The 72,089-nt window shown below is 43.3% G+C and overlaps 3 protein-coding genes across 3 annotated transcripts; all 3 read right to left on the reverse strand.

Moving 5' to 3' along the window:
* Nucleotides 1-8,062: 8,062 nt before the first annotated feature.
* On the reverse strand, nt 8,063-8,597 carry LOC120858873 (protein transport protein Sec61 subunit beta-like). Its single transcript, XM_040235221.1, has one exon. It carries the CDS (start codon nt 8,545-8,547, stop codon nt 8,257-8,259), a length of 291 nt encoding a protein of 96 aa, XP_040091155.1. The 5' UTR covers nt 8,548-8,597; the 3' UTR covers nt 8,063-8,256.
* An 8,012-nt stretch (nt 8,598-16,609) lies between these two features.
* On the reverse strand, nt 16,610-56,608 carry HEBP1 (heme binding protein 1). Its single transcript, XM_040235223.1, has 4 exons — nt 56,348-56,608; nt 32,565-32,703; nt 29,656-29,836; nt 16,610-17,235 (listed from the first exon to the last, which is right to left on the reverse strand). The coding sequence occupies exons 1-4, from the start codon at nt 56,423-56,425 to the stop codon at nt 17,058-17,060; spliced, it is 576 nt and encodes a 191-aa protein (XP_040091157.1). The 5' UTR covers nt 56,426-56,608; the 3' UTR covers nt 16,610-17,057.
* Nucleotides 42,982-43,445, reverse strand: LOC120858875 (cytochrome c oxidase subunit 7A2, mitochondrial-like). The gene has a single exon (XM_040235224.1). The coding sequence runs from the start codon at nt 43,373-43,375 to the stop codon at nt 43,124-43,126; it is 252 nt and encodes an 83-aa protein (XP_040091158.1). The 5' UTR covers nt 43,376-43,445; the 3' UTR covers nt 42,982-43,123.
* Nucleotides 56,609-72,089: the final 15,481 nt, after the last annotated feature.

Here is a 72,089-nt window from a genome sequence, read left to right on the forward strand (position 1 = left end):
TTCTGAAGTGGTATTCTATCATCTAGAATCTCCTTAACTTTAAAAAGCCATGTTTCCCCCGCCCACCTCCCCCTCCCCTTGAGAGAAGACTATTTTAGGGAGAAGTGTCCTCCCCTTTACTCACTTTGGGCACAATCATGGTCTGTCTGAAGCTGTAAAAGCTTTTCTATAAAGTTTACATTAAGGGTAAAGGGATTTTCCGGATGCTGAAATATGATATCTGGGAGGATTCACCCAAAGATACGTGTGAATGGCGAAGTTGCTGTTAGACCAGCAGGAGAGGATTTCCCATTGAATTCTTCCAAGATGACCATTTTGGTGACCTTTGGAGGAGAGACAGAGAAGGTCAACCCCTTTGGCTTTAGTCATGGGCATTCCTCACTGTTGTGAGGTTAGAGTTCCTGGCATACTTGTCTTCTAAGAAGATTCCTTCTGACCCTCTGATGGCTTGAGGCAGGTGAATTAATGGGTTAATGACCACAAAGCCCTTTGAGCACCTGAGATAAAAGAACTGTCTCAAGTACTAATTATTGTTATTTTAAAATCTAGGGTAATAAAGTTAGCCCATCTTCTCTAGGCCCTAAGGAAAGAGTGCTCCTTTTGCCTACACACATTCAAATTACTCACATCTCCTTCGTTTTGTCTTTTATGCTGTGACAACATCACACCAAACAGCTCAGGCTTTGATGAATCAAAGTATATTGATTACAACAAGTCCATTAAAAACGGAGATAAAACTGTCAAGAGGCCAAACGCCTTTTGCCAAACATCTTTGTGTTGTTTCCTTCTCCTAGAAACAAGCTGGAGGGAATGTTAGAGGTGACCTAATCTAACCCTTTCATTAATAAGAATAAGGAAGCCACTATGATAATAGGAGGATTTTAACAACAGGGAGGCAGAGACCCAGAGAGATGAAGGGAGGTACCCAAGGGGTGGGATGTTAGGGGAGACAGCCAGCATTGTCTGACTCCTGGTCCCATTCTTGCTGCTATACCAGTTACTTTCCTGATATGTTTCATATTGTGAGGACAAGCCCTAAGAGGAATAAGCCCTTAGAAGTGGCAAAAGGGTCAGGATCAGAAAGAAAGAAAAATGTTGATTAGGGGAATGCATCATATACCCTTTATACCCAAAACAGCTGTCATTGTTGTTCAGTTGCTCGGTAGTGTCCAATTCTTTGTGACCCCATGAACTGCAACATACCAGCCTTCCCTGTCCTTCACTATCTCCTGGAGTTTGCTCAAGCCTATGTCCATTGAGTTGGTGATGCCATTCATCCATCTCATCCTCTGTCGTCCCTTTCTCCTCCTGCCTTCAATCTTTCCCAGCACCAGGATCTTTTCCAATGAGTCAGCTCTTTGAGTCAGGAGGCCAAACTATTGGAGCTTCAGCTGTCATGGTAAACATGTGAGGACCAGCTATATAAGATGGATTGATCTAGCTGGGAGGAACATCACTGATTCTTTTGCTCACTGGCCTTTCCAGGTCTGGCTTCATGGGATTGTCACCAGTATAGTTGTTTAAGGCACAATACACAGGGGCTCCTGTGCTTAGAGTCTAATGTCCCGCCATCACCATCTTGAAATTCTTAATAATTTAATCTTGAATTTGTGTTTTATTTATTTTTAATGAAAAAGCTATTGGCTTAAAAATTTTTTTTAAAGAAATATATTTATTGCATTCGCGATTTTAAGTCCCCGATGTGGGCTTGAACTGGTGTCTCCTGCAGTGGAAAGGTGGAGTCTTAACCCTTGAATCACCAGGAAGTCCCTGAATTTGTTTTATGAGTGAAGTCAGATGGGGCTTGAAGCCTCAGCTCATGCATGATCCTGCCTCCCTTCTCTTTTGTGTCTCATTACCTGCCTGTCTCCCTGGGACAGGTTCTTGGCCACCCTCTCTCTGCCACCCCTTGGGGCCCCAGGGGCCCTGTTTTCCCCATTTCTGCCCCTGTCCCTAGACTCCCTCCACACTCCACCTGGGCTCACCTGTCTGACATGGGTTGGGGTGAAAGACCCTTGTAAAGGGGAGATTGATTTATGTCCAGGCAGGATACTACATTTTCATTTTGCACTGGCTCATGCAAATTATGCTTTTGAACTGTGGTGTTGGAGAACTCTTGACAGTCCCTTGGACTGTGAGGAGATACAACCAGTCAATCCTAAAGGAAACCAGTCCAGAATATTCACTGGAAGGACTGATGCTGAAGCTGAAACTCCAGTACCTTGGCCACCTGATGCAAATAACTGATTCATTGGAAAGGACCCTGATGCTGGGAAAGATTGAAGGCAGGAGGAGAAAGGTATGACAGAGGATGAGATGGTAGGGTGGCATCACTGACTCAATGGACATGAGTTTGAACAGGCTCTGGGAGTTGGTGATGGACAGGGAAGCCTGGCGTACTAGAGTCCATGGGGTTGTAAAGAGTCAGATACAACTGAGCGACTAAACTGACTGATGCAAATTATGTAACTAGCCCTGGTCATCTCCTTCAGTTTTCTGGCATATCATAGCTAACTTGATCAATTTCCTATCAGGATGTTAATATTGTAGAGTTTAATTGCATTTTATAATGTGAAGTTATTAATAGTTGTGAACAATTGCAGTATTTTATTTGGGTCAGGAAACTGTGAAAACTCTCAACCAAGCCTTATTTAATTAATAGGGGTATTTGGTGGCTCAGAGGTTAAAGCGTCTGCCTGCAATGCAGGAGACCTGAGTTCAATCCCTGGGTCAGGAAGATCCCCTGGAGAAGGAAATGGCAACCCAGTCCAGTATTCTTGCCTGGAGAATCCCATGGACAGAGGAGTCTGGTGGGCTACAGTCCACGGGGTCACAAAGAGTCGGACACGACTGAGCGACTTCACTCACTTTGGGGGAGGGAAGTTATCTGATTTCTCCAGTTTTTGCACATTATAACATTTTAATTGAATGAATATGTTGTTGTTGAGTCACTAAGTTGTGTCCAACTCTTTGCAACCCCTGCCAGGCTCCTCTGCCCATGGAATTTCCCAGGCAACAACACTGTAGTGGGTTGACATTTTCTTCTCCAGGGGATCTTCCGGACCCAGGGATTGAATCTGGGTCTCTTGCATTGGCAGGCGGATTCTTTACCACCGAGCCACCAGGGAAGCCCTAATTAATATACATTGCTATTATAGTGGGTTGTTTTATCATTATTACAAGAAAGCAGATGATGAGAAAAATATAGAGGTATGTTCCAGTTCAACTTCTGGATCTGGAAGTGTAAACATGGCAATACTGAGAAAAATATTGATTAATAAAAAAATTTATTTTATTTGAGCTGTATTCTGAAAAGGAAGAAGTAGATGCAAGATTTTATAATGAAGATTATTTAAATGTGATTTTTAAAATATGCAAAACTTAAAAAAAAATAAAAAAAATAAAATATGCAAAACTTAACAGAAGTGAGACTCAACATATAATTTATAATGAAATCTTTATAAATGAAAACTTAAAATATTCAAAATTTAAAACACATCCAGGGAAACAACATGGTATCTTGTCACTAAATCCCACTCATATTTCCAAAGGTAAAGCACATGAATTTATCAATGATTTCTAAGTTGTTATCTACTATTAATGAAAGAAGCTTCTAATCATCTATTTCGCGATATACTGTGTGTGTGTGTGTGTTCAGTGGCTAATTTGGGGCCGACTCTTTGCAGACTCCATGGACTGTAGCCCACCAGGCTCTTCTGTCCATGGGGTTCTCCAGGCAAGAACACTGGAATGGATTGCCATTTCCTTCTCCAGAGGATCTGCCCGACCTAGAAATCAAACCTGTGTCTACAGTGTTGGCAGGTAGATTCTTTACCACTGAACCCTCAGTTCAGTTCAGTCTCTCAGTCGTGCCTGACTCTACAACTCCATGAACCGCAGCACGCCAGGCCTCCCTGTCCATCACCAACTCCCAGATTCCATCCAAACCCATGTCCATTGAGTCAGTGATGCCATCCTACCTTCTCATCCTCTGTTATCCCCTTCTCTTCCTGCCCTCAATCTTTCCCAATATCAGGGTCTTTTCCCACGAGTCAGTTCTTTGAATCAGGTGGCCAAAGTATTGGAGTTTCAGCTTCAGCATCAGTCCTTCCAATGAACACCCAGGACTGATCGCCTTTAGGATGGACTGGTTGGATCTCCTTGCAGTCCAAGGGACTCTCAAGAGTCTTCTCCAACACCACAGTTCAAAAGCATCAGTTCTTCGGTGCTCAGCTTTCTTAGTCCAACTCTCACATCCATACATGACCACTGGAAAAATCATAGCCTTGACTAGATGGACCTTTGTTGACAATGTAATGTCTCTGCTTTTGAATATGCTGTCTAGGTTGGTCATAACTTTTCTTCCAAGGAGTAAGCATCTTTTAATTTCATGGCTGCAATCACCATCTGCAGTGATTTTGGAGCCCAGAAAAATAAAGTCTGACACTGTTTCCACTGTTTCCCCATCTATTTGCCATGAAGTGATGGGGTCAGATGCCGTGATCTTAGTTTTCTGAATGTTGAGCTTTAAGCCAACTTTTTCACTCTCCTCTTTCACTTTCATCAAGAGGCTCTGTAGTTCTTCACTTTCTGCCATAAGGGTGATGTCATCTGCATATCTGAGGTTATTGATATTTCTCCCGGCAATCTTGATTCCAGCTTCTGCTTCATCCAGCCCAGCATTTCTCATGATGTACTCTGCATAGAAGTTAAATAAGCAGGGTGACAATATACAGCCTTGACATACTCCTATTCCTATTTGGAACCCGTCTGTTGTTCCATGTCCAGTTCTAACTGTTGCTTCCTGGCCTGCATACAGATTTCTCAAGAGGCAGGTCAGGTGGTCTGGTATTCCCATCTCTCTCAGAATTTTCCACAGTTTCTTATGATCCACACAATCAAAGGCTTTGGCATAGTCAATAAAGCAGAAATAGATGTTTTTCTGGAACTCTCTTGCTTTTTCCATGATCCAGCAGATGTTAGCAATTTGATCTCTGGTTCCTCTGCCTTTTCTAAAACCAGCTTGAACATCTGGAAGTTCACGGTTCATGTATTGCTGAAGCCTGGCTTGGAGAATTTTGAGCATTACTTTACTAGCATGTGAGATGAGTGCAATTGTGCAGTAGTTTGAGCATTCTTTGGCATTGTCTTTCTTTGGGATTGGAATGAAAACTGATCTTTTCCAGTCCTGTGGCCACTGCTGAGTTTTCCAAATTTGCTGGTATATTGAGTGCAGCACTTTCACAGCATCACATTTCAAGATTTGAAATAGCTCAACTTGAATTCCATCACCTCCACTATCTTTGTTCGTAGTGATGCTTCCTAAGGCCCACTTGAACCCTCAGTGGAGCCCAATAATATATTTAGGTGGCAAAAAAGACAAAAAACCAAAATGAGACACACAGCTGCTAAAAATTCATTCTTTCAGGATATATGTTGTTTTTGTATTAGTCGCTCAGTTGTGCCCAACTCTTTGTGACCCCATGGGATCACACCAGGCTCCTCTGTCCATGGAATTTTCCAGGCAAAGATACTGGGGTGGTTTGTCATTTTGTTCTCCAGGGGATCTTCCTGACCCAGGGATCAAAGTCGTGTCTCCTGCAATGCGGGCAGATTCTTTAACAACTGAGCTACCAGGGAAGCCCCATGGAATAGTAGATATGATTTTTGAGGATAAAAATGATAAATCAACTAACAATTAAAAATTATACCTCTTAGTATCCCATAACAGTTCATCAAATCTGTATTACTACAGAATACAGGGAAGCAACGTTTTAACACAGTTACGGTATAATGTAGAGTCTGTGATTCAGCTTGATAAAAGCACTGTTGAAAATTACCAGCACTTTTGGTGAGATTCAAAATGACTGAAAAAAACAATATTTGTAGAGGATTTCTTGTGCTGTTTAATTTCACTCACACTGGGTTAGGTATGATCTCTGAGTTGGAAAAAATATATTGTTAATTCAACTGTTTAAACTAGAAAAACTGTAAAGGAGTTATAAACTTAGGCAACAAATGTGACCAAAAATATGGCAGAGTTATAAAAAATGGTTGAAAATGGCTAACAACCCTGGTTTATTCATCATGAAGCTTTGCAACCTAAAGATATTTTACTTGAACCTCATGAATTTCTTGAAATCAAATGAAATGCCAGTGAGCAAAACTTTTAGACATATTTTGTTCACATGTTGGAACTGACTATATCCACTTACTGCACACAGTGGAATTCCTGGTTGCCAGAAGGTACTAAGCTGAGCATAATATATAAACTCAGAAATAAGATGTCAATTTCTTGAGTTGAAAAACTATCTCACTTGGCCAATATTTACATGATATTTGGATGATAAAAGTGGACTTTTAAATGCTTTTTTGAACATTCTTGAGAACAATTTTGGAAGAAAACCATGGTATATTTTAACATGTCAAACACATTTGAAGATTCCAAGAAATGTGGCAGTTTTAAAAGAGGGCTGTAATTCATCAAGAAATGGGGTCGAATTCCCCTCCACTTGAAGCTCTGGCTGGCCTTAGTGATTCTCTTGTAACCAATAAAATGGGGTGGAGGTAATGATATGCGATTTCTGCCAAGGCTAGGTCAAAATGTGCCTTCCAGCTTCAGTTTTGGTCCCTTGGAATGCTCTGGATTCTTTCTCCTGAGACACAGCTTCCTTGTTCTGAGAAGCCCAAGCTATATAAGCGACTACACGTAGGTTCTCTGGTCAACCTCACCAGCTGACCCCGGCCTCCCAGCAATCATGGCCGAAGGATCAGACATGGGAATGGAAGTTTGCTGGGAAATGGATTCTCTTGTTTCAGCAGTTCAATCAAATCTTCGCTGAACAGAATTTATGTATTTGTCAAATGCAAGACATACTTGCTTTGCTATGAGTCTTCTACAAGTTCAAGTTTATTTCTAAAGAGTTCTAAAACAGTCTAGCTGAAGCCAAAGGCATGTATCCCTGAAGGATCAGGTAATCTCAGAGGCACCAGCATTCCATTGAAAAGGACGTTCATTCCAAAATCTTTAAATTTTCTTTATAATTGGAGTAATTCTAGCTGATGCATATTTTCAACATGATTGCAATACATAGAATGGAATGTTATAAAGTCAGTTTGAATGAAATAAAGTTAGAGATATGCATTTTTACATCGCGCTTTTCTCTCGTGGTCACACTCACACTTTTTAGAGGAAAATATGAAGCTTGAATGAAAAACGTGAATAAAAGATACTTGCTTTTCAAAACTGTAAATCAATAATTGAACAAGGAAGAGAATAAGTGACTTCATTTAATTCTTATACTGATATTATGTTTATCATGTAGATTAAGATTAAAGAAAAATTTCCAGTGCTAAATATTAAAGATTACTATATTACCAATCACAACAACCTATTTGGATGAATTTTTAGGGTTTTCAATTTTGGTTGGATTTATTTATTTATTTATTTTTGACACTTCAAAAATTTTTATTTTTGGTTAGAATTGTAACAACTCAGTTTAGAAATTCTGGTATCTCACACTGATTATTAAGGTCTTTAATTTTCAAAATGAAACAAAATTTTATATAAGAAATCTAATTTATCAAATGAATTACTTCAAAAGGGGTTTATCGAAAAGTGATAAAATAGATTGAAACCCCTCATCTAGACTCACAGAATTAAGAACTGAAAGAAAGAAAAGGCAAAAATACTATCTGTTGTTTTAGAGACAAAGAACAGAATGAGCAAACATTTCATCCAAGATTTCTGGATGATTTCTAGGACGATTCCATTGGGTACCAGCTGCCTCTGAACACAGATCTGCCTGATGGAGTCATAGGCACACTCCTTGAAAACGACAGAACACTCAAAATGACAATCATCAGGATGGAAATACCTAAAAGAAAACAAGCCAAGGTCAATTACAGCATCTTGGATTTGAATGACTAGATGGTCATGTAAGAAACTTGTCAATCCAACCAAAAAAAAAAAAATCTACACGAAATGATTTCAACATATTTACTTGTAAATCTAAAGAGTGACTAAGTGCCCTAGCAGTCAGGCATCAACAATGAGACTTGGTATAAATGAATTAAAAAGTTTATTAACCATAGAAAAAAAATTGATTCTTTAATTCTCATTAAGTTCCCTATAAAACAGTAAGCTTGCAGAAAATTTCTTCCTCATGAACACAAAATCACTATGTTTTTGGTCCAAAATATGTTGGGATTTTTTCCTTTCTTCTTCAGATGATAGACGGATGGATGTAGCCAAATCTATGAATGAGTGTACTTGCTCCAAATGTGCAACATAAATACAGAAGCGATGAACAGAAGACTCATAACCAATACTGAAACAGGCCCCACTTTGAGCCCTGGTGAATCCTCTGTGTAGAATTGCCACATCCCCCCAGTGCCTGCTGAGGTTGTACGGCCTGCGCTCCTTGTTCCACAGCTGGCATAATTCCTCTGCCGGACGGTGGAGCCCACCGCCTGGGCTGCCACTGCTTTGCTGGGAGAGCGCCCTGAGGAGCCCACGTTAGTGCCACCGGGAGCCGGGCCAGGCATGTTGAAGACAGGAGGGTGGCAGGGAGCTGAAGTGAACTGCAGAGAGAGAGCTTGGTTGGATTTAAAAAGAGAAAGAACCAGGTCCAATAGTATACCAGATGTACATGTTATTATGTCTTCAGGTAGTCCACTGGAATGAATTTTACACACAGGTAAGCACATCTGTTCACTCAGTAACAATCATGTCTAAATTTTTGTTTGTGTTATTTAGAATTTTTATATTCTATATGAATAGCAATAAAATACTATGCAATGTTGTCTCTGTCATTTTTTTTTAAGTAGACTTAAATTTAAAAAATTATTTATTTATTTATTTTGACTAGGCTGTGTGGCTTGTGGGATTGTACCTGTGCCCTAGGCAGGCAGTGAAGGCATGGAGTCCTAACCACTGGGCAGTCAGGGAATTCCCAATAGACTTTTTTTTCAGGAGCAGTTTTAGTTTTACAGAAAAATTGAGTATAACATACAGATTTCCCATTCTCCCCGTTTCTTTCTCCCTACGCTTGTTTCCCAGAGTACTAATAGCTTGAATTAGTGTGGTACATTTGTACTATTGATGAACTAATATTGATATATTATTAACTAAGGTCCGTCTAGTCAAGGCTATGGTTTTTCCAGTGGTCATGTATGGATGTGAGAGTTGGACTGTGAAGAAGGCTGAGGGCTGAAGAACTGATGTGTTTGAACTGTGGTGCTGGAGAAGACTCTTCAGGGTCCCTTGGACTGCAGGGAGATTCAACCAGTCCATTCTGAAGGAGATCAGCCCTGGGATTTCTTTGGAAGGAATGATGCTAAAGCTGAAGCTCCAGTACTTTGGACACCTCATGTGAAGAGTTGAGTCATTGGAAAAGACTCTGATGTTGGGAGGGATTGGGGGCAGTAGGAGAAGGGGATGACCGAGGATGAGATGGCTGAATGGCATCACCGACTCGATGGACGTGAGTGTGAGTGAACTCCGGGAGATGGTGATGGACAGGGAGGCCTGGCGTGCTGCAATTCATGGGGTTGCAAAGAGTCGGACACAACTGAGCAACTGAACTGAACTGAACTGAAGGGCTTCCCGGTGGCTCAGATGGTAAAGAATTTGCCTGCAATGCAGAAGACCTGAGTTCGATTCCTGGGTTGGGACTATCCCATGGAAAAGGAAATGGCAACCCACTCCAGTATTCTTGTCTGGAGAATTCCATGGACAAAGGAGTGGATTCTACCTTCTGAGCTACCAGGGAAGTCTCCTCTGTCCATGGAATTATTTTCTGAAGTCTATGATGTTCACACTTGTTCTTTCTGTTGTAAATTCTATGGATTTTGACAAATGTATAATAACATATATCCATCATTACAGGGTCATATAGTATTTATTGCTCCACTACTCTAAAAATCACCTATACTCCATCTATTCACCCCTCTTTCTCTCCACTGCTTTTACTTTGCCATTGGTAGTAATGGAAAGTATTGCTTCATAAAACATGTGTTATACATGTGTGAGTGCTTGTACTGGGTTGAAAGGCAAAATGTAATTCTGATTGTGGATTGGGGTAAGAAAAAACTTGAAAAATACTAGCCTTATTAAATGAGTTCTTGCTTGCACTCTGACTTGAGTCTGGCTGTTTGCTATGAACTAGTTCTCTGGTCTTAGGCAAATGTCTTGATCTCAGGATGATTTCTGGCTTTTTGACTAGAGTGAGTTTGTGAATAGTGGTGCTGTTCAGAGAGTCCAGGAAGAAGGAGGAAGGAAAAGATTTGGGGGGATTAAAGAATCTGAACCAAAAGTTCCATTCTGGTTGTGTCATCTGAGAAATCTGAATTACTTATGTGAAAACGTCAAGCAAGTCATTGGATCCATACATCTGGAGTTTATAGATTTATTTCTGCCTTTTTGTACTTTAAAAAAAATGTTTAACTTCCTGTTGGCATTGTAGACGTATACCAAGCCAGATGGCAAACAGGTGGACTGACTACCTCTCTCCATCCCTCATTTTCCAGCTTGCTTTCAGCTGCTGCATGAATTGGGAAACACATTAATTCATCCCACATTCATACGCTGAGCTTTTGCTGGGAGCTGAGGGTACAGAAATGAATAGTGTTACTCTGCTCAGTATTCTGTAATAACCTAAATGGGAAAAAGAACTTGAAAAAGAATAGATACATGTGTTTATGTATAACCAAATCACTTTGCTGCACGCCTGAAACTAACACAAATAGTAAAGCAATTATGTTGTTGTTGTTTAGTCGCTAGGTTGTGCCTGACTCTTTTGCAACCCCAGCCCGCCAGGCTTTTCTGTCCATGGGATTTCCCAGTCAATAATACTGGAGTGAGTTGCCATTTTCTTTTTCAGGGTATCTTCCCTACCCGCTTTGAAGGATCAGGATCCAACAGGTAGAACCCGTGTCTCCTGCACTGACAGGCAGATTCTTTACCATTGAGCCACCAGGGAAGCCCTACAAAAGGATAAACATAACTCACACTGATGTCTGTTATACAGGAAATCCTAACAGTTACCAGTTAACAGTTTTTTCTGTGGTCACGTATGGATGTGAGAGTTGGACTGTGAAGAAGGCTGAGCGCCAAAGAATTGATGCTTCTGAACTGTGGTGTTGGAGAAGACTCTTGAGAGTCCCTTGGACTGCAAGGAGATCCAACCAGTCCATTCTGAAGGAGATCAGCCCTGGGATTTCTTTGGAGGGAATGATGCTAAAGCTGCAACTCCAGTACTTTGGCCACCTCATGCAAAGAGTTGACTCATTGGAAAAGACTCTGATGCTGGGAGGGATTGGGGGCAGGAGGAGAAGGGGATGACAGAGGATGAGATGGCTGGATGGCATCACTGACTCGATGGACGTGAGTCTGAGTGAACTCCGGGAGTTGGTGATGGACAGGGAGGCCTGGCGTGCTGCAATTCATGGGGTTGCAAAGAGTCGGACATGACTGAGCGACTGAACTGAACTAAACTGAACTGAACAGTTAGCATCAAAAGGAAAAAAATATTTTTCTATTTGTTTAATGTTGTTTCTTTTTTTCTCCCTTCCTGTCATTTTTTTTTTTTTTTTTTGTCACACTATGTGTGGGATGTTCCCCAACCAGGGACAGAACCCAGGCCCTGGCAGTGAAAGCCCAGAGTCCTAACCACTAGGCCCCCAGGGAACTCCCATTTAAAGTTGTTTCTATATGAGATGATGGATGTTCACTAAACTTATTGTGGTAATGATTTAATGACATATGGAAGTCAAATCATATACAGTACACCTTAAAGTTATACAGTGCTGTATGTCAATTATGAAGTGAAGTGAAGTCGCTCAGTCGTGTCTGACTCTTTGTGACCCCATGGACTGTAGCCTACCAGGCTCCTCCGTCCACAGGATTTTCCAGGCACTGGAAGAGTACTGGAGTGGATTGCCATTTCCTTCTCCAAGGGATCTTCCCAACCCAGGGATTGAACCCAGGTCTTCCGCATTCTAGACAGACGCTTTACCATCTGAGCCACCAGGGAAGTCCATTATGTCAATTATATCTCATTAAAACTGGAAGAAAAAGTCCCTATGTTATAGACATTGTTTAAGGAGGGATGATGGTCCTCTGTTAGTATTGGGGTCACAAGAACTTCTTTTATCTGACTTTTAATCAAGAGAGAGGATAGACAAGGTTGGTGATCTGACAGGTAGCAAATAGGTTGCTGCTGTTCTCTGTGCTGTTTCTAGAGTAATAAGCTCATGGAATTTGTTCATCTACACTCCAGGCAGCGGCTTATGCCCTAGAGACAGGGATCACAGCACTGCCACATTGGCTGAGCCTCAGAATAAATGATACAGGGAGGAGGGAGCATCCACCTCGTACACTCACTTGTAGAGTCACATTCTGCCTCATTACCTTTCTTGCCAGACAAGGGAAACAGACACTAAACTGAGAGTTCAGTGTATTTGGTCTTGGAGTTAAACTGCCCAAGTTCAAATTCTGGCTCTGCTGAGTATCATCTGTGTAGCCTAGAGCATGTTAATGAATCTCTCTGGGCTGCCCTAGCTTATCTGTAAATGGGGTATTGTCTGTGACTCCCTCATAGCATTGTGGGGTCTAATAAAAAGGGAATTCATGTAACAAGTTTGTGTAGTGCCTGGAACATGGCGAATGCTTAATGCTAGCGATCAATAACTCTGATTTTAAAAAATCCAGCTGATTTACATTAAGACCGAGCATCTATTGTACACATACCCTTGTAGACTTAAAAAGTATTCACAACCTGAACGTTGAGTTATGTTTTATTCGGCAGGAATTTTTAGGACTTCAAACCCAGGAGGCAGTATCTCAAGTAACCCTGAGAGAACTGGTCTGAGGAGGCAGAGGAGCTAGGTTACACAAGTTTTGCAACAAAGAGCTGGTAGTCTGAACAAAGGGCAGGTAGTCAAGAGATTATTGTGAATTAAAAGGAAAATAAGTTAAGGAATTTAGCATTGTTCTTTGTATGGGAAGATGCAAGAGTCTGGGCTCACTAAAATCATTTACTTGATGGGAGGCTGCAGTCTGATGGTGACTAGATGGCAGGTATTCTTCTTCCTGAGTTCCCCCAGGGCTCACTGGCTGGTGACCATGACAGCCTCTGTTTACTGACATGGCAGGCAGTATTCCCTTTCTTGCCCTTGCTCTGCGGGGTGACTGGGGGCTATAAGTCACTAAGGAAGAGGGATGTAACTGGAGACCGTGTCACAGTGATAGTGTTACAGCTCAGTTTCATTTAGAAAATAAAGGAAAATACATCCTCGAGGCATGAGGGCATGCCAACCCAAGAGAAGAGAGGGAGAGAGAGACCCCCGGCCTTTTGGCTCCTCTTTTTATATGTTTTTTCTCCTCCCCCTGGGCCTTCCCTATGTAAATTGGGCTAGCCAGGAGAGCTGTTTGTTCTACCTGAGGTCCTCACTCTGGTCCTCGGACCTTCCTTGGCTCTATTTTTGAGGGGTTTTCCCTTTCTTGTCTTTTAGCCAGCCCCATTCTGGACTCCTTTGTCCTATTCTAACAGATTCAAAGACTCTTGAGCTGGGACTTGAAAGATGGGTAGAGGATAGATAGGTGGATTCTAGGTGTGGGAGGCAAGGTAAGCAAAGTCATGGAGCATGAAAGTAGGGGACATTGCAGGGGAACCAGCATTTATTCTGGTTCTGCTAGAGGGAAGGGAACCCAAGAGAGAGGAAGAGGCATGATGTGAGAAAAGGCTGTGTCTGAGCCAGCACATAAAATGACTTTTTGATGAAAGTCTGGGCTTCCCAGGTGGCTCTAGTGGGAAAGAATCTGCCTGCCAATGTAGGAGATATAAAAGACAGGTTCGATCCCTGGGTCAGGAAGATCCCCTGGAGGAGGGCATGGCAACCCACTCCAGTATTCTCCCCTGGAGGTTCCCATTGACAGTGGAGACTGGCACGCTACAATCCATGGGATCGCAGAGTCAGACATGACTGAAGCGACTGAATTAACTCATTGCCAAGAAAAGGTGATTCAGATTTTACTCCATGTTTGATTATGAGATGACTCTATGCAGCCCACACCTTCAGTCTACCCTGGCCATTTTCCACCTTGTATGGATTGGTTTCTGATTCTGCATGTGTAGATACTGCTTCAGTCTATCTTCTTATTCCTAGAGGATTATGGTTGCTATAGAAACCAAATACTTTCAAGGAAAACCTAGAGCTTGTCAAGGATATAAATTCGAAGGCAAAACCTATGGCATCCAATCAAATAAATACCCATCTGTGTGGCATGCTATGAACCTTTAATTACAGTGCTCAAGATCAAAGTAACATTACTCAAGAGTGGAGAAGCCAAATGTAAATGAAGGAGGTCTTAAAAATGTGATGACCCTGAGCTCAGCCAAGCATTGCACAGTATAGACAATTACCTGATGGCCCCTAAGTATTTGTGGAAGCAGGAGAGTGTGGAATTATGCTGTGGTGTATACAGGACAAAGTTTAGGGGGTGTGATCACAAAACATACAAGGATAATTTTTTTTTTCTTGAGGGATGTTTTATTTTTCTAATCAATATTTTTTATTGAAGTATAGTTGATTTACAGAAATATTAATTTCTACTGTACAGCAGTTATTCATTTATACATATATATGTGTGTGTGTATGTGTTAGTGGCTCAGTTGTATCTGACTCTTTGCAACCCCGTGGACTACAGCCCACCAGGCTCCTCCGTCCGTGGAATTCTCCAGGCAAGAACACTGGAGTGGGTTGCCATTTCCTTCTCCAACATATATATGTATATATATGTACATGTATACTTTAAAAAATATTCATTTCCATTATGGTTTATCATAGGATATTGAATATCGTTCTCTGTGTTATACATTAGGGCCTTGTTGTTTATCCACTCTTTAGCTTATATCTGTTAACCTCAATCTTCCTACTCCACGCCTCCCTCAACTTTCTCTTCCTTGGCAACTACCAGTCTGTTCTGTTAGCGATTGCTTGCTTCATAAATAGGCTCATTTGTGCCATATTTTATATGCCATATATAAGTGATACCATATGGTATTTGTCTTTCTCTTTTTGATTTACTTCACTTACTATGATAATCTCTAGTTGCATTCATGTTGGTGCAAATGGCATTATTTCATTTTTTATGGCTGAGTAATATTCCATTGTGTGTGTGTATATTTTTTTTAAACACTAGTTTTGGAGTTTTAAAAAAATAATTTTACTTATTTTTGGCTGTGCTGGCTTCTCGTTGTTCAGGCTTTCTTCCTAGTTGTGGTGAGTGGGGGCTACTTTCTAGTTGTGCTTCCTGGGCTTCCCATTGCAGTGGCTTCTCTTGTGGAGCACGTGCTCTAGGATGTGAGAGCTTCAGCAGTCGCAGCACATGGGCTCAATAGTTGTGTCTTCTGGGCTTCAGAGCACTGGCTCCATAGTTGTGGCTCACGGGCTTAGTTGCTCCGCAGTAGGTGGGATCTTCCTGGACTGGGAGTCAAACCCGTGTCTCCTGCACTGGCAGGAGGATTCTTTACCACTAAGCCTCCGGGGAAGCCTGACATCTCGTTTATCCATTCATCTACTGATGGACATTTAGGCTGTTTCTGTTTTAGCTTTTGTAAACAGTGCTGCTATGGACATAGCGGCTTTTAAATTTTAGTTTTGTCTGGATATATGCCAAGGAGAGGGATTGCTGGATCATACAATAATTCTATTTTTAGCTTTCTGAGCAACCTCCTTACTGTTGGGTACACAAACTTACATTCCCACCAACAGTGTAGGAGGGTTCCCTTTTCTCCACACCCTCTCCAGCCTTTGTTATTTATAGACTTTTTAATGATGGCCATTCTGACCTGTGTGAGGTGGTACCTCATTGTAGTTTTGACTTGCATTTCTCTAATAATTAGCGATGTTGGACACCTTCTCATGTGCCTGTTGGCCATCTGTATTTCTTCTTTGGAGAAATGTCTATAGGTCTTCCATCCATTTTTCGAGTCGGTTGTTTGTTCTTTGTTGTTGAGTTGCATATAAGAATATTAATGGCATGGGAAGAGGGTTTGTGGTGGAATGCAGAGCATCCTTGTATGTGCAGCTCCAGAGAGCCTGCAGCCTTCAGGCTGTGAACCTGAGCATTACATCTAGAGCACAGTTTGAATATTTGCTAATATCTCTACTGTCTACTTTTTACAACTTAATCACACAACAATCTAAATCTAAAATATTGGCCATATGTTCTACTTTAGGCCCTAGTAAGAGGAGGAGAGGGGATGAGCAAGGTCTTCTCATCAGCCTCTATTTTGGGAAATATGCAGACAAGAAAGGGGGCTGAAGTTGGGAAAAAAGACTGCTTTACTAGGCCACAGCTTGACAATCAGCCACCTTGGTCTCTGTTCCATTTTTCACTATTTAATCCAGAATGAAGATACACAACCTATTGATATTTCCTTGGCTGCTGTCCCTGTCTTTTCTTAATTCACTGTTTGCCATCCCATTACCTGTGTCCTCACCACGGGGCAGGAGACTGAAAGTCGTCCTTTTGTCATCTGAGGATGTTCCACTGTTTGGGGTTTTTGGGGATAGAAGAGAAAGTGACTAAACAACAACAGGATTTGTTTCAGCTGTTTCAAGGCAAAGATATTTATTTTTGGTTTCTTTTTAAAGAAAGCTCTTCTAAGAATTACATAGGAAAGATCATGTGTAAATCACACTTCTTCGTGGATTAACAAAATACAGTTTTAATGATTTTTAAAAATCTGTTTTTAGGGGATCCAGAGAGCTGGAAAAATGCTGCTGGGTTTTTCTGGCCTACCACTGGATTGTCTATAAGTCAATTATAGACACATGCGTTAGAAGAACACACGTGTATCCTGGGTACATTATTTCCCACCAAGAGAAACAGAGCCTCAGCATCTGGACCGTGCTTATCTCAGGAAATTGGCAGTGACTGGCTCTGAAGGGAAGTTGGTTCTGCTGGAGCGGCACGGGGGCGCTGCTTCCTCCCAGGGGAAGTGGGCACAGATGCAGACACCCTCGGAGCTCGGGGTTCAGCCAATGACTCATTCACTGCTCTTCACCAGCCAGACCTCGTTGCGACGTCCGTAGGGCTTCATGGGAGGGTCATACCCGGTGCAGAAGTAGAAGTCCGTCTGGTACGTGGCTGTACTCTCCAGGGCGGACCGCAGCTGGGCGGCTTGGGCAGCGTAATCAGCTGCCTTAGCATAACCACCAAACTGCCTGGGGACACAGAGCAAGTTGCAGGTTAAGAAAGGGCAGAGTCTCAGAGAGAGGGGGGATTTTTTTTCCAAAAAAGTCACTCATCACTCTTATTTACAACAAGTAGGCTATAGTGGTAAGACTTCGCATTTGCCCCTTCCTACTGGGGTGGACTGAAGCTCACTGAGCCTCAGAGCATCCTGTGTAAAATTCGGGTGCATGCGTGCTAAGTCACTTTAGTCATGTCCAACCCTCTGCAACCCCATGGACTGTAGCCCTCCAGGCTCCTCTGTCCACGGGATTTCCCAGCAAGAATACTGGAGTGGTTGCTATTTCTTCCTCCAGGGGATCTTCCAGACCCAGGGACTGAACCTGAGTCTCTTATGTCTCCTGCGTTGGCAGGTGTGTTCTTTATCACTAGCACCACCTGAGAACCCCAAATTGGAGTATGCTTCCTTTTCCTTCCAATTAATTATGAACATTAACTACAAGCACGGGTATAAAAAAACTAACGTGGAACCTGAAACACAGTACCATCGGCCCTCTTTATTGGTGGGTTCTGGGCTTGCAGACTCAATCAATGGCAGATTGAAAATATTTAGGGGGGAAAAAAACCTTCCAGAAAGTTTCAAAAAGCAAAACTTTCAACTTGCCACCTGCCACCAACTATTTGGTGGCTCAGTGGTAAAGAATCCCCCTGCAATGCAGGAGACTCAGGAGACAAGGGTTTGATCCCTGGGCCGGGAAGATCCCCTTGAGGAGGAAGCGGCAATCCACTCCAGTATTCTTGCCTGGAGAATCCCATGGACAGAGGAGCCTGGTGGGCTACAGTCTGTCCATAGGTTCACAAAGAGTCAGACACGACTGAGTGACTGAGCACAATGACACATATCAACTACTGACATAGCATTTATAGTGATAGGTATTATAAGTAATCTAGAGATGATTTAAAGCATACAGAAGGATTATATGCCATTTTATATAAGGGACTCGAGCATCCTTGGATTTTGGTAATGGCGGGGTTCCTGGAACCAGTACTGTACTAAAGGTGAGTTTCCTTTCCCTTCCTGAAATTTCCCCAAGAGATGGGAGGCCAACTTTTCCCAAGGCCAAGTCTTCATTGTTTTCTCTAGCTCCCTCTGCTGCCCCAGCTGCCTCTCTGTCTCCAGCTGGGGTGGGGGTGGGGGGAGAGGTGGAGGGGATGGGGGAGGACCAGGGTTGTTAGGGTGGAGATGGGGCACTGGATTCTCACACATCCCACCTGGGACAAGTAGCAGCTTTGCTAAAATACAGAGCAGCCAAAGACAGGGACCCGAGGAAGCCCTGGGAGGGCTCCAAGGCAAGATTGAAGCATGTGCCAAGAAATCACTTGTAATAAATCCCTGCATGCATGCATGCTAAGTTGCTCAGTCATGTCTGACTCTTTGCGACCTCACGGACTGCAGCCCACCAGGCTCCTCTGTCCATGAGATTTTCCAGGCAAGAATACGGAAATGGGTTGCCATACTCTCCTCTAGGGGATCTTTCTGACACCCCTGTCTTTTACGTCTCTTGAATTGGCAGGTGGGTTCTTTACTACTAGTGCCACCTGGGAAGCCCAATAAATCCTCGTGTGTGTGTGTGTGTTAGTTGCTCAGTCATGTCTGGCTCTTTGTGACTCCATGGACTGTAGCCCACCAGGCTCCTCTGTCTACAGAATTTTCCAGGCAAGGATACTGAAGTGCGTTGCCATTTCCTACTCCAGGGGATCTTCCCCATCCAGGGATCGAACCTGGGTCTCCTGCATTGTGGGCAGATTCTCTGCCATCTGAGCTACCAGGGAAGATTCAACAAACCCCTTCTGCTGCTCAAATCAGGAAAGCCTTCATTTTCTAGTAAGTAAAGAGAATTTTCCTAAATCAGGCATTTCTCTTGATGGCAGAAGGTGGAGACAGAGAAACAATAAAGCTCATCTTTTTAAGACTATGACTCTCTCCTTACGTCATTGCCTCTGCTCCAAAGATTAATCCTGCGACCTCCCCTAAATATACCACTCTAAATCTGGGCTGCACTAAAATCTTTATTAGAGTCAAAGGACATCCCCATTTCTAATGAGCTTTATGACTCAAAGGCCTGAATCCACACCAAGCCAAGATTCGGCCAAATGCATTATTTTTGGTGGGGTTCTCTGACTCACGCTTTGCTCTTTTATGAGCGGTTAGTCAGGCTTGCTGAGCATTCAGCACATACATCACAGGGCTACTGATCTGCAGATACCCAGGATTTCATCTTGAAGGAGCTGGTTATTCCAGTGTCTAGGTAACAGCTATGGAACACAGGGCTGAGACCAATTTGGGAGACGTGACGGTTAGTTCTGCAAGTCTATGCAAGAAAGAGTGTAAGGTTGACGGAGAAAGATGAGTTCTAGCTTCACCAAGGCACCAGTGAGATAAAACTGGATGAGGAGACAGAGGGTGAACATTAAGGAGATACTAGTTTGGCAATAAAAGCCCGTAAGATGCTGTACTTATTTTCAAAGAATGTCTGTAGATGAGGACCACCTGTCTGCAACCAATCAAATGCTGAACGGGGCGGGGGGCAGGAATTTAGTGCCTCTGCGGCCCCCTCTCATATACTGATACTGAGCTGTTTTCTATGAAGATGGACGATGTTGGCTCTTTAAGCTACTGGTTTCTAGAAACACTCAAAGTAGTGGTTGGTCCTCAACCTTCTTCATTCATCAGCTGGAGGCAAAACGGATAGTTGTGGGCTCACATCTTAGCTCTGCTATTGTCTGTCTAGCTCCTGGTCTTGGGGAAGTGCTTTAATGTCTCTAGCCTTCTGGTCCTTCATCTGCTCAGTAGGGATGAGGGTGTCAATCTCAGAGAACTGCTGTGAAGATGACAGACGAGAAGACCCTGCAAACGACTCAGCCTCATGCCCATCACAGAGGAAGTTCACAGCAAACAGCAGGTATTGTTGTCACTGTACTTTACAGTCCGCTCACAACAGCTGTTCAACTCCCTGACTCCCAAGGTGAGGGACGGGATGGCAACTGAGAGTAAGATCCAGAACCCAGGGCCTAATAACGAAGACCTGGCTCAAATGACAATCTCATTTTCTCAGTGAGGCCTCCTCTCAAAATGCTTTTTATCGTCTAATAGTATTCCCCTTCCCCATTCTTCCCTTACCCTTCCTCCCTCTGTTTCTTTCCTCCTTCTCTCCTATCCTTTTGTTTATTTAGCACTTCTCAACTTCTAACATATTGAATACTACATAATTTATTCTAACATGCTATATAAATTATTCATTGTTTATGGTCTGAGTTCCGTGGTAGGGAGACTCACGCCCCATGAGGGCAGTGATCCTGGTCACTCTTTGTCCACCAGCATATGCTGACCTAACACATATATTAGACCCCTTGGCTAAATGAACAATTTTGCGATAAACAATCAAAGTTGTTGTCTTTAGGCTGATAGACCTAAAGATGAGGGCACTGAATCTGTTGGTCTCCATATTCACTAACTTGTAGAATAAAATCTGAAGCACCTACTAAGGGCACAGTGGTGAGAATTCAAAGGAAGTGGACTGACTAGGGTCATGTTGAAGGTCATGCTAAGGACAAAGATGGAAGGGGTTTTAAAGTTAAGGGACTAGGGACTTCCCTGATGGTCCAGTGGTTAAGAATTGTGCTTCCACTGCAGGGGCGCGGGTTCGATCCCTGGTCAGTGAACTAAACTCCTGCATGCTGTAACATGTGGCACTCCCCACCCACCCCTGTAAAAGAGGTTAAGCGACTGCCATTATCAGACTGCAGTTTGAAGAGACCCCTCTGGAAGTGGTAGAGGGATGGGGAAGGGAGACATGGAGGCTAGGAACAGCCAAATGTGAGAAAATGAAAGCCTGGACAAAGGCAAGTTTCAGATGTGAGTTGGAGGGTGGGGAGGCCAGGGCGATGGGTGGGGAGAAGGGAGGATTCTCGAGGGCTTCCAGTTAAGTCTCTGAGTGGAAACAGATGCCACCAACCAGAAGAGGGATTCTGAAGGGTTCCTTTGGAGAGGAAGGGTGGGTGGGTTCATCATCTGGTTTGGTACATGTTGATATGAAGGTGTCTCTTAGGAATGAACCACATTCATGCAATAGTCACTGTGCCCCTAAGCACATGGAAGGCATTGTGAAATCTCAGCCTCTGGAAAGAACTAGAGTCAGAGAAACAATTGGGGAAAAAGACGAGTCCAGTGACAGACACCTGGGCGTCACCTGTGAGTGAGTGCTGGCTGTGGTCATGGCCAAGAGGCAGACAAGGCCAGGTGATGAGCAAACAGGCGCACTGTTCTCGGGAATCCTAATCCCCAGATGGTGGGAGGAGGGTGAGGACTCAGAAAAGGCCACTGAGAAGGAGCCGTCTGAGTCCAGGGAGACTCAGCAGAGTGATGTGGAGAACATCATCATTCAGGGATTCTTTCATTCATTGCTAAGTCGCTTCAGTCGTGTCCGACTCTGTGCGACCCCACAGATGGCAGCCCACCAGGCTCCCCCGTCCCTGGGATTCTCCAGGCAAGAGCACTGGAGTGGGTTGCCATTTCCTTCTCCAGTGCATGAAAGAGGAAAGTGAAACTGAAGTCGCTCAGTCGTGTCTGACCCTCAGCAACCCCATGGACTGCAGCCTTCTAGGCTCCTCCGTCCATGGGATTTTCTAGGCAAGAGTACTGGAGTGGGGTGCCATTGCCTTCTCCGCTTTCATTCATTACCGGAATAAAAACCCTTGACTCTTGATATTTATTCCCAGGCTGACTGACACGCTCATAACGAGCATGAAAATTTCCCTATTGCTTCATCAAGGAAACAAACAAAGCTGGGTGAGCTGCAGAAAGATCCACGTGTGTTCCCTGCCTTCAGTCTAACCATCCCTCCCAAACCTCCACCACAGAACCACACAAATAAGCCAGGACACCAAACCCTTCCAGGCCCAGGGCCCTAAGATGTGAAGAAGCAGCTCTGGCTGCCTCACTCCTCAGAGCTCAGCTTCCACACTGCACTTGGAAGATAATCATGTGGTGCCCCATTCTCCAAGTCCACAGGCATGTTTGCACCTGTTGAGGAATGCTCGTAAGCTCGTTGAGCTCCTCAAAAGAAATAAATGAGAAGTCTATACATTAGACTGTATACAAGTCTGTTAACAAGAGTCTAAAGTCTCCATCTTCAAAGCTGCTCACCTCCAGGGCTGTCTTTTTTATCTTACTCAACGTCAGAGTTCAGTATTCCCGAGAATTTGGTTGCCATGGGAACTGAGAAAGAAAACACACACCCTGGATTCCAGAAATACAAAAGGAACTGACTAAAAGGTCCGGAAGAGTTGGGGTGGAGGGGGACGATGAAGGCGGGCTAGCAGATGGAAGCTCTGGTCCAAAGTTCAAAAAATGATCAAGTGTTATCTTTCAGGGAGTGCAGTGAGGAAGAGGAGAAATGCAATGACCCTGAGCCTGACCATTTGGTCTAGAACTTTCGCAATCTACAGGTCAGCACAGATTTGCGGAGAGTCTGCTACGCAGGAAGCTCCTGTGCTAGGCAAGAGAAGCCTAAGACAAAGAGCTGATAATTCCACATCAATGGGAAGGATGCGTAACACCATACGGCATTCCATTCGATCCGTCGGAGCCAGGCTTAACAAGCTGAGCATCACCAAGCAGGAAACACGCGCTTGACAACAGAGAGCCGTAAAGATGATGGGGAAGTCCTTCTGTCCCGGCAAGGTCCGACCGTAGTGGTCAGGACAGAAACACAAAAATCACGTAGGGCAGGAGAAAAGATTAGAATGGAGGTACCTACGAAACGCTCTCCGGGCAAGGAACAAGGAATGATTGGTTCCGACTTAGAACATTAAGGGGAGGAGGCCAAGGAGGATGTGACATCAAGCTGTTATTGCTGGAGCATCTCTTGTGTTGCTGGCAATGAACAGGACCAAAACTCCTGCCTCCCAGAGCTGCCAATGAGCAGAGACGGGGGAAGGGCTGAGAGGCGCTGGGTGAGTGAGTGAAGGTCTGGTCGTGGATGTTGTACGTGTGGGTCTAAGTGGGCTTTGGGAGGTGGGGATGGGATGCTCCGAGGCCAGGTGGAACCCTGGAGCGGGGCTGTGTTGTAGAGGACAGCATGTGCCACGACAAGGCTCTTTACTCGGTAGGATTCACTGCCTGGTGGAACCTTTGGGGACCCAACCCAAAGCCTATCCCTCTCCGGTCTGGTTTTACTACTACCCTGGGCTTGGTCCCAACCTTGGGGTGTGCCTCAGGCAGAGGCAGGCGAGGCCCACAACCAGAGTCGAAGGGGGTGGTAGCACCATCGGTGGTCCTTAGCTTTAGGGCTGGAGGAGACAAAGGGACAAGTCAGAAGGGGCAGAAGTGGGAGAACCAGAAATGCTCAAGAGGTCTTGCAACAGTTCAGACAAGAGATGATGAAGACCGTGGTCATAAGGATGGAGGGGAACGCATAGCAGCAACTGATGTGGAAGACGGAGGAGTCAGGATGGATCTGAACGGGATGGGGAGGGTGGAGGGGGCCTCTAGGAAGGCAGAACTCAGAACACAGGGGGAGGCAATCTGAGTTGCACTAGGGCATGGGGATTTGGGGGCTTCCCAGGTGGCGCTAGCGGTAAAGAACCTGGCTGCCAGTGCAGGAGAACTAAGAGACACAGGTTCGATCCCTGGGTGGAGAAGATCCCCTGGAGGAGAGCACGGCAACCCACGCCAGTACTCGTCTGGAGAATCAATGGATAGAGGAGCCTGGCGGGCTATAGTCCTTTGGGTCGAAAAGAGTCAGAAGCGACGGAAGCAACTGAACACGGCACACACAGCGCAGAGGAGGTTTACTTGGCGATACCTCCCAGGAAACTTAAAGGCAGCAGCACTAGCCCTGCTGATTTGGGTTCATCCACCTGGAAATGAATGACCGAAGCCCCTCTTGTAAGCACCAGTTTGTAAAAGACCAGAGGAACAGCTGTTAACTCTTAATTCCTCATAGACTTCTATTCATTAAAAAAGCAGCATTTGTTTTTTAGTACATACTACTAATCAATGGACATCACAAAGTCACAAAACAGGAAGACTGAGTTAAGGATGCATGCACTGTGTATCTGAAGGGTTTCCTGGGTGGCACTGGTGGTATAGAACCCACCTGCCCAACGCAGGGGCTGAAGGAGACATAGGTTCAATCCCTTCCATGAGGAGGGCATGGCAATCCACTTCAGTATTCTTGCCTAGAGAATCCCACGGACAGAGGAGCCTGGCAGGCTATAGTTCACAGGGTCGCAGAGAAGCTGACATGACTGAAGTGAGTTGGCACCCATGTGTATTTGAAACAGTGCTTGTGCCTTCGGCTGTGTCATTAACTGCCTTCCACAGAAAGGTACTTTTAAATGCACACTTGACTATGCGGTGACACCAAGTGGCAAGTGGAGGAATGATCAGATACTAAAAGCATCAAAGATAAAGTCCAAGTGTTAGTTGCTCAGCCGTGTCCGACTCTTTGCGACCCCATGGACTGTAGCCTGCCAGGTTCCTCTGTCCACAGAATTTTCCAGGCAAAAATACTGCAGTGGGGTGCCATTCCCTTCTTCAGGGCATCTTTCCGACCCAGGGACTGAAATCCAAGAAAGCCTATCAGAGATAATAAGCAGGTTAAAAAAAAAAAATCACCAAGCTGTGCTAGACACTCTCCTCTGTTTAGGAGAAGAGAGAAGTTCCTTTCAATTGCAATAAAGGAAACTTCCACAGACCTGGCTTGAAAATTACCTTTTAAAGAGTCCCTTTTCCACCATAGGGTAGCAGGGTTCCTTGGCGAAATGGCTAATTTCAGCTCTAGAGCAAGAAACATTAAGATGTGCTTAAAATATCTTTTCCTACCAATAACCAAGGAAGCTACTGGAGATTACCAGGGTCATGTCAAAAGGACCAAGAAACCAACTTGCAGAGGCTCTCACTGGCCAAAGATGGGACAATTTGAGCATCAATGAGAATAATAACTGCAAAGAATTGAAACACATCAATTATGTTTGAATTCTTATATTTGTATTGATACTCAGAAAACAGAGATAAACACTATCTCCCCTTTGGAGGATGTTAAGAAAAGAAGTCATTATTCTGGAAACTGATAAAGAGAAGGCATCAAGCTAAAGAGAAGGTATCTGGCCTTCTCTCTGTGACTCTGTCTTAGGGAAACCAAACAGTAGATGTGGGAAGGTTCTCTTTACCAAAGTATTCTGGCTAACAAGGGCTTTCCTGCTGGCTCAGTTGATAAGGAATCCGCTTGCAATGCAGGAAACTTGGTTTTGATCCCTGGGTTGGGAAGATCCCCTGGAGTAGGAAATGGCAACCCACTCTAGTACTCTTGTCTGGGAAATTCCATGGTCAGAGGAGCCTGGAGGGCTACAGTCCACGGGGTCACAAAGAGTCAGACACAACTGCGTGACTTAACACTTCCACTTTTCTTTCACTCTCAGGGCCTACCTTATATGTACTAGACAACGGTGAGAGTGAGCGCCTCCCTAAATTTTGCACAACAGGCACCCCGCTTCCCCACCTTACTTCCTGCCATGTGAAAAGACTGTCTTGCCATTCTCTAAGTAGAGTTTGCTTTCTCTGCAGCTTCTGCAGTGAAGGCTGGAAAGTCTGAAATGAGGACTGCAGTAGGAGTTGGAGGTTCCAGTTCCAGCTGTCCAGCTGCAGTGCACACCTTGTCCTCTGGGGGGCTCTGCGTCACCCAGTCTAGGACTGCCCAGAGCCGCCAAGCTTACATTCTCAGCATTAATGTACGGAGGAGCCTGGTAGGCTGCAGTCCATGGGGTCGCAAAGAGTTGGACACGACTGAGCGACTTCACTTTCACTTTTCACTTTCATGCATTGGAGAAGGAATTGGCAACCCCACTCCAGTGTTCTTGCCTGGAGGGCCAAGGATGGGGGAGCCTTATGGGCTGCTGTCTATGGGGTTACACAGAGTCGGACACAACTGAAGCGACTTAGCAGCAGCAGCAGCAGCAGTGTTGAAAGCTGCACCCTTGTGGGTGGAGCTGGAGCAGGGCAGATAAAAGTAACTAAGTCTGGAGACCTGAGGAGTGGACAAAAACTGTCCAGTGGGAGATTATTTATATATTTTTCATGAGGTTGTTCTAGAGCAGAACCCTGGTGAAACTCCTGGTCTCACTCGTCTGTCCATGGTTTCACACCTGTCACACAGGAGGATTTTAGCAAATGGGAAGTCACTGATTATCCTGAAGAGACTTGACTTCTGAGGAGAGGCTGAGGCCTAAATAATAAAATTATGAAAACACATGCACCTGTTGTTCTCTACAGTCAAGGGACCTGGACCCCACGTGAGGCCCTGGAATTAGGACCAGAACAATAGTATGCATGTGTGCCCTGCTAAAAGCCCACAGACCATGAATAACACTCCCTGCCCATCTGGCATTCAAGGGGAATGTGGGGAATTCAAGGGGGGCTAGAGATATCTCCAGCCCCTTATGCTCCCCAGGTGTTCATGACCCCAAACTACAGACTGACCTAGATATTCTGATTCTCCCAGAATTCTGCTGTGGCTGCTTCAGCTGGGATTGGGAGGATATTCTCTATATCCAAATCAATTTGGCAACAGGCAAAGACATTTACTTGGGCTTCCCAGGTGGCATAGTGGTAAAGAATCTGCCTACTGATGCAGAAGACACAAGAGACGTGGCTTTGATCCCTGGGTCAGGAAGATCCCCTGGAGAAGAAAATGGCAACCCAGTCCAGTATTCTTGCTTGGGAAATTCCATGAACAGAGGAGCCTCGTGGACTATAGTCCATGGGATTATAAAGAGTCAGACACAACTGAGCAACTGAGCACACACACAGCACATAAAGGCATTTACTTAGATACAACACAAATGTTTGTGTGCTGTAGGCTGAAGAAATTCTGAGAGAAACTGTTAGTACTCAGTATTTCTTCCTTAATTCATCAATGAGTTTTGAAAGAGAAGTTAAGAAACAATCCCATTTACAATTGCATCAAAAAGAACGAAATACCCAGGAATAAATTTCACCAAGGAAGTGAAAGATTTCTACACCCAAAACTATAAAACATTAATGGAAAATCTGGAGAAGACAAAGATAAATTAAAAGATTCTAGGCTCATGGATTAGAAATAATATTGTTCAAGTGTCCATACAACTCAAAGCAATCTACAGATTAAATGCAATCCCTATCAAAATTCCAATGGAATTTTCTTTTTAAACAGAAATAAACCTTAAAATTTGTACGGAACCACAAAAGACCCTGAATCTGGAGAAACAAGAACAAAGCTGAAGGCATAACATTTCCTGCTTTCAAGGCTATATTACAAAGCTATCATAATCAAAACAGTATGATATTGACATAAAAACAGATGCATAGATCAATGGACCAGAATAGAACGCCCCAAAATAAACCCATGCATATATGGCCAACTAATTTTTAACAAAAGAGCTGAGAATGTACAACAGGGAAAGGACAGTCTCTTCAATAAATGGTGTTGGGAAAACTGGACAGTCAAATACAAAATACTGAAAATGGACCACTTTTTTTTTTCAAACTTTTGCCCACACTGTGTGGCATGTGGAATCTTAGTTCCCCCACCAGGGATCAAACCCATGTTCCCTGCAATGGAAGCATCGAGACTTAACCAATGGACCACCAGGCAAGTCCCCGGACCACTATTTTACACCATACACAAAAATCAACTCAAAGTAAATAAAAGACTTGAACATAAGACCTGAAACTGTAAAATTCCTAGAAGAAACCATAGAGGGTGGCCTCCTTGACACCAGTCTTGACCATGATGGTTTTTTTTTGGTATTTGACACCGAAAACACAGGCAACAGAAGCAAAACTAAACAAGTGAGACTACATCAAACTAAAAAGCTTCTGCACAGCAAAGGAAAAAGGCAAACTGTTAAATGGGAGAAACTATTTGCAAATCATATATATTAATGGGTTAATATCCAGTATATGTTAAAAACTCCTATAACTTGAGACTAAAAAACTCCAAACAATCTAACTAAAAAAATCGGCAGAGGATCTGAATAGACATTTTTCCAAAGAAGACATACAAATGGGCAAAAGGTATATAACAAGGTGTTCAACATCACTAGTCAGCAGGGGAATGCAAATCAAAGCCACAACGAAATGTCACTTCACATTTGTTAGAATGGCTACTATGAAAAACACAAGAAGTAACAAGTGTAGAGAAAAGGGAATCCTTGTGTAAAGCTGGTGGGAATGTAAATTGGTGCAGCCATTATGGAAAACAGTATGGAAGTTCCTCAAAAAAATTAAAAATAGAACCACATGATCGAGCAATTCCACTTCTGGGTATATATCTGAAGGAAATGAAACCACTAACTTGAAGAGATAGTGGCTCCCCTATGTTCAAAGAAGTGCCAATTTACCAATAGCCAAGAAGACTCTTGAGAGTCCCTTGGACTGCAAGGGAATCCAACCAGTCCATTCTGAAGGAGATCAACCCTGGGTGTTCTTTGGAAGGAATGATGCTAAAGCTGAAACTCCAGTACTTTGGCCACCTCATGCGAAGAGTGGACTCATTGGAAAAGACTCTGATGCTGGGAGGGATTGGGGGCAGGAGGAGAAGGGGAATACAGAGGATGAGATGGCTGGATAGCATCACTGACTCGATGGACGTGAGTCTGAGTGAACTCCGGGAGTTGGTGATGGACAGGGAGGCCTGGCGTGCTGCGATTCATGGGGTCGCAAAGAGTCAGACACAACTGAGCGACTCAACTGAACTGAACAGACAGATGAATGGATAAAGAAGATGTGGAATATATGTACAATGAAATATTATTCAGCCACAGAAAGAAGGAAATCTTGCCATTTGTGATGACATGGATTAACTTTGAAGGCATCATGCTAAATGAAATAGGACAGACAGAGATAGGGGAATACTGTATTATCTCACTTATCTGTGGAATTAAAAAAAAAATCTGAACTCATATACACACAGAACAGACTGGTGGTTGCCATAGGGTGGGGAGGTGAGGGGGTGGGAGATATGGGTAAAGGTGGTCAAAAGGTAGAAACATCCTGCTATAAAATAAATTAGCTCTGGGGATATAAGGTACTGCAAAGTGACTAGAGTTAGCAACACTGTATGTTGTACTACATGCTTGAAAGTTACTAAGAGAGTGGATCTTAAGATTTCTCATCTCAGGAAAAAGATTTGGAATTTTGCCAAATGAAAGATGCTAACTTCCATTGGTAATCATTTCATAAATATGTAATCGAAGCATTATGTTGTACACTTTAATGCAATATTATATATCAGTTACAGCTCAAAACTGGAAAAAAATAATTTAAATGCAAATGTTCATGGCAGATTATTCAAGAAGTGATTATGGAAATCAAGTGCCACCCTTGGATGCCCAAAGAATTGTCTCCTTACGTGGAATAGACAGTGATGCCTTCCCTGTCTTCGATCTTAATGCTGTCATCACTGGGAGCTGGCGGGTCGCTTTGAAACTTGTTTGGAATCCGGAACCAGACTTTTAATTTCTTCTGTAGGTTCCCATCGTCACTGGGGAACACAGCAAAGGAAATAGGAACTGTCATCCCCATTCCGAGTCCTGAAAACATAAAACCCCACAGAGAGACATGGGTTTTAGAGACAGAACCTGCTCAGGTCCATGGACCATCTGCTGGTCTCCTTCTTCTTTCAAGACAATATTTGTTGTTCTTGAAATTTATAATAGGCATTTCAGGGATTAGCATGTATCAACACACACATATAAAGTACCTCTTAATTTTACATGCTAGAGGTAGGAAGGTAGTGATTCAAACTTGTCTGGAAAAAAATTATTTAGCAACATATATCAAGACTATAAATACATCAAGACTATAAATATATCAGTACCCAATTACTTCCCAGGTGGTACAGTGGTAAAGAATCTGCCTGCCAATGCAGGAGATGCATGTTTGACCCCTGGGTCGGGAAGATACCCTGGAGAAGGTACCTGGAGAAGATACCCCAGCAGCCCAATCCAATATTCTTGCCTGGGAAATCCCATGGACAGAGGATCCTGGTGGGCTACAGTCCATGGGGTCGCAAAAGAATCGGACACAACTTAGTGATTAAGCAACAACAGAGTACTTCCTGTCTAACTGCTGATTTCATTCATTTTAAAATTTTACTGAATTTTGCATTTTTGGCTGTGTTGGGTCTTCAGTGCTGTGCACGGGCTTTCTCTAGGTGCAGAGAGTGGGGGCTGCTCTCTAGTGGCAATTCTCGGGCTTCTCATTGCAGTGGGTTCTCTTGTTGCACAGCATGGGCTCTGGGCACACGAGCTGCAGCAGCTGCTGTGCACGGGCTTAGCTGCCCCATGGCACCCCACTTGCCTGCATTGGCAAGCAGATTCTTAACCACTATACTACCAGAGAAGTCATAATTGTTGATTTTAATGAAATAATCTAAAATATGAAAAAGGCTATTTAGGGAATAGGATTTTTCCTTGCAGCAGAATTTATAACTGTGAAAACATGAGATATGTTCAAAAGAGGAATATGTCTAAGTAAATTATAGGCACATGATGCAATACAATTTAGCTATGAATAGTCATGCTTAGGACTAGTTAGCTACAATGGAAAATAATTATGAAATAAGGAACAGAAACAGGATATATTGCACAAACACTACGATTACATATTGTGTGTGAGTCACTCAGTCATGCCCGACTCTTTGCAACTCCATGAACTGTAGGCCATTAGGCTCCTCTGTCTATGGAATTCTCCAGACAAGCATACTGGAGTGGGTTGCTATTTTCTACTTCAAGGGATCTTCCCGACCCAGGGATTGAACCTGGGTCTCCTGCATTGTGGGCAGATTCTTTACCATCTGAGCCACCAGGGAAGATGCTATTATGATTACATTTAAAAAACCTATTAAAAAGCCCTGAAAATACATTCAAAGATGACAATGATTACATTAGAAAAGATGGACTGGGGTGCTGTTTTGTTATTTTCAAAAATGTTTGATGAATTTATAACTTTTACACATATTTTTCTTCTGAAGAAAATTTATGACAGTGTTAAGAAGGAAAAGACTTCTTCGTGTCCTACTGGTTGACTTATGTCCAAAGCCTGATTTCTTTGGTTCTAGCAAATATTACGGAGAAGGAAATGGCAACCCACTCCAGTATTCTTGCCTGGAGAATCCCATGGATGGAGGAGCCTGGTGGGCTACAGTCCATGGGGTCACAAAGAGTTGGACACGACTGACCAAGCAACTTAACTAGCAAATATTACTAGGCTTGATACGAGCTTCTTTCTCATTTATCAACTTGAGATATATCCTAAATATTAAATACATTTTTTTTTCATCTTGTATTCTGAACCATTTTGGGTTTGTACTGATTCTAAAGTGCAGGTCAAGCTAGAGAGCTTAAGAGTTAAATGAAAGTCGCTCAGTCATGTCCGACTCTTTGTGACCCCATGGACTATACAGTCCATGGAATTCTCCAGGCCAGAATACTTGAGTGGGTAGCCTTTTCCTTCTCCAGGGGATCTTCCCAACCCAGGAATTGAACCTAGGTCTCCCACATTGTGGGTGTATTCTTTACCAGCTGAGCCACAAGGGAAGCCCTTAAGTGTTAAAGTCCTATTTAAATATGGTTTACATGCAAACAGCTACACTGAAACTTTGGGCCTCTCATTTTATCATATAAACAGGGAGGCAGCCAGCATGGAGTACCAGGTCTTATTATTATTATTAAACCATGCCACGTGGCTTGCAGGGTCTTAGTTCCCTGACCAGGGATCAAATCTTGGACCCCAGCAGTGAGAGCACTAAGTACTAACCACTGGACCACCAGGGAATCCTCATGGACTGTCAAATGTTTAAGAAGGGGACTAAGAACTCTCAGGCTCTTAGACCAGCCACACTCATCACTCACTGATCTTCAGAACCCCATAGAATCTGGGCTACTCGGGGGCTGACGAGATTTTCGGCCGGGTCTCAAGTCAGAGGTTGGCTTTGTTCTGTGGCCTGGCTTACCATGGACACACCTTACCCAGTTCACCAATCCAAAGATAAGCACTGTAAGGTTAAAAAAATAACAAACAAACAAACAAAGTGTGTGTCTTCATACAGGGGAGAGAAGCATGAAGTCAGTGCTACTGGGCGGGCATGAGGTCAGTGGGTCTCCCCAGAGCCCCCCTGCCCACGGCGCAGCAAGGTCACATGACACCAAAACAGGTAGCGACAGGCATCTTGGGGTCCCCTTCCTGTGTTTTCCATCGATGACGTGAGGCTGCAGCACTGGCCCGGGTGACCAGAGCCCATCCTTCAGGGACACTCACCCTTATCATTGGAGCCTCCCACATACTTCATGACTTTCGGCATTGCCTCCCTCAGAGCCTCATCCACAGGCTTATCTGTCACTTCCACCGTGGCAAACTTCCCGCCTTCACAGGCCCTCTCCTCGTAGAAGACATCTCCCTGGAGGCAGAGAAAGCACAGCACTGAAGAGGTGTAAGGGAGCAACCTGTGATGACTCTCCAAGTGTTAGTCACTCAGTCGTGTCTGACTCTGTGACCCAGGGGACTGTAGCCTCTGTCCAGGGAATTCTCCAGACAAGAAAACTGGTATGAAAAAAAAAAAAGAAAGAAAACTGGTATGGGTAGCTATTCCTTTCTCCAGGGGATCTTCCTGACTCAGAGATTGATCCTAGGTCTCCCACATTGCAGGCAGATTCTTTACCATCTGAGCCACCAGGGAAGCCCCTACAAGCAGTAAAGGTCCAGTTACAAGAGGCACAAGCTGCTAAGGAACTTTCCATAATGAGCCCAACTCTGGTGACAGTGGAAGGGACAGGCCAGAGTATGAAGGACCATAAGATATAGACTCTGAGAGTTCTTACAGACCTAGAGACAGCAGAGAGTGGACTGATACCAAGGAGGAAGGATTTGGGAGGAAGTGACAGGGCAGCTGATTTCTCAGGGGCACGGGGGTGTCGCTTAGTGAGACGGGCTGGGAAGAGAAGTCACGTCTGGGAGTGCAGTGTGAACTGAATTACTCTGATTCTTCTTGAATTACAGCCTTGCTACTAGATTGAGGCTAGTCTTGGGGCCTCAGAGTTTTGTGGGATTGGCCTGGTTTCACCCTTTGCCATATTGTAAAGCAGTGCCTTCAAACTTAAAAAGAAAATCACAATCCATAACAAGAAATATTTTTACATCATGCCTTATCAAGAACATGAAACTTCATATAATCAACATTCTCAGAGAAATAATAGAAGATACTACATCCCAAACCACCCAGAACAGCCCCAGAATGCTGTAAAAACAGAATGGTCTGAGATCAAAGAGCTCTGGGAAATTAAAAATATAACAGAGGTGAAAAAAATTCGGTAGAAAGGTTGGAAGATAAAATTGAAGGAAATATTTTAGAAAGTCAAGTAAAAAGGCAAAGATGTAGAAAACAGAAAAGGAAAAGGATCAAGCCAAGCGATCCAACATCTGGATAATAAGAGATCTAGGAAAAGAGAGGACTTCCCAGGTGGCTCAAGGGTAAAGAATCTGCCGACCAATGCAGGAGACACAGGCGACCAGGGTTTGATCTCTGGGTTGGGAAGACCCCTGGAGGAGGAAATGGCAACCCACTCTGGTTTTCTTGCCGGGACAATTCCATGAACAGAGGAGCCTGGCATGCAACAGTCCACGGGGTCACACATAGTTGGATATGACTTTGTGACTGAGCACGCATGCACACAGGGAAAGAGAAAACAAAATGACAAAGGAGGAAACAAACAACTACAATGACAATCCCACAAAACTCTGAGGCCCCAAGAGTAGCCTCAATCTAGCAGCAGGACTGCCTTTCAAGAAGAATCAGAATAGCTCTGTTCGCACTGTGCTCCCAGTCACGACTCCTCTTCCCTGCCCGGCTCACTAAGCACATTGCCTGAGAAATCAGCTGCGCTGTCACTTCCCCTTCAAAACTTCCTCCTTGGCAGTGATCTCCTCCTGCATTGAGTCTCTGTGTGCTCAAGTCATCATCTTTACCCTACAGACCCGCACAGCTCTCCTCCAGCCCTCTTCCTCCTCCTTGCCCTTTGACGTCTCATTATGACTTGGGCTTCCCTGGTGGCCCAACTGGTAAAGAACGTGCCTGCCAATGCAGGAGACCTAAGACATCGGTTCAACCCCTGGGTTGGGAAGATCCCCCAGAGAAGGAAATGACAACCCACTCCAGTATTCATTCTTGCCTGCAGAGTCCCATGGACAGAAGAGCCTGGAGGGCTACAGTCCATGGGGATGCAAAGAGTCCGACAAGACTGAGCACACACACGCAAACACGATATAATTCTGCATTCCCAAACATACAGTAAAGCAGTGCTTTCAAACTAAAAAAAACACAATCCAGAACAAGAAATCCATTTTTACATCATGCCCTATCATGGACATGTGTCTGAAGCAAAGTTTCACAAATTAACACTTTACCCTTATGGACTGGATGCATGATGATACATGCCTTTTCTTTTTTTAATTGGAGTATAGTCAATTTACAATGTTGTGTTAGTTTCAAGTGTACACAAAATGATTCAGACATATATATATATATTTTTTTCAACACTGAAATCAGATTGATTATATTCTTTGCAGCCAAAGATGGAGAAGCTCTATACAGTCAGCAAAAACAAGACTGGGAGGTGACTGTGGCTCAGATCATGAACTCCTTATTGCCAAATTCAGACTGAAATTGAAGAAAGTAGGGAAAACCACTAGGCCATTCAGGTATGAACTAAATCAAATCTCTTATGACTATACAGTGGAAATGAGAAATAGATTTAAGGGACTAGATCTGATAGACAGAGTGCCTGATGAACTATGGATGGAGGTTTGTGACATTGTACAGGAGACAGGAATCAAGACCATCCCCAAGCAAAAGAAATGCAAAAAAGCAAAATGGCTGTCTGAGGAGGCCTTACAAACAGCTGTGAAAAGAAGGGAAGAGAAAAGCAAAGGAAAAAAGGAAAGATATAAGCATCTGAATGCAGAGTTCCAAAGAATAGCAAGGAGAGATAAGAAAGCCTTCCTCAGTGATCAATGCAAAGAAATAGAGGAAAACAACAGAATGGGAAAGACTAGAGATCTCTTCAAGAAAATTAGAGATACCAAGGTAATATTTTATGCAAAGATGGGCACAATAAAAGACAGAATTGGTAGGGACCTAACAGAAGCAGAAGATATTAAGAAGAGGTGGCAAGAACACACAGGAGAACTGTACGAAAAAGATCTTCATGACCCAGATAATCACCTAAAGCCAGACATCCTGGAATGTGAAGTCAAGTGGGCCTTAGGAAGCATCACTACGAACAAAGCTAGTGGAGATGATGGAATTCCAGTTGAGCTATTTCAAGTCCTGAAAAATGACGCTGTGAAAGTGCTACACTCAATATGCCAGCAAGTTTGGAAAACTCAGCAGTGGCCACAGGACTGCAAAAGGTCGGTGTTCATTCCAATCCCAAAGAAAGGCAATGCCAAAGAATGCTCAAACTACTGCACAATTGTACTCATCTCACACGCTAGTAAAGTGATGCTTAAAATTCTCCAAGTCAGGCTTCAGCAATATGTGAACTGTGAACTTCCAGATGTTCAAGCTGGTTTTAGGAAAGGCAGAGGAACCAGAGATCAAATTGCCAACATCTGCTGGATCATCAAAAAAGCAGGGAAGTTCCAGAAAAACCATCTATTTCTGGTTTATTGACTATGCCAAAGCCTTTGACTGTGTGGATATGCCAAAGCCTTTTCCTTGAGAAACCTGTGTGCAGGTCAGGAAGCAACAGTTAGAACTGGACATGGAACAACAGACTGGTTCCAAATAGGAAAAGGAGTGCATCAAGGCTGTATATTGTCACCCTGCTTATTTAACTTATATGCAGAGTACATCATGAGAAATGCTGGGCTTTAAGAAGCACAAGCTGGAATCAAGATTGCCAGGAGAAATATCAATAACCTCAGACATGCAGATGACACCACCCTTATAGCAGAAAGTGAAGAAGAACTAAAGAGCCTCTTGATGAAAGTGGAAGAGGAGAGTGAAAAAGTTGGCTTAAAGCTCACCATTCAGAAAACGAAGATCATGGCATCTGGTCCCATCACCTCATGGCAAATAGATGGGGAAACAGTGGAAACAGTGTCAGACTTTATTTTTCTGGGCTCCAAAATCACTGCAGATGGTGACTGCAGCCATGAAATTAAAAGACACTTACTCCTTGGAAGGAAAGTTATGACCAACCTAGATAGCATATTCAAAAGCAGAGACATTACTTTGCCAACAAAGGTCGGTCTAGTCAAGGCTATGGTTTTTCCAGTGGTCATGTATGGATATGAGAGCTGGACTATAAAGAAAGATGAGGGCCAAAGAATTGATGCTTTTGAACTGTGGTGTTGGAGAAGACTCTTGAGAGTCCCTTGGACTGCAAGGAGATCCAACCAGTCCATCCTAAAGGCGATCAGTCCTGGGTGTTCATTGGAAGGACTGATGTTGAAGCTGAAACTCCAATACTTTGGCCATCTGATGCGAAGAGCTGACTCATTTGAAAAGACCCTGATGCTGGGAAAGATTGGGGGCAGGAGGAGAAGGGGACGACAGAGGATGAGATGGTTGGAGCATCACTAACTTGATGGACATGGGTTTGGATGGACTCCGGGAGTTGGTGATGGACAGGGAGGCCTGGCATGCTGCAGTTCATGGGGTCACAAAGAGTCAGACATGATTTAGTGACTGAACAACAACAACATACAGCTGCTAAGCATTTGAAACTAGGAACCACAATTTAAAGCCCCAGACTCTGGTCTTCGGGGCTTTCCCGATAGCTCAGTTGGTAAAGAATCTGCCTGTAATGCAGGAGACCCCAGTATAGTTCCTGGGTCAGAAAGATCCACTGGAGAAGGGAAAGGCTACCCACTCCAGTATTTTGGCCTAAAGAATTCCATGGATTGTATAGTCCATGGGGTCACAAAGAGTCAGACACAACTGAGCGACTTTCACTCAGTGGTTTAACACTTGTCACAAGGCTGTATGCTCCATGGGGGATGAAGGGAGTATTTTTCAGCCTCTCTGTTTAGGTACAGAGGTAGGTATTTCTGACTGACATTTGTAGGCCTGTGTCAAACTCAGATCAAGGGCATCAAAAGTCATTCAATGCAATTCCTTCTCTTGCAAATGGAGAAACCAATGACCAGCTCTCTCCAGTAAGAGCTGGAAGGGTGCTTACAAATCCATCAGTTCATTTGCCTCTTATTACAAGCAAGCAGTCCACTGTATAGTTGGACAAACAGGCCTGGAGCTCAGCCAGGGCCTGGCTCAGATGGGACGCATCAGCAGAGGGGTAACCAAAGCTGTGAATGAGGTTGTGTTGCCCAGGGAACGTATACTTATGCTGCTGTGTGCTCAGTCGTGTCTGACTCTATGCAACCCCAAGGACTGCACTCCGCCAGGCTCCTCTGTCCATGTGATTCTCCAGGCAAGAACACTGGAGTGGGTTGCCACGTGCTCCTCCAGATCTTCCTGACCCAGAAATCGAACCCAAGTCTCCTGAGTCTCCTGCATTGCAGGCGGATTCCTTGCCACCTGCACCACCAGGGGATGTATACAGAGCATTCTGTATACATTAATCATGTTCATGAATCCCCCACCTAAAAGCTGTCATTCACCAAGCTCTTTCCTGTGATGGCTCAGGCACCACCGAGTGTCCACCTACCTCGCCAGCCACGCTAGAGCACCTCCTCATTGGCCTTCTGCTGTTTTTGTCAATGCAGGTCATTCCTGCAGAGCCTCTGTACCCGCCTCTCCCTCTGCCTGGTGGATTCCCTTCCTTTCTCTGAGTGATGAACTCCTACTCATCCAACAGGTCTCCACCTAAAAAGTCACTTCCTCAGAGAGGATCCCAGTTTAAAACAGATGCCCCATGATATTTTGCCTTTGTTCTTGGAGTTCTCACGGCAAGAATACTGGAATGGTTTGCCTTTTACACCTCCAGTGGGCCGTGTTTTGTCAGAACTCTTCATTATGACCTGTCTGTCTTGGGTCACAGCATGACTCATAGCTTCACTGAGTCATGCAAGTCCCTTCGCCATGACAAGGCTCTGATCCCTGAAGGGGATTCGAGTCACTGAAAAAGACCCTGATGTTGAGAAAGATTGAAGGCAAAAGCGGAAGGTGGCGACAGAGGATGAGATGGTTAGATAGCATCACTGACTCAATGGACATGAATTTGACCAAACTCTGGGAGATAGTGAAGGACAGGGAAGCCTGGCATGCTGCAGTCCATGGGGTCACAAAGAGTCCAACATGACTTAGCAACTGAGCAACACTGGAATATAATTACAATGGAAATTGTAATGAAATAATAACATGTTTAATTTCTACTGGCAACCATAAGCCCCATGGGGTCAGGGACTGTCTGCATTGTTTACCACTGTTATTTCTCAGCATCGAGGACCCTGTCTTTAATATATATAGCAGGGTCTCTATAAGGATTTGTGGAAAAAGAGGCTGTAGGGGTGAAACCTGGCTTTACTCTAATGACAAGGAATTCGGCAACCATAGATGGCTGGAGAATGAGCACTTAGCCTAACTCTATGTGTCTTGGAGAAAGCCTGTATCACATTGTCTGAAGGAGGTTCTCCAACAGGTACCCCCTGTTTTCACAGCATCTATGTCTACAACATCTCACCTGAACCCCTGGATCACTATGAAAATTCAGGTTTGAGAGATGGATATTATCCAACTACTCTGGTTCTCCAGCGAGCTGAATTTAAATAGGTTCTCTCTATTTCTGCAGAAAATAAAGCATCTAAGTTAACAGTGTTAGCACATTTGGTTCTTCAAAGTTAATGCCTTCAGTGCCTTTCCTGGCTACACGGAACAAAATAATGACCCTTCCTGGCCCCACATTCAGCTAGCTCATGCTCCCAGTTACTAGATGAGGATTTCAGCCAGTGGCCACAAACACCAGTTTTCAACATTCAGTGGGAACTGTAGTCAAGTCCCAGACAGAGATGTTGAAAGAATGCCTCTTGCTATAAGATCTGCAAGATCCTTTGCAAGGCTGGTTTTTCCCCTTGCCACCCTGTCAGGGAATGTTTAACAGGAGGATTCCTACGTGCTGTTTCTCACAAATCCTCTGTTCCCTATCAGTTTCTGTCATCAGAAACTAGTTGAACAGTAAGCTGCTCCCAGGACTGGGGTCATTATGTGAGACAGGCTTGAATCTCCTTCAGTAAACATTCTCTTTACGACAAAACTGCTTAGTCTCCATCCCCTTTCTTGAGATATGGATTGTCTCCTGACCTTGTGACCATTATTAATCCCTTGCTCCCTTGGTAACGGTTGCTATACGTTTGGTTTTCTGATCTTTATCATTGTCGAAAGAAATTTCTTGAACAACAGCCTATATATACTCACAGAAAGATCATTAAAGCACCTTTGCTCCATCAGAGTTTGGGTCCCCGTGTCTTTCTTTCTTTCTTTCTTCCTCTCTCTCTCTCTCTCCCTCCCTCTGGCTCTCTTTCACTTTCTTATCGTCAACTCTGGACCACCAGGTTCTGGGCCATTAAAGGACCCCAATAAGTGGCGCCCAGAACAGGGACACTGGCATATGTGGCATTTTGGGCAGAGTGACTCCAGGCTTATTGAGGTCAGGACCTATTGAGGTCGGTAAGTACTAAGACACGGATCAAATGGCTAGAAAGCCCCATCATTTCTCTACTTTACTTCACCATTTGTTTAAAGGTCACGGACTTTTGGTTTTGCGCCAATGAAAAGAGGCTTGCTTTCAAACAGTGGTTAAATGTAATCCTTGGTTCCCTGATAGAGGCATTTTGACTTACAATTTTGGCATCAGGTCAAAGAAAATGTTGAACGAGCCACGAGGCAGGGAAAAAATATTCCAGTTGATTTCTGGCCCCTATGGGCTCTCATTAAAGCTGTAATTCTGTCATTTCAAGGTAAATTCTAGCCATCACGATGTCTGATAACAGACAGAACACTTATTGCATGAATATGAATTAGATGATGAAACTTTACAAAAGGCCCAATTAGAACAACATAAAATATTTCAAAATTTTCCTACTAGCCCTGCCCTGGCTGCTCCAAATTCTCCTCCTCTGTCAGCAGGTACGAATCCAGAAGTCTTCCTTTGTGAACTCCGGGAGCTGGTGATGGACAGGGAGGCCTGGCGTGCTGCGATTCACGGGGTCGCAGAGTTGGACACGACTGAGTGACTGAACTGAACTGAACTGAATCATTCTAATAACGACTCTCCTAAGAGGTTTTTTGAGAACAAAACTGGCAAAACTGGCAATGCTCGAGCTGGCAGTCCCCAAAACCAAATTATTTTTGAAATGTTAACTGGCACCGGACAATTTGATACCATAGAAGCTCAAACACAATGCCCTCCCTTATTGCATGAACAATGAAAAACAGTAGCCCTTGAAGCTTGGGATCGAATTACTCCTCAAGGAGAACCTACAGGCAGCTACACTAAAATATTACAAGGACTTAATGAAAGTTACGCTGATTTTTCAGCTAGATTAGAAATTGCTATTTCCCGTACTGTAATCGGAGAAGAAACCAAAAAAAAAAAAACAAAAAAAAACAAAAAACCAGCTAGAGAAATTACTTGCTTAAGAGAATACAAATCAGAAATGCCAAAAAGCTATCTTTCCAATTCATGAGACTGGGACTATTACTGATTATTTGAAGGCTTGTTACTATCTAAACTCAGAAACTCAAAAGGTGCAAATGCTAGCTGAGACAATGGCTGCTACCTTTAGAAAGGAAAATCAAAGATGCTTTACATGTGGAGATAAATACCATTTAAAAAGGGACTGCCCTAAGAAGGCTAATAAAAAAAACCTACAAAAATTTGCCCTTGCAGCCACAGAAGAATGCGTTGGGCCAAAGATTGTAAATCTAAATTTGATATTGAAAGAAAACCTATTTCAGGAAACTTCAAGTAGGGGACCCTCCCAGTCCCCTTCAACAAAAACCAGGGGCAAATTGTATAATTTCCCTGCTGTCGATATACCAGCCTTAAATGATTTTTTCCTTTACCCTCCAGTAGTCCCTTCTAAAATACCTACTGGACTTTTTGGACCCCTGCCCCTACAAACCCTTGGTCTTTTACTTGGCCAGTCTAGTTTGACTTCTAAGGGAATTACTATTCACCCTGGAATAATTGATTCAGATTATAAAGGAGAGATTCAAATTAAGATGTCATCACAGATTCTATGACAATTTAAAAAGGGGGACAAAACTGCTCAATTATTTCTATTACCTTACATTTCTATTAACTCCTCTAATAATGTATGGACAGGCAGATTCAGCAATACAGATCAAAAAAATCCTTACGACATCATTGGTATCTGAATCAGTTCAGTTCAGTTCAGTTCAGTCGCTCAGTTGTGTCTGACTCTTTGCAACCTCATGAACTGCAGCACACCAAGCCTCCCTGTCCATCACCAACTCCCGGAGTTCACTCAAACTCACATCCATTAAGTCGGTGATGCCATCCAGCCATCTCATCCTCTGCCGTCCCCTTCTCCTCCTGCCCACAATCCCTCCCAGCATCAGAGTCTTTTCCAATGAGTCAACTCTTCACATGACGTGGCCAAAGTGTTGGAGTTTCAGCTTTAGCATCAGTCCTTCCAAAGAATACCCAGGACTGATCTCCTTTGGGATGGACTGGTTGGATCTCCTTGCAGTCCATGGGACTCTCAAGAGTCTTCTCCAACACCACAGTCCAAAAGCATCAATTCTTCGGTGATCAGCTTTCTCCACAGTCCAACTCTCACATCCATACATGACCACAGGAAAAACCATAGCCTTGACTAGATGGACCTTTACTGGCAAAGTAATGTCTCTGCTTTTGAATATGCTGTCTAGATTAGTCATAACTTTCCTTCTAAGGAGTAAGCGTCTTTTAATTTCATGGCTGCAGTCACCATCTGCAGTGATTTTGGAGCCCCAAAAAATAAAGTCTGACACTGTTTCCACCATTTCCCCATCTATTTGCCATGAGGTGATGGGACCAGATGCCATGATCTTCATTTTCTGAATGGTGAGCTTTAAACCAACTTTTTCACTCTCCTCTTTCACTTTCATCAAGAGGCTCTTAGTTCCTCTTCACTTTCTGCCATAAGGGTGGTGTCATCTGCATATCTGAGGTTATTGATATTTCTCCTGGCAATCTTGATTCCAGCTTGTGCTTCTTAAAGCCCAGTGTTTCTCATGATGTACTCTGCATGTAAGTTAAATAAGCAAGATGACAATATACAGCCTTGACATACTCCTTTTCCTATTTGGAACCAGTCTGTTGTTTCATGTCTAGTTCTAACTGTTGCTTCCTGACCTGCATACAGGTTTCTCAAGAAAGAAACCAGGTCAGGTGGTCTGGTATTCCCATCTCTCAGAATTTTCCACAGTTTATTGTGATCCACACAGTCAAAGGCTTTGGCATAGTCAATGAAGCAGAAACATATGTTTTTCTGGAACTCTCTTGCTTTTTTGATGATCCAGCAGATGTTGGCAATTTGATCTCTGGTTCCTCTGCCTTTTCTAAAACTAGCTTGAACATCTGGAAGTTCACGGTTCACGTATTGCTGAAGCCTGGCTTGGAGAATTTTGAGCATTACTTTACTAGCATGTGAGATGAGTGCAACTGTGCGGTAGTTTGAGCATTCTTTGTTTTTTTGTTTTTTTTTTTCGTGGTAAAGACTGCTTTATTGGTGGCAGCTAATACAAGTCAATAAATATTGATCCCCAAAGAACTCAGTTATGTATCAGATTACTGGTCCACAGAGAGCTGAATGGAACTGAACCAACTGACTGCTGGGAGGATAAACTGAAGTCAATCCTGCTTCTTGGGAAATGAAGCCACAGCCAGTTCATACATGGCATATGCCGTTCCACCAACTGTAAGAATCATGGTGGCTCTATACAGGAGGGCATCAGCTATCCCACCCTTCAGATGCACTGGAATTCCATTATCCTCCTGAAACAGCTTTTGTTTCTCTGGAAACTTATTTTCAAACTGCCTGCGTGAAGCAGTACTTATAGTCCTCTTAGCAATCTGACGGAAAGCCAGAAGATTCCGCAGCATCTTGGCTCAGTTACTGCCCACCAACCGTGGCAACTGACCACCAGCAACGAGAACGCCCCACGCTGGAACCGGAACTCTGAGCATTCTTTGGCATTGCCTTTCTTTGGGATTGGAATGAAACCTGACCTTTTCCAGTCCTGTGGCCACTGCTGAGTTTTCTAAATTTGCTGGCATATTAAGTGCAGCACTTTCACAGCATCATCTTCCAGGATTTGAAATAGCTCAACTGGAATTCCATCACCTCCACTAGTTTTGTTCGTAGTGATGCTTTCTAAGACTCACTTGACTTCACATTCCAGGATGTCTGGCTCTAGGTGAGTGATTACACCATCGTGATTATCTGGGTCATGAAGATCTTTTTGGTACAGTTCTTCTGTGTATTCTTGCCACCTCTTCTTAATATCTTCTGCTTCTGTTAAGTCCATACCATTTCTGTCCTTTATGGAGCCCATCTTTGCATGAAATGTTCCCTCGGTATCTCTAATTTTTTTGAAGAGATCTCTAGTCTTTCCCATTCTACTGTTTTCCTCTATTTCTTTGCATTGATCACTGAGGAAAGCTTTCTTATCTCTCCTTGCTATTCTTTGGAACTCTGCATTCAAATGGGTATATCTTTCCTTTTCTCCTTTGTTTTTCACTTCTTTTCACAGCTATTTGTAAGGCCTGCCCAGACAGCCATTTTGCTTTTTTGCATTTCTTTTCCATGGGGATGGTATTGATCCCTGTCTCCTGTACAATGTCACAAACCTCCATCCATAGTTCATCAGGCACTCTATCTATCAGATCTAGTCCCTTAAATGTATTTCTCACTTCCTCTGTATAATCATAGGGATTTGATTTAGGTCATACCTGAATGGTCCAGTCGTTTTCCCTACTTTCTTCAATTTCAGTCTGAATTTGGTAATAAGGTGTTCACGATCTGAGCCACAGTCAGCTCCTGGTCTTGTTTTTGTTGACTGTATAGAGCTTCTCCATCTTTGGCTGCAAAGAATATAATCAATCTGATTTCGGTGTTGACCATCTGATGATGTCCATGTGTAGATTCTTCTCTTGTGTTGTTGGAAGAGGGTGTTTGCTATGACCAGTGCATTCTCTTGGCAAAACTCTATTAACCTTTGCCCTGCTTCATTCCGTATTCCAAGGCCAAATTTGCCTGTTACCCCAGGTGCTTCTTGACTTCCTAGGTTTGCATTCCAGTCCCCTATAATGAAAAGAACATCTTTTTGGGGTGTTAGTTCTAAAAGGTCTTGTAGGTCTTCATAGAACCTTTCAACTTCAGCTTCTTCAGCGTTACTGGTTATAAACACACAATTAGAATTAAAACATATTGAGGAGTCTTGCTTTCCTTGGAATTCTCCTATTTTTGTTATAAAAAAGAAATCTAACAAATGGCATCTCTTAACAGATCTTAGAAAACAATGCATCTATGAAACCTATGGGTGCATTACAACCAGGGATCCCACCACCTACTACTATTCCTCAAAACTGGCACAGTATTATTACTGATTTACAAGATTGCTTTTAAATATACCTTTATACCCTTTAGACTGGGAGAGATTCACTTACTCTCTCCCTTATCCTAATCATATCGGGCCTCATAAAAGATTTCAATAGACTGTGTTACCTCAGTATGCTTAACAGTCCTACTATTTGTCAAATTTTTGTAGCCAAGACTTAACATCCAATGTGACAGCAATTCCCTCCTGCATATATCATTAATATACTGTAACAGCAAAAGGGAGAAATGATATTTTTGACACTGAGTAGCCATATTCTTTAGACTCCAGAGAAAACTGGTTAAAATAAAATCTTTTTTGAATTTGCAAAACCGGTTCTTCTTACACATGCAGTTAGGAAAAGGTTAACTTGTTAAAATACTGTTTTGGAACTCCAATTCTGCCTGGGAAACAAAAACAGGCTTAAGAAAAAAACCTAAAGTTAACTCTTATCATGTCCTTGGGATATACAGCCCACTCTATCTAGGACTCCAGCCATAAACAAATTGGTGGAACTAAAAAAAAAAAAAAGGATATTTTAAATTTCAAGCAGAAAACTATGCCTGTCTATCTAAAATTATCTATGTCTCACTATATGTCTTTGTTTTTGGATAATATGAAATTAATGAGCTCTACTTAAATTCAAGTTCATGTGAACTGAAAAATATTCACTATTAAATATGTTTATTTAAATATAAATATAATTGAAATATAATTGTTTGCTAATCTAATTAAGACATGTCCTAAGCCATCAACATTATATAATACTTTTATTATGCCTAGGTTTAAGGTAAACTAAATTTGTCAACAAAAAGGTAACTCTTTATATATATGTAAATATATAAATGAGATGAAAACTTTTAGATAAACTCTATTAAAAATAATTATATTTTAGAAATGATAAACTAAATGATAAAAGTTTATTAAATAGCTAAGTCATTTCCAAATAAAGTAAGATTTTAAAACATTAATTACTGAACACTAACTTTCTCTTACAAAAAGTTTTCCTTACAGAAAAACTAGATATTTTAAACTATTAATAAATATATATAAATATAAATATATACTTATATAAGAATAAATGTATATTATAATGTATAATATAATACATATATTCACCAATCTATAAAATGCTAACATACAAGATACTTCATAGTTGCTAAAGAAAAGTAAGATATATGCTTTTAATAAAAAGATATAAGAAATGGCAAATAAAATGATGAATACAAAAATATAAAAAAGGTTTATGACAAAAGAAAGAAAATTTTATGGCAAATGGATGTAACTCATTCCCCTGAACTTTCTTCCTCTTCCTTCTTACATGGTCTCGATCAATACAAATTCTGTGGTTTATAGGGGCCACAGCTCTCCAAGGTGAAACTACACGACATGTTATAACCCACCTGATAGCTTTCTTTACAATAATGAGAACACCTAATTCTATAAAAACAGACAATGGCCCTGCCTATATTTATAAGCAATTCAAACAATTTTCCCATTCATTCTCTATTAAACAGATTATAAACATTCCTTATAATCCACAAACACAAGACATAATTAAACAAACACATTACACACTAAAACTACAAATAAATAATTAAATAAAGGAAATACACAGGAATACTTTTATCTTCCTTATCCAGAGGAGACTTTACTAGATTCCAACACAATATATTCTTTAAGTCTATAACTATTGTTAATATAGCTTTATTTCTGTTTCCAGTCTGTAAGATTCTTAAAATAACATCAACTTCAGTGCCTGGTTCACAATACAAAACAAAAACAACATGAAAAATACACCATTTGCCAAATAAGGTATTTGTTCCTAAGAGTGTCAAAAGTGCAAAATATTCACCTTCTTTTCAGGTCCGTCTTGAAAGTATAATCATCTTCCTTAACACACTGAACAGAGAGATTCAACAGCTGCCAGGATGCCTTTCTTTTCCGGGGACAAGGTCAGGTATCTGGATGTGAGCAGCATTTCATTTGTCAAGCTGTTCTGCATCAGCTTTTCAGTAATTTCACTTAGGAAAAATGTTTGAGTGTTTGCTCCTAATCCTTTGCCCCAAATAACACAAACCACTTAAAACACAGTCAGATCCTATTTCTTTTTATATCAGGAAAAATGTATATACTGAATGAGGAGGAAATCAACTCATTACTTCAAAACCACAGCCAAATACCAGTCCCCAAACAGATCTCTAGATGACTTCTTTTTGGACTGAAATATTTCCTAGGAATGTTTTCATCATTATTGCTTTCCTTTCTTTCTATAACTATTGTTATATAGCTTTATTTGTTTTAAATTTTTTAAACGTACCACAAGGAGGTATTTTGACAAAAGCAGAAAAACATTTCGAGACACTGAAGGACACCTCCCTTCCTTTGCCCATTTGGTATCAAGACGGGTTAACTAATCAATGGAAATCTAAGAAACTAATCTTACAGGGAAAAGGGTATGCTTCTATTTCTCCAGATGGATCCAACAAATTCACATGGCTTCCTCTTCAGAGGATTCAACCTAAGGGGGCCCCAGCATTCAAACTAGAGACGAAACAACAAAAACCCCAAGAGGAAGAAATTCCAAAACAAGCCATGGTGGCTTCAAAAGAATGGCATTGAAACATGTATAATATCATATAAGAAATGAATCGCCAGTCTAGGTTTGATGCAGGAAAGGAAATGGCAACCCACTCCAGTATTCTTGCCTGGAGAATCCCATGGAGGGAGGAGTCTGGTAGGCTACAGTCCACGGGGTTGCAAAGAGACACGACTGAGCTACTTCACTTTCACTTTCAGGATGCTTGGGGCTGGTGCACTGGGATGACCCAGAGAGATGGTATGGGGAGGAAGGTGGGAGGGGGTTCAGGATTGGGAACACATGTACACCCGTGGCGGATTCATGTTGATGTGTGGCAAAACCAATACAGTATTGTAGAGTAAAATTAAAAATAAATAAATAAATAAAAGTTTCCAAAAAATGCCGCACTCGACATCATGACATCATGATCTCCCTACTTGGGGACAGACTAAAAACCCTTACTAATCAAGCTGAAAATCTGATGTCTGAACAGGGAATGCCTCGGAATTCTGAAAATATTTTTGTCGCTATGCTTGCTTTTGCTTCCCCCGCTCAGGCTGACTTGATTGATCACACTTATTGGGCTTATATACTTAACCCCCCCCTTTTATTATAGGTTATCTTCATGACCCAGATAATCATGATGATGTGATCACTAATCTAGAGCCAGACATCTTGAAATGTGAAGTCAAGTGGGCCTTAGAAAGCATCACTATGAACAAAGCTAGTGGAGGTGATAGAATTCCAGTTGAGCTGGTTCAAATCCTGAAAGATGTTGCTGTGAAAGTGCTGCACTCAATATGCCAGCAAATTTGGAAAACTCAGCAGTGGCCACAGGACTGGAAAAGATCGGTTTTCATTCCAATCCCAAAGAAAGGAAATGCCAAAGAATGTTCAAACTACCGCACGATTGCACTCATCTCACACGCTAGTAAAGTAATACTCAAAATTCTCCAAGCCAGGCTTCAGCAATACGTGAACTGTGAACTCCCTGATGTTCAAGCTGGTTTTAGAAAAGGCAGAGGAACCAGAGATCAAATTGCCAACATCTGCTGGACCATGGAAAAAGCAAGAGAGTTCCAGAAAAACATCTATTTCTGCTTTATTGACTATGCCAAAGCCTTTGACTGTGTGGATCACAAGAAACAGTGGAAAATTAGGAAAGAGATGGGAATACCAGACCACCTGACCTGCCTCTTGAGAAATCTGTATGCAGGTCAGGAAGCAACAGTTAGAACTGGACATGGAACAACAGACTGGTTCCAAATAGGAATAGGAGTGCATCAAGGCTGTATATTGTCACCCTGCTTATTTAACTTATATGCAGAGTACATCATGAGAAACGCTGGACTGGAAGAAACACAAGCTGGAATCAAGATTGCCGGGAGAAATATCAATAACCTCAAATATGCAGATGACACCACCCTTATGGCAGAAAGTGAAGAGGAGCTAAAATGCCTCTAGATGAAAGTGAAAGAGGAGAGCGAAAAAGTTGGCTTAAAGCTCAACATTCAGAAAACTAAGATCATAGCATCTGGTCCCATCACTTCATGGGAAATAGATGGGGAAACAGCAGAAACAGTGTCAGACTTTATTTTTTGGGGCTCCAAAATCACTGCAGATGGTGACTGCAGCCATGAAATTAAAAGACGCTTACTCCTTGGAAGAAAAGTTATGACCAACCTAGATAGTATATTCAAAAGCAGACATTACTTTGCCGACTAAGGCCTGTCTAGTCAAGGCTATGGTTTTTCCAGTGGTCATGTATGGATGTGAGAGTTGGACTGTGAAGAAGGCTGAGTGCCGAAGAATCGATGCTTTTGAGCTGTGGTGTTGGAGAAGACTCTTGAGAGTCCCTTGGACTGCAAGGAGATACAACCAGTCCATTCTAAAGGAGATCAGCCCTGGGATTTCTTTGGAGGGAATGATGCTAAAGCTGAAGCTCCAGTACTTTGGCCACCTCATGTGAAGGGTTGACTCATTGGAAAAGACTCTGATGCTGGGAGGGATTGTGGGCAGGAGGAGAAGGGGACGACCGAGGATGAGATGGCTGGATGGCATCACGGACTCGATGGATGTGAGTCTGAGTGAACTCCGGGAGATGGTGATGGACAGGGAGGCCTGGCATGCTGCGATTCATGGTGTCGCAAAGAGTCGGACACGACTGAGCGACTGAACTGAACTGAACTATAGAATGGACGGATATAGGACCAATCGTATCCACTAATGACTCGACACGTATGCCCCCTCCTTGGAGCTTGGAGGAGCCCTCTCATCCTGAGGAAGAAGGAAGACTAATTAACATTTCTCTAGGCTATGAAATCCTTCCTTTATGCATGGGCCCAATAAAATTATGTATTAATGTTAATCGACAAACATGGGCTTTCGTGCTGCCTCCAAAAAAGGAACTTCCACACATTGCTTGGACTGTTTACTGCCCTATCCTTTTATAAAAGCCGTGTCAAAACTACCAAAACTCTAGGAAAAGGACAAAAGTTAAAATGTAAGGGGTTTACTTATAAAGACTTTAAACATACTCCTGTTTATTGAGATAAATGTCAAGCTAAATCAGAGAAATTAATGTTTATGGCCAATTACACCATTGTTGATTGGGGACCCCAAGGTATGTGGGTATCTAACTGCTCAGATAATATTAACAGCACTATTTGTGACTGTGCTACTCAAGTAGCATAGAAGATTACCAACAAACAGTTCAATGAAACGCTTCCGTGAAAAGGACTCCTTGGCTGGCTTGATGGCAAAATGACACCTTTTCGCCCTCAAATCGTCCTCAATAAACAGACTGGGCCTAAACAATGGGACATCTGAAATCTTGCTGAGAGCACCGAAGGACTTGGGACTTAGACTGGACATTTCACAGGGACCAATCATAGTCATAGTAATTATTTCTTTCGCTATAATCAATCATACTTCATTCAAGCCTCTGTTCCACTCCCTTTTGTTGTAGCTATAGGAAATTTACAATTCAATAAGACTTTACATTCTGTAACTTGTATAAACTGCAAATTATATACTTGTCTTAACTCTTCTGTTTCTTTAAGAAATGAATCCCTTTTGATTCTTCCATCTCGATATAGTCTGTGGTTACCAATAAATCTCCAGCAGCCCTGGGAAGCCTGGGAAGATCCCATGGCTGGACTTGCTTCCCGGTTACTTACTAAATTGCTCTGGCAATCTAAAGGATTCATTGGATGGCTGATTTTTGGCATTTTGGGATTAATAGTTATTTGCACCACTGCTGACGTCACTGGTGTTACTCTACAAACCTCAATTCAAACACATAATTTTATCCAAAATTGGACTAAAGATGCTCATATAAGTGGCCCTCATATGTGGGCCACTCAGGCTCAGATCGGAGAAGGCGATGGCACCCCACTCCAGTACTCTTGCCTGGAAAATCCCATGGACGGAGGAGCCTGGTGGGCTGCAGTCCATGGGGTCGTGAAGAGTCGGACACGACTGAGCGACTTCCCTTTCACTTTTCACTTGCATGCAATGGAGAAGGAAATGGCAACCCACTCCAGTGTTCTTGCCTGGAGAATCTCAGGGATGGGGGAGCCTGGTGGGCTGCCCTCTATGGGGTCGCACAGAGTTGGACACGACTGAAGTGACTTAGCAGCAGGCTCAGATAGATGAGGACATTCAAGATGAAATACAGGAACTAAAAACAGCCATCAGATGGGTTAGAGATCAATTAACAGATGTACAAAAACAGATGATACTAAAATGTGATTGGAATTCTACTCAATTTTGTGTTATTCCTGTTCAATAATAGCGCCTACAACTGGGAACAAATCAAATTTCATTTACAAAACATACATGATAATGCCTCTCTGAATGTACAATTATTAAAAGAAATTATTAAAAAAAGAAATCTTTGAAATCTTTTCTAAAAATCTGCCCTCTTTCACTGATTTGAAAAGTTTAGCTGAATTAGCTGATCAATTATCTGGGCTAGACCCACACAGATGGTTTCAAAGCATTACTCACATCGGGTCTAGAACTGTAATTTTGGTGATTGTCTTAACAATTATATTTGTCATCTACCATTGCCTTCATGCAAAAATTGTTAAAACTAAACGAACTCTAACGGTCAGAACCCTTTTTACAAATATTATAAATAAATAAGGGGGAATTGTCAGGGAACGTGTAACAGGAGGATTCCTATGTGCTGTTTCTCATAAATCCGCTCTTCCCTATCAGTTTGTGTTGTCAGAAACTAGTGGAACAGCAAGCTGCTCCCAGGACTGAGGTCATTATGTGAGACAGGCTTGAATCTCCTTCAGTAAACATTCTCTTTACGACAAAACTGCTTAGTCTCCATCCCCTTTCTTGAGATATGGATTGTCTCCTGACCTTGTGACCATTATTCCCTTGGTAACGGTTGCTATACATTTGGTTTTCTGATCTTTATCATTGTCGAAAGAAATCTCTTGAACAACAGCCTATATATACTCACAGAAAGATCATTAAAGCACCTTTGCTCCATCAGAGTTTGGGTCCCCGTGTCTTTCTTTCTTTCTTTCTTCCTCTCTCTTTCTCTCTCTCCCTCCCTCTGGCTCTCTCTCTTTCACTTTCTTATCATTGACTCTGGACCACCAGGTTCTGGTCCATTAAAGGACCCCAATACCACCCGATGTGGTGGGTACACACACTGATTTTGGAAGACAGCTTTCTCATCATAAGAAATAACAATAATGATGATCAAGCTGAGTACTTTCTATGTGTCCTGTATTATTTTAAACATTTTATGTGGATCCATTCATTCAACCCTCCAACAACCGAGTGAAGTGTTCTCGTCTTCATTTTCAGATGAAGCTGGAGCACATAAGGTTAAGCAGCATGCCCAAGATACAGTGGCAAGAAGGGGAGCCAGGATTCCAAGCCAGGCAGTGGGGTCCTAACCAGTGTGTACAGGCTGGAAACAAATCCCATAAAGATATCAGTTATTAATATCAGTCCTCCACCAAGCACCCACAAGTCCCGCCCAAACCCACACAGAGAGCTGTACGTCCTTCTCCCCCTCCAGGCAAGGCAGAAGGCACCTGATAAGGTCTGCAGCAGCCTGGGCTCCCAGCAGGTACCAGGAATCAGCCCTGAACATCTGGTTGAACCTAACCTCAAGCTACATGGGGCATACCATGTGCTCCATCCATTGACCCAGGACAGTGGACAACAGTTTCTGACTTAAGACTCTCTAAGGAGAGATCATTTCATAAAAAAGATTCTCTTCACAATAATAACACCCTGAAAGTGTATATATATATTTTTTAAAGGGTTATAAGAGTCTTTGAATGTTTAATTGTCACACAAGGCACTGTCATTCTCATCTTACAGTTGAGGAATTTCAGGGTTCAGAGAGTTTGAGAGGTTAAGTAAAGTGAAGTGAAAGTCGCTCAGCTGTGTCCAGCTCTTTGCAACCCCATTGACTATATAGTCCATGGAATTCTCCAGGCCAGAATACTGGAGTGGGTAGCCTTTCCCATCTCCAGGGGATCTTCCCAACCCAGGTATCGAACACAGGTCTCCTGCATCGCAGATGGATTCTTTACCAGCTGAGCCTGAGAGGTTAAGTAACTTACCCCAAATTACCTGTAAGGAAAGGAAAGTTAACAAGTGCTAGGTATTCTGTTGCACAATTTATAATTGGGTCTCATTTAAATTTCAATACAATCTTATAAGATGTGAAGTATTTTTCCCCCCTCATCAGCATCAGAGAGGTTAAGCTACCCAGGACCATGAAGCTAGTGAGAGTGGAGTTGAGCTGAATTCTGACATAACAATATCACTACACTTGTAGGGTGTTTTAGTTTATAAATCATTTTCATGTTTCTCAAACAAATGTAAAATTTCTGTCAACTCTGGGAGTGGACAGAGGAGATATTTTCATACCCCTTCTAAGCTGCAGGAACTGAGCTTAGAAGGGTTCATTCGGGTTAAATGATTTGCTTCGGCTTGGTAATAACACCCTGCAGGCCCCATATTCTTTTTTTTTTTTTAATTTAAACTTTTTATTTTCTATTGGGGTATAGCAGATTAACAACACTGTGATAGTTTCAGGTGAACGGGAAGGGACTCAGCCATACATATACGTGTATCCATTCTCCCCCAAACTCCCCTCCATGTTGCCACATAACATTGAGCAGAGCTCCCTATGCTACACAGTAGGCCCTTGTTGGTTATCTATTTTAAATATGGCAGTCTGTACATATCCATCAAGGACTAACTAGTCCTCCTCCTCATCCTTCTCGCAGGCAACCACGTTTGTTCTCTAAGTCTGTGAGTCTCCTTCTGTTTTGTAAGTTCATTTGTATGGTTTTAGATTCCACATATAAGGGATGTCATATGATATTTCTCCTTCTCTGTCTGACTTACTTCACTCAGTGTGGTAATCCCTAGGTCCACCCATGTTGCTGTAAACTGGCCCCATATTCTTAACAAATGTTGAGGAAAGATGCTTATCAGGGAGGTGCATTTATGCCTGGAGACAACAAATCTGTGGTAGGTGACTCTGTAATGACCAGCGGCTAATAAGGAAAAAGACTTTTGAACAGAGGCACCTTGACTCAAGGAATTGATTTCACAGATACTAAAAAAGCTGAAAGGGGCTTCCCAGGTGGCTCTAGTGGTGAAGAAAACCAGCCTGCCAATGCAGGACATGTAAGATGGAGGTTCGAGCCCTGGATAGGGAAGATCCTCTGGAGGAGGGCATGGCAACCCACTCCAGTATTCTTGTCTGGAGAATCCCATGGAAAGAAGAGGCTGGTGGGCTACAGTCCACGGGGTTGCAGAGTCAGCCACAACTGAACAACTTAGCAAAAGAGCTGAGAAGCCCACCAGGGAAGAGTGAAGCAACCCAGAGGTTTGCAAGAGCCCTACAGGGCTATGGAGGGAGGGTGATCTGCTACCTGAGCTCAGATACCTGGGTCATGTGGTAAAACCTAGAACCATGGTAACCTGGCCAGCAAGAGTTGGAGCCCCAGAGAAGCTCCTGGTTCCAGAGACCTCATAGGGTGGAGAAGGAGATGAGAAATACCCTGGTCTCTCCCTCTTCCCATCCTCCTGTCTCCGTCTAGTGCTTTCTCCTAGGAAACCAAACCCTCAACCTGCATTGCAAATAATCCTGTACCCCAAGGACAAAGTGAGCCCAGTTCTATTACAGAAAGGAAAGATCTCTGTGAGGTTTAAGTAACAGGTGGACTCTTCAGTGTCAAGGCCAACAAGGACCCTGCAGGTCACTGGGCTGAGTCCACAGATGGGTGTGCACACGGGCGACATCCCATCACAGACACTTCCTCCTGCCCACCTGATCTGCAATGTTTACAAACATTTTAACAGTTAAAACTGACACAGTTGCCCTACTCCAACTACAGCCTCAGCCTAACACTCTCTAGTCTTTACTTCCCTTTCCTGCTTTTTTTGTTTTTTAAATCACAGTACTGATCACCACCCGATACATGAAATATTTGACATTTAATCGTTCATTAGTCACTAAAACGGAAGCTCCACGAGGACAGGGATTTTTCCAGTTTTGTTCACCATTTTACCCCACTGCCTATAAGAGTACCTGACCCTCACTTGGCACTTAACAGTTATTTGTTGAATGAATAAATTGTATATCTAGAGATTTCACACAAAAGTCTGTGTTGCTGGTTTTCCTTAAAAAACCTGGCAACCCTGGTTCACATCGATGCATGACATGTGTGCCCAGTCACTTAGTCGTGTCCGACTCTCCAGCCCCATGGACTGTAGTCCACGAGGCTCTTCTGTCCATGGGATTCTCTCCAGGGAAGAACACTGGATTGGGCTGCCACTTCCTCCTCCAGGAAATCTTCCTGACCCAGGGATCCAACCCACGTCTCCTGCATCACCTGCACTGGCAGGTGGATTCTTTACCACTGCGTGACAACTGCTTGGAATCACTCTTTACAGATGAGGACTTGAGTTCTCACTCCAGTTAGCCTCAGCTTGCCTCAGTCTGTCACCCATTTTCATCACGTGCCTGCCCGCTTGTAGGCATCTGAAAAGGTCACCTTTGATAGATCTAAACTGCCCATTCTACATATGAGCAAGGAGACAGATAAAGACCAAGGCACAGGCCTCTGGCTATTAGCTGTTTTAACAGTCCAGACTCTAGTTGAGGGTTTTGTGGGATGATCGTTGTAATGGGTACCTGGCCTTGGCCGCCTAGACAACACAGTTTTTTTTAACAAAAAAAGCACTGGGTGAGGAGCTGAGTATCTAGCCAGGAGGAGCACAAAGTACCTGTCTGCAAGGAGTTTATCACCCAGTGGCAGATTCCTTGTTTTCAGGGAGCAGTCCAATCTGCCTGAGTGAGCACTGATGTCAATTTGGGGGAAAACTGCGATGATGCCTCACTCATCCTGTATTCTAGGCGCCCAGTTCTGGGAGTTCCATTGACCAACAAGACATTTCACAGCTCTGAGCCTTTGCACAGGCTCTTCTCGGTTCTGAGCATTCCTGCATATTCCCGAGGCCGAGCTGAAGGCACTTCCTCTGCGAAGGCCTCACCGTCAACCACTGGCAGAACTGGACTGCTCCTTGCCAGGTGCTCCTGGCCTTCCAAGGTTACCTCCACGCGGCGCGGATCTTGTTCTTTTAAACTCCGCTCTCCACCGAGGACGGTTTGGGAGCTTCTTAAGGATAAGCACTTTTTCAGCCCTTCCTGCAACCGAAGACCTCGCAGTACACGAATATTCAGAATGTTTGTAATGTATAAATGGACCAGTGCATTCAACAGGCGCAGCCCATCTCGTTAAGCTGGGATTCTCCCCTCAAACCCATCCTGTCTCTCTGTCCCCCCTCCTCCCAGCAGAGCCCCCTTTCCGGTCCTCAACAGTCCTGTGGGCCTACCTTGCCCCCTTTGCTCAGGACCTGCCAAGGCCAAGTCTCCACGCTCCCGAACAGCGAGTTCTTGATCATGCCCAACATGGTGTCGCCGCGGTGCGCAGGACGCGCGGGGAAACGCGGGGTAGGGGAAAAGGGCTGGCGCAGCAGGCGCGAGCAGAGCTCCGGCGCTAGCGAGGGAGGGTGGGGCGCGGAGGATGGGCGTGGCCCTTATAGGCGTCGCGCACTGGGCTCCGCCCCTCAGAACGCAATCGGTGGCGGGAGGGCGGGGCGCGACTAGTGGGAGTGGCCAAGATGGGCGGGCGTCTTGGCCTCCGTCCCTCGGAACGCGCTCGGAGAGGCGTAGCAAGGACTGCGCTCCGCCTCGGCCCGGCTGCCCGCCAGTATCCCGCGGGGGAACCGGTTTCTGCCAGTCTAAGCCTCCAGTACTGACTGACTTCTTTGCCGGGATTCAGATGCTCCCCAGGGCGGTACTTAGGTAGCGGTGGGGAACACCTTCCCCCCACACCCCCAATCTGTCCCCCTCCGCGGCCTCTCTCTGGTACTTGGGCTAAAGACCCTCCGGATTCCTCGCGTGCTTTGCGGGGCCTCCACCCACCAGACTCTGTACCCAGGCAGGTACTGTACCAGGTTCGCAGTCTTTGTAGCCCTCGCCCCTAAGGACCCCCGACTGCCGCATCTCCACCGATGGAGGCCCTACTTTGCCCCTCACCTGCCCCCTGCCCTTCCACCTTCCATGCACACGATTGAAAAAGCATATTAACTAGATTTCTACTTATCACTTTCTTTATCCAACCCATTTTAGTCACAGATTCTTCGTTAATTTTCTAAATAACAGCTTTTTCGGATTTACTTCTATTCAAAACAGTCTAACCAATTTTATTACCATTTATCGAGTGTCTGCTGTCCCTACCAAATATTTTACAAACATTATCTCTCTTTATCACACCGCTAAACGTCTTTTATAGTCATTTTACAAAGGACGCACCCGAAGTTCAACATAATTATGCTTTTTGCATATTTGCCCACTGGTTACACTGTCATCTGGGATTGTCAGCCTAATTGTTTGCCTCCTTTGTGCAGGCTTTTCTGAACCAAAACAGGAACCTCTTGCTGTGCCTGTATCTTGGGATGGAAGACCTTGAACCCGAGTGGGGCAGTGGGAATCAATAACGGTGATACTAATGATCTCCAGTTTTATGGTAATATATTAACTTTATTGGAGAAGGCAATGGCACCCCACTTCAGTACTCTTGCCTGGAAAATCCCATGGACGGAGGAGCCTGGTGAGCTGCAGTCCATGGGGCCCGCTTAGAGTTGAACACGACTTCACTTTCACTTTCACTTTTCACTTTCATGCATTGGAGAAGGAAATGGCAACCCACTCCAGTGTTCTTGCCTGGAGAATCCCAGGGATGGGAGAGCCTGGTGGGCTGCCGTCTATGGGGTGACACAGAATCGGACACGACTGAAACGACTTAGCAGCAGCAGCATTAACTTTATTACCTGTGGATAAAAAGGCTTCAGTTCAGTTCAGTTCAGTTCAGTTCAGTTGCTCAGTCGTGTCCGACTCTGCGACCCCATAAATCACAGCACACCAGGCCTCCCTGTCCATCACCAACTCCCAGAGTTCACTCAAACCCAAGTCCATCGAGTCGGTGATGCCATCCAGCCGTCTCACCCTCTGTCGTCCCCTTTTCCTCCTGCCCCCAGTTCCTCCCAGCGTCAGACTCTTTTCCAATGAGTCAACTCTTCGCATGAGGTGGCCAAAGTACTGGAGTTTCAGCTTTAGCATCATTCCCTCCAAAGAACACCCAGGGCTGATCTCCTTCAGAATGGACTGGTTGGATCTCCTTGCAGTCCAAGGGACTCTCAGGAGTCTTCTCCAACACCACAGTTCAAAGGCATCAATTCTTCGGCGCTCAGCCTTCTTCACAGTTCAACTCTCACATCCATACATGACCACTGGAAAAACCATAGCCTTGACTAGACGGACCTTTGTTGGCAAAGTAATGTCTCTGCTTTTGAATATGCTATCTAGATTGGCCCTAACTTTCCTTCCAAGGAGTAAGCGTCTTTTAATTTCATGGCTGCAGTCACCATCTGCTTTTTGACAGATATTTGTTGATTGCTGTAAAATAAGTGGCCACTTAATTATTTTATGTTTTCTTGACTTTTATAAGATGCCATTGATTTTAAGAGGCATGTTATTTTACATCCCATTAACATAGAACACAAATGCTAACAAGTTAACTGTGATGTTCAGTTGATTTTACAGCATTCAGAGATATTAAAATGTGAAGTAGTGTGCAGCTTACAATTCATAAGAAATTATATGTTATTCTCAAGAGCCCCTGAGAGGGACTGCTCATAGCCATGTCCTTTTGTTATAAATGAAGATCTTCAAGGGTAAAGCTCTATTTTGCTTTTGCCTTTTCCTCACTCACCACAGCCAGGGGTTGCATAATGATTGTCAAATGTTTAACAAAGTTGGTCTTGATATTAGAGCTGATCATCTGTTTTAGTTACTAAACTAGGTACAGTGAAAAGGGGCCTAATTCTTCCTGTGGTCACGTAGCAAAAACATTTAGGAATCAGAAGACATCTGTTCAGAAGATTGCAGGCCTCAGGTTTTAAAAAATACATTTTTTGTTTGTTTATTTTTGACTGTGCCACGTCTTTCTTGCTGCACGGGCCTTTCTCTGGTTGCATGCACAGGGTTCCCATTGCTGTGGCTTGTCATGTTTCAGAGCTGCTGGCTTCAGTAGTTGTGGCTCCTGAGATCTAGAGCACAGACTCAATAGTTGTGTCCTTTGGGCATGTGAGATCCTCCCAGATCAGGGATCAAACCCATGTCTCCTGCACTGGCAGGTGAAATTCTTAACCACCGAGCCACTGGGGAAGCCCCAGGCCTCAGTTTTTACATCTGCAAAGTTAGGGTTTTAATGTCAACTCACAGTGCTGCTGAGTGGATTAAAAGAGCCTTGTCAGGTACTTAAAAACTCTGTGTACATTGTTAAGGGCTAAACTCTCTTCCTCCCAACTCCATCCCGTTCCCCCACCCCCTCTCCCCCTTCCCCGCCACCCTCCCTGCCACCTCACCCTTCCTGCCAGCCAGCGAGTCGGTTTTGCTACCAAGAACTGAACCCAGCTACTTCAAGACTGTACCAAAGTTAGATTGTAGTCTTAATAAAACAGCCCTGGCTTGGCTTGTTTTTTGATTGACTTAAGTTGATCAGCCTCTTACCTAAATGCCTGAGGAAAAAAAAAAAAGAGTCTTTCTTTGATGGAAAATATACTATCTGTAATCTCTACAGTTGTTACTTAAACTACTGCTGCAATGACCATGCAAGTTAAAATCATGCCAAGTGATCTTAATATTTAATGGGAAAAATAACTGTTGCATGACCATTAAAATGTGTTGTCAAAACATTCAAAATACTTATTATCAGTTAGAAATGTATAGGGGAACTTTAAAAATGTAATATTTAGTACAGTGTAATTTGAAACTTTAGAAACATTGAGAATTAATGTGTGTTATTTCATTGTTATAAAACACCAACAAAAATATTACTTGCACATTAAAAATATTGGCATTTTGTTTAAATATTGATGATGAATATACTAACAATATACTAATATTGATGATGAATACCACCAGTAGCATCAATGCAATGAAAGCAGCCTCTCAACTATGGCAACTTTACTATGTGACAGTTATAACTTAGTTTTCCCTCCCCCCAAGAGAAAAAGTTGCTTTGAATGTGCTGGTAAATCAAGTTTTTGAGCCATAAAAGCTGAGACTGAGAATTAGGCTCAGGACTGTTGTGTCCAGGAGAGAGATGTAGGTTGGAGAAATAGACACGAAAGACGTCAGCATTTTTGGCTAGTCCCTGACACCTTGGAAGTGATGAAATTGCCCTGTAGTGTATGTAGAACAAGAAAAGAGAGCCTAAGACACGACACTGAGGGATACCAGTCTTCAAGGGGACAGGCGATGGGGGACAACTGTATAAGGAGGATGAGGGAACATGGGGACACAAGGCGGGGGCAATCCAGAGACCCGGTGAGCCAAGTCAAGAGAAGAGGATGTTCCTAGAGGAGGGATGGGCAGTGATGAACGCTGCCAAGAATTCACAGAAAAAGGGTCTGGGAAGTGGCTGCTGGATGTAGCAATAAGAATGCCTTTGACTTTGGCCAGAACAGTCACAGTGAAGGCTGGGGGGTGCAGACCCCAGGAGTGACTGGATGGTAAAAAAGTGGACACAACACAGTTAGGTTGTTAACAGGAGAAGGAGAATACACAGCAGCTCGATGAAGAGATAGGGCCAAGATTTTTTTTTTTAACATGGGGAAATACTGAAGTGAGCTTTAATTTTGAAAGGAAGGAGCTGGGAAGAAGGAAGATGTTAAAGATTCAGGAGCAAGATAGTTGACTGATTGATGTTCCTGAGAAGTTAAAAACAAATGTGAGTCAGAACATGAGAGATTAGACATATATTTCTTTCTTTTAAAAAATATTTATTTATTTGGGTGTGCCAGGTCTTAGTTGTGGCATGTGGGATCTAGTTCCCTGATTAACAGTCGAACCTGAGCCCCCTGCATTGGGAGCGTGGAGCCTCAGCCACTGGACCATGAGGCAAGTGCCTGGATATATTGTTCATCATAAAAAGAGGGAAAGACTCCAGCACCACAGTTCAAAAGCATCTCATCTTCGCACTCAAAAAAAAAAAAAAAAAAAAAAGAGGGAAAGAGAGACTGATCCTGAGTAGTGTACAGACTTTAGTAGGTTGGAAGTGGAAAGTTTGGGGAGCTCATGTTGGAAGGCTTTCATTTTCTCTGTGAAATTGGTTATGGTGATGATGAAACAGGTGGCAGTTAGATACAGACTGACTGTTCTCTCCATATCAGCAAAGCATAGGCAAATTAAATAATAACTGACAATAAGGCATCAGAATATGGTTGTTTATAATATTAAGCCTAGAATTTATTGCCAAGGTGATAGGGATCCATCTCACTAAGATTTTTACATTTTACATGGTTAAATAATTAGTATTCCTGCCTGACATTGGCAGAATGTCTTCTGATGTAACCAAGACTCTTGGAGAGGGAGAGTGTGAGACTTAAGGATGAGGGAGCTCCCACCTTCTACCTGGTGTTGATTATGGACGTGGTCTAGCCTTCCGGATACACCCGCTCCCTGCTCATCACAGTAGCGATGATTTTACCTCTGCCTCCTCTTAGAGCCCAGCATACAATCAGCACTACACATATCAGTTCTCCAGACAATCACCTCCTTTCATTTTTCCTTCCAAATTGCAAGATGAAAGTTGTCTCCTTTAATTCTCAATTCTTCTTAAGGTCTGATTTGTTTAGTCTCAAATTCATTTCACATATGTTCATTTATTTATTTTAAAAATTGAAGTATAGTTGATTTACAATGTTGTGTATACACAGCAGAGGGTTATAGATGTGTATATATATATATATTTCTTTTCATCTTCACATTCTTTTCTGTTAGAGGTTGTTATAAGATATTGAATATAGTTTCCTGTGCTACTGACAGTAGGTCCTTGTGTGTATGTGTTAATCCCAAACTCCTAATTTATCCCTCCCCACACCTTCCCCTTTGGTAAGTAAAAATTTGTTTTCTAAGTCTGTGGGTCTGTTTCTGTTTTGTAAATAAGTTCTCATTTTTTAGATACAGATGAGTTACTTCACTTTCTGTCTGACTTAACTTCACTTAGTATAATCTCTAGGCTCATCCACGTTGCTGCAAATAGCAATTTTTCTCTTATGTTTTTCAAGTTTTCTTTTACAGCTGAGGAGCATTCCATTGTGTATATATATTAATAGTGCATATTCTTTATTCATTTACTGATGGACACTTAGGTTGCTTCCATGCCTTGGCTTTTGTAAATAAAGTTGCTATTAACATTGGGGTGCATGTATCTTTTCAAGTTAGAGTTTCCATCTTTTGGGGATATATGCCCTGGAGTGGGATTGCTGGATCACATAGTAGCTCTGTGTTTAGTTTTTTAAGGAACCTTCAAACTGTCCTCCATAGTGGCTGCGCTAATTTACATTCCCACCAGCAGTGTAACAAGGCTCCCTTTTCTCCACACCCTCACCAGCATTTATTAATTGTAGACTTTTTGATGATGGTTATTCTGACTGGTGTGAGGTAGTACCTCATTGTAGTTTTGATTTGCGCTTCTCTAATAATTAACAATATTGAGCATCTTTTCGATGTGCCTATTGGCCATTTGTAACATATGTTTATTTAATACCTACTATGTCCTCGAGTAGGCTCTGGGGTTCTAAACTGTAGCAGTGAGCAAAATAGACAAAAATCCTTGCTTTCTTGGAGTTTGCATTTCAAGAGGGGAGACAGGCAATAAATAAATATCCTGTTGTTGTTCTTTTTGTTGTTTAGTCACTAAGTCATGTCTGACTCTTTGCAACTCCATGGACTGTAACCCGCCAGGCTTCTCTGTCCATGGGATTTTCTAGGAAAGAATACTGAAGTGGTTTGCCATTTTCCCCTCCAGGGGATCTTCCCAACCCAGGGATTGAACCTGCGTCTCCTGGTGTGGCAGGCAGATTCTTTACTGCTGAGCCACCAGAGAAGCCCAAATAACTACACTAATAAATATAAAGTAGATCAGGCTCTGTGTGTGTGTGTGTGTAGACACTGGCATGCCAGTGTGTGCTACTTCAAATGGAGAGGTGACCTTTGAACCCAGACCTGAAGAAATGAGGGCATAATCAAGGAAATAACTGGGGGAGAAGTTTTCATGTCACTGAGAAGAGCATGTGCAAAGGTCCTGTGGTGGGAAGGTATCCAGAACATTGAGGCAAATGAAGAGGCCAGTGCGACTGCAGAAGGGGAGAAGGTATTGGCAAGAATAGCTTAGACTGGACCCTGGAGCCAAGCTTCCTAGGTTCAAGGCCCAGGTTCACTGCTTATGAGCTGAATGACTTTGGACAAGTTATTTGTCTTCTCTGTGCTTCAAGGTTATCATCTATAAAATGAGGATAACAATAATATCTTCCTTGTAAGCTTCTTCCTAGGGTGAATAATTACAAAGCACTCAGAACAGTGCCACAGATGGGGTGCAGGGCAGATCAGTAGGACCTGGTGGGTGTGAAAGGAAAACAAACATGGAGTTGGTATTGCTAAGAGAGCTCTCTAGAATACATGCTGCAAAATCAAGTTCTCTGAAGTGGAGCCGGGGTGGGGCAGCAAAGGAGACACAGATGTAAAGAGCAGACTTTTGGACTCAGTGTGGGAAGAGAGGGTGGGATGATTTGAGAGAGTAGTATTAAAACATACATATTACCATATGTAAAATAGACAACCAGTGTGAGTTTGATGTTAGATGCAGGGCACCCAGAGCTGGTGCTCTGGGGCAACCTGGAGGGATGGGGTGGGGAGGGCTGTGGGAAGGGGCTTCAGGATGATGGGGACATATGTATGCCTATGGCCGGTTCATACTGATGTATGGCAAAAGCCATCACAATATTGTAATTATCCTACAACTGAAATAGATAAATTAAAAAAAAAAATGTAGCTGGAAGCCATCAAGGGAGTATGATTTATATATGTCAGCCTGGATGGGAATCTGGCCTTTTGATCACTTATTCTCAATGCAGGCATCCAGAATATCTGCAGAATTTTCCAGAAGCTCAAGATACTTACCAATCCTTTCCCTAAAGCAACTGAGACAGTCTGCCCACTTATTAGACCCGTACCCCTAGAATGGCCTGTGACTGCCTATCCCTCAGGACAAATACTTCTTTTTTTTATGTCAGACTATGGCTTTGTGGGGCTTCCCTGGTGGCTCAGAGGTTAAAGCATCTGCCTGCAATGCAGGAGACCTGGGTTCGATCCCTGGGTCGGGAAGATCCCCTGGAGAAGGAAATGGCAACCCACTCCAGTATTCTTGCCTGATGGAGGAGCCTGGTGGGCTACAGTCCATGAGGTCACAAAGAGTCGGACACGACTGAGCAAGCTTTTGCCTCAATAGGCCCCTGACTCTTTCTTTTTCCCAGAACAGTCATGTTTCCTGAATTACAGTTCTTAGTTCAGTTCAGTTGCTCAGTTGTGTCTGACTCTTTGCGACCCCATGAATTGCAGCATGCCAGGCCTCCCTGTCCATCACCAACTCCCGGAGTTCACTCAGATTCACGTCCATCGAGTCAGTGATGCCATCCAGCCATCTCATCCTCTGTCATCCCCTTCTCCCCCTGCCCCCAATCCCTCCCAGCATCAAAGTCTTTTCCAATAAGTCAACTCTTCACATGAGGTGGCCAGAGTACTGGAGTTTCAGTTTTAGCATCATTCTTTCCAAAGAAATCCCAGGGCTGATCTCCTTCAGAATGGACTGGTTGGATCTCCTTGCAGTCCATGGGACTCTCAAGAGTCTTCTCCAACACCACAGTTCAAAAGCATCAATTCTTCAGCGCTCAGCCTTCTTCACAGTCCAACTCTCACATCCATACATGACTACTGGAAAAACCATAGCCTTGACTAGATGGACGTTCGTCGGTAAAGTAATATCTCTGCTTTTGAATATGCTATCTAGGTTGGTCATAACTTTTCTTCCAAGGAGTAAGCATCTTAATTTCATGGCTGCAGTCACCATCTGCAGTGATTTTGGAGCCCCCCAAAATAAAGTCTGACACTGTTTCTACTGTTTCTCCATCTATTTGCCATGAAGTGATGGGACCGGATGCCATGATCTTCATTTTCTGAATGTTCTTAAGGCCCCCCCAAATAAATGCTCTTCTTGTCTGCAGCTTTCTGTGGGCTTTGTTTTGGGGGTGAGGTTCACATAGATCATTCATCATAAGGACTTTGGCTTTATTTTGAGCAAGTAGAGAAACCACTAGAGGGATGAAAAAGGTGTCCCTTGCTACTATGTTGTTGAACACAGGTGGTGGGGACAAGGGCTGATGCAGAGAGACCAGGCAGCTGGCCCTGGAGTTGAAGCAGAGAGAGATACTGATGGATGCTCAGATGAGCTGTGGGGATGGTGAGGAGTGGTTTTGCTCTGGATGAACTTGAATGAACTACTAACAGGATTTTGCAGGTGCAATGGGCTGTGAGATGTTGAGGTGGTGTTTAGCCTGAGCAGCTGGGAGAATGAAGAACCTTAAAAGTCCAGCAGGGAGACTTCACTAGTGATTCAGAGGTCAAGAACCCACCTGTCAATGCAGGGGACACGGGTTCAATCTCTGGTCCGGGAAGATTGCATATGCCACAGAGCAACTAAGCCCCATCAGTTCAGTCGCTCAGTCATGTCCGACTCTTTGCAACCCCATGGACTGCAGCATGCCAGGCTTCTCTGACCAGCACCAACTCCTGGAGCTTGTTCAAACTCATGTCCATCAAGTTGGTGATGCCATCCAACCATCTCATCCTCTGTTGTCCCCTTCTCCTCTTGCCTTCAATTTTTCCTAGCATCAGGGTCTTTTCCAGTGAGTCAGTTTTTTGCATCAGGTGGCCAAAGTATTGGAGTTTCAGCTTCAGCATCAGTCTTTCCAATGAACACCCAGGACTGATCTCCTTTAGAATGGACTGATTTGATCTCCTTCCAATCCAAGGGATTCTCAAGAGTCTTCTCCAACACCACAGTTTGAAAGCATCAATTCTTCGGCGCCTGTGCACCGCAGCTACTGAGTCTGTGCCCTGGAGCCTGTGCTCTGCGGCAAGAGAAGTCACTGCAATGAGAAACCTGCACACTACAGCTAGAGAGTACTTCCCGCTCGCCACAACTAGAGAAAGCCCGTGTGCAGCAGCAAAGACCCAGTCAGCCAAAAATAAGTAAATAAATTTAAAAAAATCTAGCAGGTAGGACAGCAGCAGTGGGGGCAGGGGGGCGGATCTTTATGGTCATTCCTCAGGACTGGGTGTTGATGCTGTCTGTCCATCTGCCTCTCTGAATTCTCCTTTGCTTCATATACTCACCTCCAGGTTGCAATTGTTCAAATGAGGACAAATAGCCAGGAGTTTTTAGCTACAGTAAAGTCTAAATTCAGACTTAAAAATGACACATTTTTTTCCAGCCTCAGCTCTCACATCAGCATCACATTTTGACAGTGTTCTGACCTCCGGTTCCCTAGAGTCACAGCTTCTCAAGCAGGGTCCTTTCCCACCGCAGTTTCTGCTTTACATTTGTTCGTCAAAGTTGCCCATGTGAGCAGTTTTCCCCAACAAAACCATCTGCACCAGAAGGGCATTCAAGCCTTTAAGGCAGCATACACACACCCAAGCATGACTACAGTGTCTGTAGTGAGTCTTTTCTGAATCTACCATTCCTGATAATAGTATTTAATTTTTTAATTACTTTTTTTTATTGGACAATAATTGCTTTACAGTGTTGTGTTAGTTTCTGCTGTACAACAAAGTGAATCAGCTGTATGTATACATATATCCCTCCCTCTGAAGCCTCCTCCCACCTGCCCCATCCCACCCCTCTAGGTCATCACAGAGCACCGAGCTAAGCTCCCTGTGCTATACAGCTTCTTCCCACTGGCTAGCTATTTACATGGTAATATAGATCCAACCAGTCCGTTCTGAAGGAGATCAGCCCTGGGATTTCTTTGGAAGGAATGATGCTGAAGCTGAGACTCCAGTACTCTGGCCACCTCATGCGAAGAGTTGACTCATTGGAAAAGACTCTGAAGCTGGGAGGGATTGGGGGCAAGAGGAGAAGGGGACGACAGAGGATGAGATGGCTGGATGGCATCACTGACTCGATGGACGTGAATCTGAGTGAACTCTGGGAGTTGGTGATGGACAGGGAGGCCTGGCGTGCTGCGATTCATGGGGTCACAAAGAGTCGGACACGACTGAGTGACTGAACTGAACTGAACTGAATATGTATATATGTATATATATTGTATTTATATTGCTACTCTCCCAATTCATCCCACTCCCACCTTCCACCATTGTGCTCACATATTTGTTCTCTATGTCTGCTTCTCTATTCCTGCCCTGCAAGTAGGTATTTTACAGTCAAATCTCAGCATTTAATCTCTTCTCCACACCAGTGGCCGTAGCGAGGAACACTTGGTCTTGTGTAGCTCAGCCCTGAGGTAATGACTGAGAAGGCCTATCCACAACACACCCCCATTTTATGTCTTTGGCCCCTGATTTGGTGGTGCAGGTATTAGGTTGGTCAAAAGGTCGTTGAATGAACTTTTTGGCCAAGCTAATGTTTTTTTCCTGTTCTGAGCGGGCTCAGCCTAGGACTTTGGCTCTCTCGTGCACTCTGCCCGAGATCTCATCCTCACTCAGCAGTGAGGTTTCAGAGTCTGGAGAGACCACAGCAGGGCCGTGACCTGCTGCAGAAGGAGGTGACGTGTACCTGGGAGGAAGTGAGGACCCAACAGTCAACAAAAATTGGTGAGCTTGACGTGCCAGGTGCTGGACTAGAATCATGATCATGCACGTGTGTTCGTGATGCTTCTCCAACATGGAATGTCATGCTTCTAAGGATTGGTGAGAATTTACGATGCCTGTCCCTGGTCATAGACTGAAAGAAACTTACAAGACACAGCAACATTATATGGACCCTCTTTGGAGCTTGATTTAAACAAACTAAAGTTAAATTTTTTTTCCCCCAAATAACCCAGAAAATTGAACCCAGGAATTATTGTCTGTAGTGTTGGGTATAAATGAATGTGCGTATAGTTAAAGGGTTCCTTTGATGAGGAGTAAGATACTTGGTGTTGGTGGTGGTGGTTAGTCGCTAAGTTGTGTCTGACTCTTTGTGACCCCATGGATTGTAGCCCACCAGGCTCCTCTGAGGGGTTTCCCAGGCAAGAATGCTGGAGTGGGTTGCCATTTCCTTCTCCAAGGGATCTTCCCCACCCAGGGATCAAACCCACATCTCCTGCATCACAGGTGAATTCTTTATTACTGCTGAGCCACCATGGAAACCTACTCACATTCTCCCAAAGTATCTTTCCACAAAGAGTAACAGTGCAGTGGAGAAACTGGACAATGCCTCTCCTAGATCATAATTTACCACAATTAATATAACGAACATGGGATAGCATGCCTCTGGATCAATACGCTGAGAACAGAAAATCACCCCTGGGTCACTCATCTCAGCCATAGATTTATCACCTGAATCTAACCATAAAAACAACAGAAACCACACAGATACAAATTCTATGAAATTACTGACCTGTATTCTTTAAAAATGCCAGTATCTTAAAAGACAAGTGAAGCCTGAGGAGTTGATCCAGGTTGAAGGAGACTAAGAGCTTCCCCAATGGCTCAGTGAGTAAAGAATCTGCCTGCAAAGGCAAGAGTTGCAAGAGACACGAGTTTGATCCCTGGGTCGGGAAGATCCCCTGGAGAAGAAAATGGCACCCCACCCCAGTGTTCTTGCCTGGAGAATCCCATGGACAGAGGAGGGCTACAGCCCAAAGGGTTGCAAAGAGTTGAACATGACCAAGCGACTGTGCATGAAGGAGACTAAGGAAACGTGACAACTAAACGGTGTCTGTGATTGTGGACTGGACCTTGGTCTAGAAAAAAAAAAAAGCTATAAAGAAAGTACTGGAATAAGCATTACTGGAATAAGTCCTGCATTGGAATGAGGACTGCAGATTAGATAGATGTAGCAGCGTTGGCGATCCCCATACTGATGACTGTATTGTGGCTGTGTAAGAGAACATTCTTATTCCTAGGAAATATACACAGAGAGTTTAAGGGGTAAAGAGGGTACGATTCCTCTGTGACGGAATGGTGCAGAGGTGAGTTATAGTATGTACACACACACACACAGTCTCTCTCTCTAATATTGTAGTGTTCTCCTTCTAGTTTAGTATCCTCCACCCGTGTCGATCTTCTCTGCACTCCTCAAGAAGGGACTCTTGTTCGAGATCAGATCCCTCTTCCTTTGCTTGGAATATTCTTCTGTTCAGAAGTTCACTTGGTTGGCTCCTCCTCCTCTCACCTCTTGGCTCACCTCTTCAGAGAGACTTGGCTTGCTGGAACCTGAACTGTCCCACCTCCCACAGAGCACTTATTACTAGCTAAACATATATAATTCATTTTTATACTTCTGTTTTCTTTTGTCTGCCCCCTTTTACTAGAATGTACACAGCACGAGAAGAGGCACCTTGCTCAGGACTCTGTTCCCCAGTAACTAGAATATCGCCAGAAACCTAGGTTCTCCATATGCGCTTGTTGAATGAATGAAGGTGGGCCGGGGTGGGATGGTATGAGAGGGCAGGACTCCAGGAGAAAAGCTGGCAACATGAACATGATTACTGGAGAGACTGTGAGTATGTGTCCATGTGTGTGCTGAATGTCTAGCATTCTCTCCTATACCAAGTAATTTTATTATTATCATTTAAATCAGTTTTTACTTTTTGGCTGTGCCACGAGGTATGTGAGCTCTTAGTTCCTCAACCAGGGGTTGAACTCGGTACCCCCTGCATTGAAAGCTCAGAATCTTAACCACTGGATTGCCAGGGAAGTCCCCTAAGTACTTTTTTTTAGAAGAGATAAGGAAAAAATTGTGCATAGTTCATATTTGAATCTTAAAGTTGATCACAATCAGCAGTTTTAGAGAAAAAGAGGAATCCAAAGAGAGGAACTCTATTGACATGTCCATAACTTAATTGTAGTATCAGCTGTTTCTTTCTGATGGCAGGGTCTATATTAAAATTGCAGTTAGAATGAAGAAAGGATCTGGTTCTTACTTACATATGCCTGGGTGGATTGTCCTTTATTTTGAGAAGTTTCCCTTCCACCTTCTCCTGTTGAGAACAAGGTTATAATCTCCCTAATCAGAGGGATCAGTGCCTGGATCTCATCTTTGGCTCTCTGCCTCTTCATTTCTTTGTGATTGCTCTTTTATAAGAATTTTGTGTGTGGGCCTGTGATGTGGCTTTAGTTACAGTGTGCCCCTTGCATCTCCTGTATCACTTGGGAAGCCTGTTATCAATGCAGATTCTTTAGCCCCAAATCAGAATCTCTGGGAGGGACAACAGGGAAACTAACTTTTAAGAGAAAACTACATATTTCAGACACTAAAAATGTTCTGAAGGATGTGTTGTAAAAAATTTCCATCTGGCCCTTGTTTTCTAACCACTCATTTCCCTTTCTCAGAAGTATGTATTATTATGTTAGTTTCATATATATATTTTCTGAAGATTTGTTTTGTACATAGATAGTTAAATACATGCAGATATTCTTCTCCCCTCTCCTTATTACACAAATGATAGCCTATTATACCCATGGTTCCTGTTCATTGTTTTCTTTTCATTTGCCTGTATATCTCAGAAATTATGCCAAGTTTTGGCAGGAGCATTTTTCAGTTATCATTCCTGTTGTTAATTTCTGGTTTAATTCCATTATGATCTGAGAAATGCTTTTGTGTGACTTTTAGTTTTTTAAATTTGCTAAGATGTGTCTTATGGCCCAGAATGTGTTCTTTTGAGGTGAGTGTTCCATGTGGGCTTGAGAAGAATGTGTATTCCTGCTGTGGTTGGATGAGACAATCTATAAATGTTAACTGGACCAAGTGATTGATAATGCTGCTCACATCAGTTATATCCTTATTAATTTTCTGCCTGCTTGATCTGTCAGTTACTAATAGGAATATGTTGGTGTCTCCAATTACAACAGTCAAAAGCAATTTGTCTATTTCTCTGTTCAGCTTGGACTTGAACGACTTGAAGATTGGTATATCTTCTTGGAAAATTGACCCCTTTATCATTATGCAGTGCCCCTCTTCATCTCTGAAGAGTTTCCTTGATTATGATTCATGACAAAATGTTTGGTCTAAATTTTCATGAAATCTATAGAAATATTTTTTTTCTGGCGTTTTAAAATTCCTTCTTTTTTTTCCAGCTCCTCTACTCCATTCCCCACCCCACTTGTTATTTCTCTGAACAACTGCTATGCTAGTTCCAATTTGATTACTCAGTTTTGAATGGATTTCCCACCCCCTCCCCCAGCCTCATGGAGTTGTATATATAAAAGGTCAGTGTTTTTCTGTCATAGATGCCATAGAAAGAAGTTTCAGGATGGAGTGCTTAAAGGCCTTCTGATACTTCTGCACAATAAAACTTGAGAACCTTTGTTCATGATTTCCATGGCGCTCAAAAGAATTGATAGGGTATTTGAACCCAGCTAAGCTAGGGCTACATTTCTTAGAATTTCCTTCCTTGTGTGGTTCCAGGTTGGGGTTGATGATAGAAGAACTTTGTGTAGGATCTTGAAAGGTGGAATGGAAGAAGCAGTCTTTTTTTTATAATTTAATTTTTATTAAAGTATAGTTGATTTACAACATTGTGCTATTCTCTATGTCTTTGAGTCTTTTCTGTTTTGTAGATAAGTTCATTTGTGCCATATTTTAGATTCTACAAAGAAGTGATAGCGTATGGTATTTGTCCTTTTTTTTCTGACTTACTCGGCTTATATGATAACCTCTCGGTCCATCCATGTTGCAGAGAGAGAGACAGAGGGAGAGAGAGTTACACACTATACAGTTATAGTTCAGTTCAGTTCAGTTCAGTTCAGTCGCTCAGTCGTGTCTGACTCTTTGCGACCCCATGAATCGCAGCACGCCAGGCCTCCCTGTCCATCACCAACTCCCGGAGTTCACTCAGATTCACATCCATCGAGTCAGTGATGCCATCCAGCCATCTCACCCTCTGTCGTCCCCTTCTCCTCCTGCTCCCAGTCCCTCCCAGCATCAGAGTCTTTTCCAATGAG

The sequence above is a fragment of the Oryx dammah genome, unplaced genomic scaffold, assembly GCF_014754425.2.
Source record: "Oryx dammah isolate SB20612 unplaced genomic scaffold, SCBI_Odam_1.1 HiC_scaffold_29, whole genome shotgun sequence".
NCBI lineage: Eukaryota > Metazoa > Chordata > Mammalia > Artiodactyla > Bovidae > Oryx > Oryx dammah.

Coding starts and splice junctions, on each gene's coding strand:
- LOC120858873 (XM_040235221.1), bottom strand. CDS start 8,547: ATGCCTGGCCCGGCTCCCGGTGGCACTAACGTGGGCTCCTCAGGGCGC.
- LOC120858875 (XM_040235224.1), bottom strand. CDS start 43,375: ATGCTGCGGAATCTTCTGGCTTTCCGTCAGATTGCTAAGAGGACTATA.
- HEBP1 (XM_040235223.1), bottom strand. CDS start 56,425: ATGTTGGGCATGATCAAGAACTCGCTGTTCGGGAGCGTGGAGACTTGG. Junction 32,704..56,347: donor TCCTGAGCAAAGGGGGCAAG/GTAGGCCCACAG, acceptor CTCTGCCTCCAG/GGAGATGTCTTCTACGAGGA. Junction 29,837..32,564: donor GGGAGGCTCCAATGATAAGG/GTGAGTGTCCCT, acceptor TTATGTTTTCAG/GACTCGGAATGGGGATGACA.